Below are 72,089 nucleotides of genomic sequence, written 5' to 3' on the forward strand. Positions count from 1 at the left end.
CACCATCTGGTCTGGGGCTTTTCTTCACTGGGAGATTTTTGATAGTTAAGGACTTTTAAATGGCTATGTCAGCAACCTCCCAGCGCTATTCTTAGTCTCCCGTTTCATTGTCTAAGGAATTTGCTCCGAACACTGTTTTCGCCACTCTGACGTGCTGCCTCTGGAATACATTGGTATAGTGGGTGAGCCACAGAGTTCACCGCTTACTTTACGACCTCGATGAAAGTCACTTTAGAAGAAAAATTCAGTGTTGTTATCAGTGAAATGGGATTATTGTGAGAGTTAATTGAGCTAGTTTTGTGGACGGTACTAAGCTCAGAGCCCAGCACACAGATCCTTGATAAGCCATTGCTCCAATGTGTGGGGTTTTTCATTTTCTTCTTTTACTCCTCCTTTCTTTATACTTCTTTTGCACAAATTGCTTTCATCATCATTCTCTTCATTTCTACATCTATATATTTCCTAGATCTCCCCCCTCCCAATTTCTGTTAATTGAAATCCTCACCATCTTCCAGAGCCCATTTAAAAGACTATGCATCTCCCCACTGCATAGAGTGGGAAGGTTAGAACCCATCCCCATTCAAACTGTCTGTAGGACTTCACCCCTTGAAGCCTACACTGCTATGCTATGTCCTAACCCGCCTCCCCTGGTTGGCAAGGACTATTTCTGCATCCAACTCATTTATTTAATTCCATGTGTTGAAGCTGCTGACACATTCGCCACAGCCCCGGATAATTTAAACCTGCTCCCCTCCACCAGCATCCTTGTTTTCCAAGTCTCAGTCCCATGCTGTGCTCCCCTCACAATCCCACACCATTTCTCTTGTTTCAGTCTTTCACAGTGCAGTTTCTTCTGTAATTTGACTGTTTCCTCTTCTTTACACCCATGAACTGAGCCACTGGCTCCTCCTATGTTCCCTTTTATCTCCCTGGACTTATCTTATCCTCACGCTTTCCGTGAGAGTGGCTGTCTTTCCGCCATACTGTAAACAAGAGCAGAGACTTGGCACAGTTCCTGCCACATAGCAGTCACTCAAACATTTGATGAGAGAATGAAGAAATGATTGAATGTTCCCTTGCAGTTAAGGTAGCTGATGATTTTATCAGGGTTGGACATGAAGTATTATATCTTTTACGTTGAGAATTTGCTTGTTTTATTTAAAAAGAGCTACCAGTTAGCAGGTGTGAGCCTTAAATATCATTCTAGTTTCTTTATGTTTGGCTGTTCATACTTCTTTTCTAAGATCAATATTTATTTGATAATGGACTTGAATTTTATTAACCTCATCTCAGATTTGCTGAGGGTTAGAACTGTATTTGAAACTGTGGGTTGGACATACGCTTATTCTCTTCTCCTAAGGAAGGCACAGTCTATGTCAGTGTTTTTACAGGCCAAATCTAGCCTTCAGGTATGCATGGTTTTCTCTGGAAAGTAGATTAAAAAGAAAGAAAGAAATAAGCCCCCCCCCCAAAAAAAAACACCAGAAAAAAATGTAAGTAGGTGGGTATTAAGGTTTTTTGTTTTTGCTTTCAGAACAAGAAACTTACATGTTTATGTTTGTGTTATCTACTTGGCTCTGTAGATATTTGAATTTGCAACACCTGGTCTACAGGTAGGCACATGGTATTTGAACATGAATCAACATATGAGAGCAAGAGCAGTGTGTTCCATGATTTATAAGGAACTTTCTTACACATTGTACTTGAATCTCATGTCAAGTTCCTGAAATAGAGGGAAATAGTTATCCTTGTTTTATGGGTGATATTACTAAGGTTCAAAGCATTTGATTTCCATTCACCTGTCGTGAATGAGCTAGTATTCATCCCCAAATCTTCTGTCTCTACATTCAGTTGCACCTCTGTAGTCATGGATAGAGACAGTGGGTTATTGTTCAAAACATTTGCTACCCTGGATTATGGGAGGATTTTACTTCTCTGCCTCATTGACATGAGGGTTGGCCATGTGACTTGTCTTGGCCAGTAAGGTATGAACAGAATTTTGTCACTTCTAAGCAGAAGCTATGAGGTCCATGTCCTCTTTTCTTCTGCTATGATACAAGCAGTGTCCCACATATAGACTGCTCCTCTGCACGAGGTCCAGGATGAAGATGACATGGAGCAGAGCTAATGTCAACTTGCAGATGAACAGGAATTGAGAATGATTCTTTGTTTTTGTTAACCACTAAGATTAGGGGGTTGTTTGTTATTGCAGTGTAAGCTAGTTTTTTTTTGTCGTTGTTGTTGTTGTTTTTGCGGTACGCGGGCCTCTCTCTGTTGTGGCCTCTCCCGTTGTGGAGCACAGGCTCCGGACGCGCAGCCTCAGCGGCCATGGCTCACGGGCCCAGCCGCTCCACGGCATGTGGGATCCTCCCCGACCGGGGCACGAACCCGCGTCCCCCGCATCGGCAGGCGGACTCTCAACCACTGCGCCCCCAGGGAAGCCCTAAGCTAGTTTTAAACTGACTCATAAGTATAGCTTGAAATCAGATGCTAGATGATCTCCCATCAGCAGTATGGCCTAGAAGAGTGGTTCATATAATCATAATATCTATATGGGCTGGAGCAATCAGTCGTAATCCTAAGGCAATAATGGATGACTTCTTTAATCATCTTAGCTTCCCTCCCGTTCTAGAATAAATGAGGTTCTGTGATTCTACAGAGGTGCCATGCTGTAGCAGAAATGCAATGGACCAGAGACTTTTCTGGCTGTAACTATCTTGTGCCATTTTAACCTTCAGTAACCTGGTGTTTCTGAGCCAGGTATCTCATCTGTAAAATGGGAATATTAATGTCTGCTGACTCTACATCCCAGGGCTACTGTGAGATGCTCCTATCTCATCAGTGCAGGCTTCCATGACAGCTATTGTTACACTGTGTGGTGACAGTCTGTTTGCTTATCTTGCTCCTTCTGGACTGGAGCCTCTAGAAGGTAGAGATCGGGCTTCATTTATTTATTGCTGTAAGACCAGTGTTTAGCACGATGCCTTGCACAGAGTAGATGGTAACAGATGAGTTGTTCGGTGGAAATTGTAAGTCCTCTTTGAGAGTGAATGATGCATGGAGGAAAGGCCTTTCCAGGAGGTAGTGGGTGTGTCTCGTTGCACTTTCACTGAAGCATACCCAGCCATGTCCGCCTTTGTGCACTCCATAGGAATGAGGGTGCTGGAGGTTTGGAGGGAGGTAGCCGCTAACCCTTCCTCATCCAACTGAGAGTAGGTACAAGAAGGCAGAATAGAATCAGACCTCAATTTCACCAACTAATGGTAAAGCTGGATGGGAGGGTGTGGCAGTTTTGCTTGGTGTGCTTACAGAATGAGCATTGGAAGCACTAGGTGAGTGCGTCCTGCGCAAGAGCAGGCGTGTGTGAAAACAGGAGCGTGACAGAATGCATACATTCTGCTTTCCTGCTCTGGGGAACAGTGATTCCTATAGCTGATAACCTCGCCAGTCCTATCCTGGGGAGAGGAGTAAGCTTGGGGGTGGGAGAAAGGACTGATGAGACCTGGACATTGAGTTCCTCCTACACTTAAATATAGACACATGGAAGCAAATTGATGAGGAATACATAGGCAGTCCTTGCAAACAAAGGAGTCCAGTAAGGAACACAGGTAACTATAATTCAAGGTGATACAGGTAGTGAGAAATAAAGCCCAAGGGGGGTTAGAACAGAGAAAAAATGATGCAAAAGGATACAATTGGAAACAAAAGGTGAGGATTTAGGACCAGTAGTGATAGTGGACAAATGACCTTCATCCTTCCCCACCGAGTCATGCCTGTCCTGGCCAACTATCTGAAATAAATTCAGACCCATATTGTGCCTCTATTCTGTGGGCCTGAGCAGCCGACCACTTCAGGTTAAAGTTAATGGTTACAGGTTATCCAGACTTTGACACCAAGGGATTTATTGACACTAATGGGTCTAATCCTATTAGAACTCCCTGTGCGTTCCTTGCAGTAATTCCTTCACCGCCAGTGGAACTACCTCCTCACCCTTGAATTTACAGAATAAGATAAGACAATCTGAAAATCATTAGTGACATTTAACACAGATGCAGGGCTGTAAAGTCAAGAGCCACATCCTCTGTATATAGCTCCATCTGCAATAGGATTGACTCGTTAAATTCTTTTAAATGGAGTATTAAAAGTAACTGATATTCATCCCAACCCAGCACTATAAATAAAGCAGAGAATGCTTTGATGTTGGTCTGAATGTGAAGGAAGATATTATAAAATCACATGAGAGTTATTTGTTATATTTCGTAATTGCGTCCAGAATTCGAAAGGAAGTACAACAACATTTTACCTCCCTTAACGTTTCTGGCACTTGAATTTTCTTAAACTTTTGGAGTTGTAAATCTCAGTCTGTTTTGAAGTTTGACATCTTTGCCTGCCAGAATGAGTCATTTCACTTGAAAATTTCTTTTTATTGCCTCTGTCAAAAAGGCTGTCCAAAAGGAACAGGGATATTCTCATACAGCAATATTATAGAGTCATAAAAAAGTCTTCAAAGAATATTAATTGGCACAGGAAATGTCTGACAGTGGGGGGTTAGGTTCAAAACACAATATAAAATTATCTATATTGCTATAGGTGTTTTTTATATATATATATATAAATCTCCATGGATACACATGTACATTACACATTTTACATACGTTACTACATATGTATTACAATTATCTATTTGTCCATTTGTAGAGAGAGAAAGGAGAAAGACCAGAATAAAAATAGCACGAAAATGCTAATAGTGGTTGTATATTTTTTCCTTTTTTATGTCTTGCCAGATTTTGTACAATGAATATGTATGCTCTCATGATTAGTAAACTGAAAGTCTTTGTGTTTTGTAAAGAGCAGTGGCATTATTTAGTTTAGTCTCTCTTGGACTATCTTCGTAACCGCTGAGAAAGCAAGGTGACAAACTGAAAGATGTTAAAAATTCTTACATACAGACCTATGGCCCCTGTATTGTGAAAGGGTGGTAACAAGCGCCCTCCACGTGTCCCCGCTGCGTTAAGTGCCACCTCCTGTGCTGCCTTAGCCCTGAATGCTTCTCTGCCTCACTGTACTCATCCCATCATTTCATGGTCTCCTCTGCATATTTTCTCCTTCCTCACTAGGTCAGGATATTCTGAAGGGCACGGACCATGCTTTAGCTATCTTTGTATTCCTAGTTTGGGGCATGGTCGCTAGAGCATACTAAGTGCTCAGTAACTCTTTTCAATTCAGAAATGGTCAAGAAATACTGAGGAGGCCCATCTCCCCTCCTTCCAAGGTCCTGAAGTCCTAGTGTTGGAAGAGTCTTTGGCATTGACCTCCCCTCACCCAGGACAGGCTGCCTCTCCACGTTCTCTCAGTTCTGTCGGTGCCATGGCTTGTGGACTCCGGGGATGGGAAACCAGTGCTGCAAAGGGAACCCATTCCACCATGGTCTGTCTGTATTTATTGAAAAGCTGGTCTTTCTAAAGAATTGAAGTATCTTCGTCTCGAGAAATGTTTTCACTCAATGGAACTGAATAGTGGGGAAGGGATTGGGTTTGGGGGAGGGGGAGAGAGGCAGCCTGCTATTGCTGAAGGAATAATGAAAGCATAGTTAGAAGAAGATGACTTTAATAAAAGCACATTGGCGTGTATGATACTATTTATACAGCTGGCATAGATTGAATTTGGAATATAGCACTCTCTGGTATTTTTATCTGCTCAGTATCTGATATCCCTTTTTCTCTGGGAACATCACCCTGCTCCCCTAGTTGCAGTTTCTATAACTTGGGTGGGGCTGACCCTACTCCCAATTTCCAGGAATGAATGAGTCCGTGATCTAAATGAGTCTCATCAGAACATTTAATTCTCCTGGGCACTGTGATACTGGTTTGGGGATTGGCATCTGACCCAAGGAGAGGCCATGACGCTGTATCCTTGTGATTTTGCTGAAACTGTTGAGAAAGAGGACTGCTTGCCTGATGAGATTGCTAACCCATTAGGATATCAGCCTGGAGCACAGGTGACGGCTTTATCACCTTGAAAGAGGAGGCTGCGGAGAATGGAGTCAATGCAGGAAAAGTATTGGCAAGAGATGAATCTGAATCCTGAGAACATCATTTCTACACACCTGAATTCAGTCATTCTTGAGTCAGGGTCCTCCTGGGTATTTTCTTTCAGTGCAAAGTAATAAGTTCATTTTTTTTTTTTGCTTAAGGTCATTTGATTTGGCTTCTAGTTATGTGCAACGAATGGAGTCCCATCTAATACAGAGGTCTGTTCTCATGCCTTCTGTGGGACTGAAGTCCCAGCATTGGAAGAGTCTTTGGAATTGATCTACCCTCACCCAGAACAGACCACCTTTCTCAACATTCATTCAATTCTTTCAACAATGTGGCCTGTATACTCCTGTGGGTGGAAAACCAGTGCCGGGAGAGGTAAGCCATTCCACTATTGCCCACCTGTATTTATTGGAAAGGTGACTTCAACGTCTGGTCTTCATCTGTCCTCTAGAGTAACAGAGGCTAGAGGTCCTTTCCCTTCGGCTATTTGAATATCACTGCGAATCAGGTCCCTCTCTCAATCTAACTTATTTTCTTCAGGCTAAATGTCATCTCTCCCTTTAATACAGGGTTTTTCTCTAAGTGTGGTCTGCAGTGTTTTCAGATAGAGTATAGGACCCTCAGTTTATCCTTCAGATCGTTTTTAGTAGCATAAGCACATCCCGTGCAATGTATTTGTTGTTTATCTGAAATTCAGGCTTAACTAGACATCCTAGAGTTTTATTTGCTAAATGGGACAACCTTATCCACAGAGCATCTGGATCAGAATCACCTGGGAGCTCCCCACCCCAGAGGTCCTGACACAAAAGGTGTATACTTGTTCACTGAAGCTTGAGAACCACTTCTTTAACTATTTCTCACACTCCTACTTGTCCTACTTCAGGCCTGCTCTTCTTGGATTATGTTCCACAGTTTTGAAATGTTCAACAGTAAAGCAATCTTAAGCAACATCAAGGCTCTGGGATATTTTGTGAAATATATCGAGTGCTTTTTATATGCCAGACACTGGTCTAGGCAGTGAACAAGAATACCTAGGGCCCTGCCTTATGGGATGTACATTCCAGTGGGAGAGCCAGGTAGTAAACAAACAGATATGTCATTATTTCATTTCAGGTAGTGTAAGTCCTGTGAAGTTTTCTTCATGTCACATTTCTTCAAGTCAGGGTAGGGAAAGAGCAGTGAGATGGAGAGGTGCTATTTTAGATAAGGTGATCAAGGAAGGCCTCTCTGAGGAGGTGAGGTATGTGCAGAGTCTGAAGGGGGCAAGAGGTTGAGCCAATGCCAACGTCTAGGGGAAATAACATTCTAAGCAGAGGTAAGAGCAAAGGCATGGAACCTGGGTGGGAACAAGCTTGGGGAGGTCAAGAGGCTGGAATGGAGTGAAAAAGATGGCGTGTAGTAAGGTGGTAGGTAGGTACGGAGGTAGGAGGCGGGTAGACCATGTCAGGCCTTGTGACCGTGATAAGAGGTTTTAATTTTTCTGTAAGTACAATGGGAAGTCATTGGAAGAGTTTGAACGAGGAAGCCGCAGAATCTGACTTAATCTTTAAAAGGATCCATCTGGTGGCTCCACGGAGAGTAGGCTGAAGAGCACAGGGATAGACACTGGACCCTGATGGTGAGGCTGTTGCAGAGTCTTGGTTCCTGCCTTTGACAATGTGTTTTTTTTTTTTTACATCTTTATTGGAGTATAATTGCTTTACAATGGTGTGTTAGTTTCTGCTTTATAACAAAGTGAATCAGTTATACATATACATATGTTCCCATATCTCTTCCCTCTTGTGTCTCCCTCATTCCCACCCTCCCTATCCCACCCCTCTAGGTGGTCACAAAGCACCGAGCTGATCTCCCTGTGCTATGCGGCTGCTTCCCACTAGCTATCTACCTTACGTTTGGTAGTGTATATATGTCCATGCCACTCTCTCACTTTGTCCCAGCTTACCCTTCCCCCTCCCCATATCCTCAAGTCCATTCTCTAGTAGGTCTGTGTCTTTATTCCTGTCTTACCCCTAGATTCTTCATGACATCTTTTTTTTTTTCTTAGATTCCATATATATGTGTTAGCATACGGTATTTGTCTTTCTCTTTCTGACTTACTTCACTCTGTATGAGAGACTCTGGGTCCATCCACCTCACTACAAATATCTCAATTTCGTTTCTTTTTATGGCTGAGTAATATTCCATTGTATATATGTGCCACATCTTCTTTATCCATTCATCCGATGATGGACACTTAGGTTGCTTCCATGTCCTGGCTATTGTAAATAGTGCTGCACGAACATTGTGGTACATGACTCTTTTTGAATTATGGTTTTCTCAGGGTATATGCCCAGTAGTGGGATTGCTGGGTCATATGGTAGTTCTATTTGTAGTTTTTTAAGGAACCTCCATACTGTTCTCCACAGTGGCTGTACCAATTCACATTCCCACCAGCAGTGCGAGAGGGTTCCCTTTTCTCCACAGCCTCTCCAGCATTTATTGTTTCTAGATTTTTTGATGATGGCCATTCTGACTGGTGTGAGATGATATCTCATGGTAGTTTTGATTTGCATTTCTCCAATCCAAAAATGGGCAGAAGACCTAAATAGACATTTCTCCAAAGAAGACATACAAACTGCCAACAAACACATGAAAGAATGCTCCACAATGTGTTCTTGTCTTGCTGATTTTCTCCCAGTCCTTTCAAGAGCCCCATAGTATAATGGTGGAAGGATATGAGCTCTGAAGCCTAATGGCCTTGGCCAACTCTGCCAATTACTATGTGTGGGATATTGGCCAAGATTCTTAACTACCCAGGGCCTTGTTTTCTTAATTTGAAGAAAATGAGGGTAATAATTACACCTACTTCATCAGGTTGTTGAGGGAAATTAAATTAGTAGATACAAGCGAACTGCTTTGAACAGCTTCTGGCATATCAGGAGTGCCCAATAAATGTTAGATACTATTATTATTCAGCATAGCATGCTCTTTCTTGCCTTAGGACAATATTGTCCATTTCCCCCTATTCATTAGGCTAATTTCTGCTCATCCTTTCTGCTTTAAATTGTCACAGCCTCCCCTATCACCTCTGCCCCACTTTGTTGGACAAAATAAGTCACAAGGCGAGCCGCGATTAATGTAGGGAAACACTCTATCTTGTGATGGGGCAAAGTTGCATTGCAAAGGAAGAGTGGAGAATTAGGGCCATTTTTGGAAGCTGCCACCACAGATGCCAAGAGAACCATTGCCACATGCTGCTAAAACACACACTTTGGGTCATTTAAGTACCCCAAGGACCCTGTTCCAAGGCAGCTTCAACCTCATGTTGTGATCTCCGCCGGTGGTATTACAAGAACCAGCTTCCCTGCCGTCCAGAGTGCTGGCTGTTCTCTTGGCTGTATTTGCTACCTTCTAAAGGAAAAGTGTTGCAAAAAGCAGTCTGGGTGGCTGAGAGTGTGATGAGGCATGTGGGGGAGGACCTGTACTCCAACACACACTTTGAGCCACTTAGTGATTTCTCAGTGGAGACAACTGCAGTTGGATGCCAAAGCTTGGGGCCACGGGGCTTGAGGTCTGTAAACATCAGACGCTTTTAATGCCGCCCTTCTTGCTTTGCCACAGAGTGTTGCTCAAAAAGGGAGTTCCCCACTCTGCCCATGAATAAGGCCTGCCTGCCAACACCAGTTCCAGCTGTGAACATGTAATCAGCTCTTCTATGGCCCCAAAAGGGGAGTCCCAGAGGCCTAAATTTAATTTTCATGCATATTTGTCATCTCCCTCTACTTTATGCAAACACAGTTTTGTCGCCAACACAGGCGCCAACTGTTTTGTTTGGATAATTGCTCCAAGTCAACCCCAAACTACAGGGAGTTTTCTTTTGCAGAAAGCACGTTTTGGTTAATTTTCCGTTAACCAAATTATATCTTCCTTCAGCACCTCCTTCAGGGTTTCAGCGACCATTTCTGTAAACATTTTCTCCCTTTGAAGCAGTTCACCACCAGTGTCAGGTTTATCCTCCTCCACGCTGGGTTGGTTGGAAGGAGCAAAGAAACAGGAGCTCTGCAGCTCCACGGATCATCTGCAGTTGCTGTTTTTCTTCCAGATAATTCTCTATTCATCTTTTCACAATTGGCTGGTCCTAGAGTGGCTGCAATAACCCGAGTAGAGGTTTGTGACCATAATAGAGATGAGGGGAGAGAGGAAAATGAACTCTCGGAAAACAAAGGTCTTATTTTTATGGAAATGAATAGAAACTCTGAAATAAGGATGAGACATATGGAAAAGCATAAGATATGAACAGAACGTTTTAAAATAGATGGTCCTCAGAAATGCTCCATATGTCCCAGCGGTATTTAAGGTAACAGAAAACAGTTCATGGCGCAGCTGCAAACGTTCATTCCTGGGGTTCAGGACTCAGTTCACGAAACTGTACTTTCCACTTTGTCTTGAAGAAGGCTTCCTTTGTCTCGCTCCTGGGGCTAATTCTTTTAGGGTTAGGGGGAGAGTTACATTAATAAGTTATTAATTAAGAGCTTCAGTTTTAATTAATTGTATTTCACTCATAATGAAGTGATACATTACTCATAAGTCATCATCATTTCTCCTCCTTCCCTACTTAAAAGTCAATAGCTAATGAAATAGTTACGAGTCAATAGTTATGAAAACTTCTTGCAGTTTTAGAGCCTGTTTAGAGCTTACGGACTCTAAATATTACAGCATAGTAATATTGCAGGGCTTGTAACTGAAACATCAATCTAAAAATGATACAGGACGTTAAAATGACATCTCCTAAAAGCACAGTTGACATACACCGTTAATGCTAGCCAACAACTACTATCTAAAGAGTCAACTAGAAACGTTACACAACTTATAGAGGAGGTTCAGATTTTTGCCATAGCGTTATAAATGACTTGGGGAAATCAGTGAACATCAAAGAAGTTTTGTTATTTAGAATTCTCCATAGATAGTATGCATCTCAGTATGCTTTTTGCCCTGTAGAAAATGAAGATAATATTTGATTTATCAAATATGAAACTAAGCCACATTGAATGATCACATCAAAATCTGTCATATGCCAGACTGAGCAAAGGAGAGTGCTTCTTTTTCATATCCTGAGCTGGGGTATAACTCAGATCTTTGGACACCTGCTTTGTTTTTTCTAGATTTACATCTTAAACTTGAATTCTGAAAATGAAATAGAATCAAGAGGAAAGAGAGAGAAACATATAACCCCACACAAAATTAATGAATCTGTTTTAGTATGTTCAGTAGCACCTCTGTATTTCTGACAGTGAGCATCAAAAGTCTCCTTACTTACCCTCCCTTTTAAGTCTGTAATCTCCACCAGGACTTTTACCGTGCTATTGTATTGACCTTCGTTTCTTCATTTTATTTTGTCTGCACAGTCCCCATCAACTAATTTCATTTTTCCTGTTGCTAAACTGTATTTTTTTTTTTTTTGGCTCAATTGACTGGATGTTTGGCTTTGTGTAGACACAGCCTCACTGTAAGTTGGCCCCCTAATTCAATAATTCACCATGAAGACTGGTTTTCATCCTCAGTGTGTTGAACAGGCATCTAATCAACCAATAATTTCCTTTTTGTTGGATGAACATAATAACTATTTCTGTCTTTCTTTCTGATGGGAAACAGAGGCAGAGAGGCTTAAGGGCTGCCCTAAGTCAGAAAGGGAGGTTGTAGAATTCAGCTTCAGGAATCCCTAGAGTATTCAGGATTGATGTGGTGAGATGAACCTAATAGCCTTCTTATGAATTTAGACATTTGTGGTGGAGAGACAAGTTTAAACTTGTAAAGAAGTGCAGTTTCAGTTAATATAATACAATAATAGTGACTAGTTTTGACATCATGGAGATCAATCGGAATGACATTGGTCAGAAAGAGAGGCGTCTTATATATCTGAAATAAATGGAATTTGCGGTGAGTCGGGCCTCAGGGCAGTTCTGAACCAGGGGATATGAGCATCCTTAGGACCCTCCATCTTGTGCCTCTCCTTCTCTCTGCAGCGTCACCTTTATTTTCTCAGAGCAGATTCTTCAATGAAAACTAAAAACATGGCCTCCAATAACTTTCAGTTCATATGTCACGGCATCCCCTCCGGAAAGGAACTGAGATGTCGTTTCTTAGGTCCTGAGGACAAAAATCCATTGAAAGAGTCTAATTGTCCAAGCTTGGGTCAGTTGCAGGAACCTGGACCCATCAATTGTGAACAGGAAGTAGGGGATCATCTTGAGTGATTTTCCCATTGTAGCTGAAGAAGGGAGAATCTGATAATCAGGGGGCTCTCATTCAAACCACTTAGGGTCATAGGATCATTGACATGTGGTTGTCTAAGCAGACAGACTAAAACACAATTATTATATATGTTTAATAAAGCATTGCCAACAGAGATTTTTCTTTTTGGAATATGCTTAAATACTTAAATGATTATTTTTATATGTTAATGCATTTATTTCGAAAATAGTCATTGAACACCCACAGAGTGCAACGTGCTAGGCACTGGGTTGGATTCAGAAAAGTACAAATATACAGATTCTTCCCTCAAATGATTTACACATTTTTTTGTTAAAAAATGCACACTCATCTAAGACTTTCAGCTGCGATGTGGTTCGTGTCCAGTGGGAATACAGGAAGAACTAGAGGTATTCAGAATTCAGGGAGAGGGTTGTGAGTATGAACAGCAGGAGAAGGCTGCATAAAAGGAGTGGCTCTTACCCTGGGCCTTGAAGGCTACTACGCTGTAGACAAGTGGACAGCATTCCAAGCGGAGGACGTTCCAAGTGGAGTCAATGTACAGAGGGGGCAGAAGGACTCAATGCCAAGACAAGTGGCTGAGTTGCCCCTGGTATGTTATGTGTGCAGTTTTTTTGCCTAGCAAGCACCCTTTTCACAGGTGGTTGAAAACTGACTCCCTCCTATCCCTTATCTGGTTATGGCTTGCTCTGAAATAATAGAATATGAATTGGTGAAGCTGCATTATAGTGGCTTACTACCTTCTCTGTAGTACGATAAAGGCAAATTGCTCCAGTGCTGAATCCTTCCTTCATGCGCACAAGAATTTCTTTTATTTAACAGAAACTTGTTATAAGTCAAGTTTTGATCCAGTTTTATTATTGAAAGTTACTATTTAAAGTACAAAAGTTTATGAGCACCTACAAGGATGAAACTGACATATCCCCTCTCTCTCTTCTAATGGAGTTTGGAGTAATTTAGAAGACAAGATGATTCAGTAAGCAGTTTCAAGTGTTGAGTGTCATGATAAAGCAAGTCCAAAAACCAGAAGGATCTAAGCAGTTCAGGGGTTTGGGAAAAAGAATGGAAGGAGTAGAAATTGGTCAGAGGAACGGGGCTGTGGGAAATATGCCAGATAGAAAGAAACTGTCTAAACATCAAGAGAGAGTTTGAGAGTATGAGGTATCCAAGGAACTGAACAACGTTCTCTCTCTTCTTTCTCTTTCCCTCTTTTATTCCCTCCCCAACCCCCTCCAGGACTACAACAGTAAGGTCAGAGTGAGGGAGCTGAGATACATGCTTATTCACTAATCATTCCATTGACTGTATTCTTTCTGATCTCTTAAATAAAAATAATTTTCAACTTTTACTTTAAAATGCTGTTTAATAACAAGAACCCCATATTTCTAATACTGACCATAGAACTGCTTCTGATCAAGACCTGTCAAGTAAGAAAGCTTGCTGCCTGCTCTTAGGTTTAGTGTTAAATGCATGCGCTACCATCCAGCTGCATTCAATTCTGCCATCATACTTTATGTACCCTTTAGCCAAGATGCAGTATGGTCTACAGACCCAGGCCTTTGAGTTCTTTTACACCAGCTGTATTAAACCTTATTGATAGAATTGTCATGAACTTGTTGGTCTTTACCATTAAGAAGACCATTCAAGACTCTGAGCTGTTAAAATATGATTTCTCTTTTCAGTGTGGAAAGTTACGCCTATTAGAAGGAGATGCCATTTGGTCTAACGATTGCATGTTATTAAATTAATATTTTAATTGGGTTGCCTGGTTATTTTCACCTACCGTGGCCTCGAGGTGTATTCCTTAAACATGATCTCTAGCCATAATGTCTGCTCCTGCTTCAAAGAAGTGAAAGGATGTTTGTTAAACGAGGAGATCATCACTCAAGATCATTGCCTCGTTGGTGTCAGCTGTCAGGCTAATACATTTATTTGGACAACAGTAGGTTCTGAGAGAACTTATAAAGTTCCCTTTCTCGGTTGTGGAATATGATGGATGTACCATACCGGTGACCTTTACACAAGGCCACATGTTAATATTCAGTACCTCCCTTTTGTTGGCCTCAAACAATGGCTGTCATTAAGAAAGCTGGGTTTGCCAATATGCCCTCTGTTAGGATGCTGGACCACTCCTGATTGGTCACTAGGAAGTATCATGTGCCTTTGATGGAAATGACATGGAAGATGTATGGTTGAAGTGCTGTGCTTAGCACCACTGCTGTGCAGGGGAGAAAACCACTATGACCCAAATAGCCCTGAACTCAAACAATGTCGCACCAACCAAAGACAACATATTGGGAAGAAAAATGCTTGTAAACTGCATGTGTTAGAAGATGTATTGGCCAGACGGCCATAGGGCAATCTTTGAACTATTGAAGTCTTTAGAAATATTGTTTGGTTCTGAAACAATACTTACAAACCTAATTAATCAAGCATAGATGGTTTATTTTCAGGCTTTCCACAGTGTGTTGCTTTAAGGCAAGAATAGGGTCCGTTGGGTTCTTTTTGCTGTTTCACAGAGGCATGCAAAAACTCAGCAGGGGCATTCATGTTCATACAAGTTGAAACTCTAAATTTCGAAATAATATCTACACAGATCTCTGGTGATCCCTTCTACAAAGGCCGGGGTTGGGGGTAGCCTGGATTCCTTTCTCAGTTGTTTCCGATTCTGTGTGTGACTCTTTCTTCCACCCTTCTCCTAAATTGTATTCATCAGCATCATTTAAGATCATCATTCCTGTCGCATTCTCTAGCTTGAGGGGAAAACACTTTTGATTTTTTTCTTATAGAATAAATATAATGAAGTGTTGCTTTCCTGAATATGTGCACTTGAATGATGCGATTTAAAATGTTTCCCAGTCTTAGGATCACATGTTAAAAGGGTGACTGAGAAACCACACATCCTCAAGGCAGAAAGGTGAGCAACTTGAAAACCATTGCGTGTAAGAAGGCTAAGTAAGGGGCCATCTGGAGTGATACTACAGGCAGGTAGTGGAAGCCCTTTGTGTCTCAAGCAAGCTGTGGTGGAAATAAGCTCATCATTCAGATGAAAGAATTGTCCAAGTACTTGGTTGCATGCAAAACAGTGCCTGGCCAGAGTTTTAGCAAGACGTGAAATATTGCACTGGGTCGTGGCAGTTGAATTGCGTGAGTACAATCCCCGAGGGTCAACTCCTGGTTGTTTATTTAGAGGCAGGTTATGGACTTTGTGGATTATCTAAGTGTTCCCCACTGTGTCATCTGGGGCTGTGCCACTATTTACCAGCCGGTTAGAATATGAAGGGCAGAAGAAAGGAAAGGGGTGGAAACTCAACCCATAATCACATAGCTTGTAAGCAAGTCAGATTAAAGATGTGGTGGGAGGAGGGATGTTAAGCTCATTATTTATTGGGAAAATGAAAAAATTAAAACCACAATGGAGTACTGTTTTATACCCACCAGAATGGCAAAAATTGAAAAACTCAGTCAAGTAATAGTAAGTGTTGGCAAGGATGTGGAATAACAGGAAGCCTTATACACTGCTGGTGGGAGTGTCAGTTGGTAAAAACACTCTGAAAAATAATGGATATTGTATAATATTGAAGACATGGATACCCTAGGACTTGGCTATTCCACTCCTAGAGAAAGTAGAGTACATGCAACAGAGGATGTGTACAAGAATGTTCATAGCACCTTGTTTGTAACATTAAAAAACAAAATGAAAATGGATTTCATGCACACTCCCATCAGTAAGAGAATGGATGAATAATTTGTAGATATTCATGTAATGAAATTAGGTTGGTCTGTGGCTATTGTTTCCTTTGAACAATGTGTATATGTCATCTATACTCTTATAAGCATCATATTAAGTTGTAACATGTGAAATTGCCTACATTTGACAGTTTTTGTCCTACAAAACAGCAATTTCATATGGTAACATAATGCTTCCAAAAATAAATAAGGTAATTAAATAAAAAATGTTTTGCGCAATTAAAAAAAAAAACGTCAGAGACTCACAGGATTATTAGGGCTGGGGAATATTGTAGAGATCATTTAAATTCTTCCATAGATGAAGAAATCAAGGCCTTCAGACACTCATTCAATGAATCCACCAGAAACCAAATACAGTGGCTCTCAAATTATAGCTCCTGTTTAAAACAATTCACAGTCTAGTCAGGAAATTTAAAAACAAAACATTTCAATACACATCCATGTCCCTGGGCTGGAGACTTTCTGTGACTCAAATGCAACTGAGTAAGGCAGATAGTGTCATGGGGAAGAGATGGTGTCATGGAAGGAGGGTGAAGTGCATCTGAATGCACTTGGGTTACCTTCTGGTGCCTGGTGAGACACCAACTCCTGTGTCCTTTTACTAGAGGAAGGGAGGTGGTTGAGTGATATTGGAAGAAGGAACATCCCTCCCCCAGAGGCAGGGAAGTCACCCTCATACTTAGCAGAGTACCTGAGCTGGGACAAGTTCCTGCCCGTCTTGTAGCACTTCATTCTCCCACATCCATGGCAGATATCAGTCATTTCCCCATGAACTGAGACGAGCCCTGGAACTCTTAAAAATTGATGTCCCAATGGGTACTGATGTTCAAGAAGAAAGCTGTTTGCCATCCTTAGGAAGAGACACGACATCAGAGCTGGAATGACTGATTATGGTGAACTGAGCAACATGGACTAATCCCTGAGGCAAGAGAAGTGGTTATCCCCAGGCAAGTCTGCAGAAAGGGAGGAGGGAGGGTATGAGGTGGACATGGAGAACGGTAAGCTATAATGCTGAAGAGCAGTCCTCCTGAGTTCTTCTTCTTATTAAACTTATTAGACACTCATTAAAAGGCGTTCCCCGCTTGTTTCTCAGCCCCCCAGGTTCTTTCAAGATTTTCTTTCTGCGTTTGGTTTTCTGTAATTTTAATATGCTATGCCTATAAGTAGTAGGTCTTTTGTTTTTGTTTTATTTGTTTTTGCATTTATCTTGCCGTGTGTTCTCTGAGCTGCCTGAATTTGTGGTTTGGAAAGTTCTCAGCCATTGTTACTTCAGACATTTCTTCTGCCCATTTTCTCTTTTTTCTTCTACTGGTATTCCAATTATGATGCATACGTTATATCTTATGAAATTGTCCCAGAGTTCTTGTTTTGTTCTTTTTTCCCCCATTTCTTTCTCTCTTTGCATTTCAGTTGAGGAGTTTTTATCGACCTGTCTTCATGCTTTTGCTGATTCTTTCCTTGGCCATGTTCAGTTTACTGATGAGCCTGTCATGGACATTCTTCATTTCTGTTACAGCGTTTTATATTTCTAGCATTTTCTGATTGTGTTTTACTTTTAATAAAAATTGTATATATTTGAAGTGTACAACATGATGATTTGATACACGTGTACACAGTGAAATGATTACCATAGTCAAACTGATTAACCTGTTATCTCCTCATTTAGTTTTTAACCATTTTTTGTGTGATGAGAGAACCTGAAATCTACTCTCTAGCAAATTTCCGATGTTCAGTACAGTATTATTTACTGCAGTCTTTATGCTGGAAATTAGATCTCTAGATTTATTCATCTTCCATAACTGCAACTTTGTACCCTTTGACTTAACGCCTTCCCATTTCCCCCACCTCCCTGTCCTTGGTAACTCCTGTTCTACTCTCTGCTCCTAGGTATTCATTTTAGATTCCACATGTAAGTGAAATCGTGGAGCATTTCTTTTTGATTCTTAGAGTTTCCATCTCTCTGCTTACCTTACTCAACTGTTCTTTCATGTTGTCTACTTTCTCCATTAACGCCCTTAGCATATTAATCACAGTATTTGAAATTCCTTCTCTGATAATTCTGATGTCTGTGCCATAGATGAGTTCTTATGCTTGCTTTGTCTCTTCAGATTGGGTTTTTTTTGTTTTCTTGCCTTTTGACATGCCTCATAACTTTTTGTTGAAAGCCAAACATGATACATCAGGTAATAGGAACTGAAGTAAACAGATCTTCGCTGTGGGTTTTTGTGTCCACCCGACTCGGTCCTGGGATGTGTTTAATGTTTGTTGTAGCTGTAAGAACGAGAGGCTTCAGGTTTCTCCAATGTTCTCACTTTTGTTCCCTTTCCAGACTTTGGGCTTTCCTGACTACTCTTCCTGAGAGAGAATCTGTATCTTGTAGCTCTCCCAGCTGGAATCCACTCTTATTATACTGGACACCTGTTGGTGTGCTGATAAGGTGTGGGGGAGGGGAAACATTCTATAATCTTATGATTAATCTCAGTCTTTTAGTGGGTCTGTGTCTCTGGCTGTGACCTTAACAAGTGTTTTTTAGCTTTTTTTTTTTTTACTGCTCCTTAGGTGAGACGAGAAGGCTAAAGGAACTGGAGTGGGGAAAATGCCCTTCCCTCAGCTGGGATAGGATATGCTTTTGTTGTGGAGGATGCTCTGGGCATATTTTACTATGATTGTTTTTCCCGTGCCTGTATCAGAGCTTTGAAGGGATCTTTTTCAGACTTTCACCTTGAGAAACTAGTGGAGTTCTTATAGACAAAATTTGCTGAAGTGCAGGGACCACCTAAACCTGCTGTCCTCAGGAGTTTCTAACTCTCAAGCTAGTCTACACCCAGCCGCCAGCAATTCATCAAAATGATCATTTAAATGTTCCTACCAGTGTAGGAACCAGCGTATTGTTCCAGAGGCTTCTACTCCAGGTCAACAGATCTTGGTTTGTCTCTTTGGATTCACCTGTCTCTCCAGATTTTGGGGTGGCCTTTTGCCCTGCAAACTCAATTCTCTGATGGATCCAGGAAAAATTGTTGTTTTTCACTTTCTTAAACTGTTTCTTGTTGTAAGGATAGGACTGTCAGTTTCCAGGCTGTTTCCATGTTGGAGCTAAAACTGGAAGTCCATTACATGTATTTCTGCCAACACCTTCCCCCCCCAAAATGGGGATTATCATTATCTATCCATTTTACAGATGAAGAAAATCAAGCCCAGACAGTCTGTGTCTCAACCACTATACTCAACTCCCAGGCACATCCAAGTTGCCGTCACTGTTCACTTAGCTGACTGCTAACTGCCTTCTAACTGGCTTCTGTTCTCATCCTCTTCTGCCCAGTTTTCCTTAGAGAACTTTTTCAAGGGTAAGTGCTGCTGTCGTGACTCATCTATGGGAAAGTTTTAGTAGCTTTCCATCATACATTGTGTAACTTCTAGACCTCACCTGTCCCTTCTTTTTTGCTCACTTCCATTTAGCCATTGGGTATAGCAATCTTAGGAATATATCTCAGTCCTTGTGAGGCTGGAATGCTGTTCCCCCCTCCTGCATGACTGACCTTTTCAACCTTCGGGTCAGTCCCAAATTAAATATTACCTTCCTAGGTCTCCACCTATGTTTCTCTGTCTCACTCCCTTGCTTTTTCCTTGATATCACTCACTACAATTTGTAATCACTTAGTTGTGACTTGCTGTTGTCATCTTCTCCAGTTGACTGTAAGCTCTGTGAGGGCAGGGACCACATTTGCCTTATTCTGTTGTATCCCCAGGGCCAAATACAGAGCAAGGCACATAGTAGGCATTTGATAAATATGTTTTTGAATGAAGGAATGAATAAAATGAGGCAAACTCTGGATGGGTGGAAAAGATATTATTTTCCACTTGAGTCCTTATTGCCAAAAGAGGCTATTCAGGAACTATAGAGGGAGAGAGAACAATAACAACAGCTAAGGCTAACTGAGTACTTCCTGTGTGTCACATACTGCTCTAAACTCTTGTTTATTAACAACTCATTTAATCTGCACCTCAGCCCTGGGTGGTAGTGGCAATCATTATTGCCATTTTGTGAATGGGGAAATTGAGGCACAGAGCACGTAAGTAGCTTGACTTAGGTAACACTGCCAGGAAGAGGTGAACCAGATTTGATCCAAGAAGTCTGGGCTCAGGGCTTGATGCTTTCCAGACCCCTCCCACAGACTCAGCCCCACTAGCTTAAAAACTCTCATTCCCCCACTAGGAGAAGTGGTGAAACTGAGGTGGCAGACTCCGACTCCACTACGTGGTCTAAGAGTCCTTTAAAAGTGTGTCATTGGGGTGTTCAGTATTCATTGAAGACCTATTTAAAGTTTAAGTTTGATTTTAGATACGCAGGAGATGATATTAGTTAGCTTTAGCCTCTATTTATGCCTACAGTTAAGGGCAAGATGAGCTCTGGGGCATTAATTGTCTCTGGGTTTCATTTCTCCTTCTAGGACAGGTGCCTCTAGTTGTTTTGTAACACGAACATGCTGGAGTTAGAAGCTCAAGGGAGCAGAAGAGATAGGGCGGGGATCAAACACATAGAAGTTATACATTGAGGGAGAGCTGCCAGAAGCAGGTGTGATGGGGAGCACCGTCCTACTCCCTGGTAGCCCAGAGGGGCTGAAGATGCAGGGGTTACCATATTTGTCTTTTTCTAATGAATAGAAGATGAATAAATCTGCATCTGTCATGATTTATCATGAGCTATTTTGCAGCTCAAGAGAAAGATAAATTGTTTTTGTGAAGTACATTCAGCTCTGAGGGTTATCTTATTGTGCCTTGAAATCTCCTGTCTGCCACAATATTGTTTCAAAAGAAATGAGCAACAGATGGAAGACCTGTGCTGCAAAAGAGGCAGCGCTGTCTACACATTGAAAGAACCTGCAGAACTTGAATGTCAGGAAGAATTTCTTAAGATGAGAAACACCCGGGCTTCCCTGGTGGCGCAGTGGTTGAGAGTCCGCCTGCCGACGCAGGGGACGCGGGTTCGTGCCCCGGTCTGGGAAGATCCCACATGCCGCGGAGCGGCTGGGCCCGTGAGCCATGGCCGCTGAGCCTGCGCGTCCGGAGCCTGTGCTCTGCAACGGGAGAGGCCACAACAGTGAGAGGCCCAAGTACCACAAAAAAAAAAAAAAGATGAGAAACACCCAAAGACAGGTAGTTGAGAAAAGTTGGCCTGTTGCATCGGTAAGTGAGCACTGGGAGAGGTTGTCTGGAGGCGGGGTTAGCACGTGGGCTTTCCTGGGAGCTGATGCCGGTCACTGGGCCTCAGGCAGAGTACGCAGTCTAAGGTGCCCTGTCTTCTGCACGATGGAAGTCATGCTGGTGGCACGGATGGCGGGCTAAGGCATGGCCAGGAGGGTGGTCAGCACCCACCATTTGCTAGCTGTTGTTGTGGACACTGGCATCCCTCCCTTCATCAAGCCCAGTTCATGGTAGTCACACGTTTCTTATGATGCCACTGGCATTGATTGGGCTATAGAAGAACCAAACTCCTTCAAAATCTAAGAGCTGAGTCCCAACCCCAGCTTCTCTGGTGCTTGACTCGTGGTGTGGACAGATGCTTACCCTCTGACCTCAGGCCCCTCCTGAGTGAATAAGCTGAAGGGTCGTGGTCTGGCTCAAGTGGGTTTACTGGTGTGAAAACAAATAAAATAAGGGGTAGACCAGTTGTCAAGTGGCTGGTATTGCTGGTATCGGAAATGAAGACTGTTCACACAGAGGTAATGCTTGGAGGAGAGAGACATACCTGAGGTCGGGGCTCTAGGTTGTTCATGAGTTAGACCAGTGTCTCCCTAATTACACATCGTAATACCCGAGGGGCTTACAAACTACAGAGACTGGGGCCCCGGGACCACGTGCCTGTATTTTTTCAAAGCCTGCCACACATTGGTGAAGGCGCGGCCGAGAATGGGAAACACTGAAGTAGACTCAACAGCCCGGTAATGTAACGAAGAGCACTGGACTTTCAATCATGAGCAGTGGATTTGGGCTCGAGTTCTGCCACTGTCTTGGTGGGGAGATTTGAAAATTTGAGAAAAAAAAAAGACTGAAAGCCATTGGAGATTGGAAACGGCCCTTGCATTTCTAACAACAGTCTGTTTGATGCCCAAACTACTGGTTGTTCTATTCAATTCAGGCAACCTGGCAGCTGTATCATAGAGGAAACCTGAAATCCATGCAGGGGTCTGTGAAACTGGGAGGCTCTTGGGTTGCTGTGCTGAATTCCATTTTGCCAAAAATCAGCTGGTCAATTTAGCCTCAAGATGATGGGTTCTGTTGATCTGCGTAAGATTTTGTCATTGTTGCGGTACCTAGTATATGGTAGGAGCTTAATGAATATTGGTCGAATAACTAAATAAACAAACATAGTCACCAGCTGTCTCAACATCATATAAGGTGACCTTGATAATTATTACCTATATAAAGTATTACCTTTCTTTCTATCTATCTATCTAAATGTGCCTCTTATATGGCAATTACAAAGTTACCTATTTGCCTTTCTGATAAGCAATGAAATCTCTGATGCAGAGGTAGTGAGATTCAGGGCCCTAGAGGCATTTAAACAGAGATGGATGAAGAAGGTGGTGAGGGTCAGCCTCAGATGACCTTTAAGGTCTCTTTCAACCCATAACTTGTGGAATGTGAAGGTGTGTAAGGTGGCTTCAGCCCTTCCGTCCTGTTCTTGATATCTGAACAACAGAATGAAGGCACGTCAGATGCCATTGGTTCTAAGGCTGTCGACTTTCCTTTGGGACCAAGAGTCCCAGAGCTACTGTTTTGAAAGATTCTAGGAGTTTCTCTGCATTTGGGAAAGACTGATACATTTGTCTACCATTTCAAATTCTGGGATTTACGATGAAAAGGGGCAGGCAGTTAAGATTAAAATGAAAAGCTCAGTCTTCCTAAAGTGCAGGAGGAAGATGAGACTTCTAGAACTCTGTAATCTGCTTATGCACAGAGCTTGCAAATACATCCCCATGACTCCAAGCAGAATACTTAAGAAAATCATCTTCTGAGATGAAGATGGTATGAAAGGAGGTAAATGATAGTGTAACTTTTATAGGGCTGGCCATAGGCCAAAGATGAACACTGGTGGCCCATGGTGATTCAGAGAACAGATGTGTTTTGTGGCATCCATACTGTATATTTTTTTAAATCGAGTGAGTTACGAACATTTAAAAATTAGAAGTTTTTACATATATTGAAAAAACATATGTCTGCTTCTCCTGAAAATCCAGAAAAATCTGTCTTCATGGGGCCCACATCCCCTCAGGGCAATAAAAGAACTGAGTCGTGGCTGGCCCCTTCTGATGGCTGCTTCTACTTGACCTCTTCTCTCATTTCTGTTATCTGTGGGGCCCCTGGAGGCATTTCTTTTGATTTCCCCTTCTGCAGGCAAAGCTGCGATGTAGGAGTTGTGTGTCCTGTTACCTAACATGGCCGGCATCTTTGCCACTTGACTGAACCTTGACCGCAGGGAATACGAGTCTTGCTAAGAGTTGCTGCGTCCTGGCACGGTTTCTGCCACATAGTAGAACTCAGGAAATCCACTTCGTTCCTCCCCCCGTTCCATACCTCCCCACCTCCTGGTTTTTCTTCTTTTCTATCGCCCAAGTCTGAACAAGTTTTCTTTTAGTGAAAAGGGATACTGTTAATAATTATTCTGGGATAACATGTGTGAGTTTGAACCATTGTGGGTATATTAGTTTCCAAGGACTGTCGTAACAAAGAACCCCAAACTGGATGCTTAAAACAAAGTTATTATCTCACAGTTCTGGAGGCAGAAGTTGGAAATCCACGTATCAGCAGGCTACCAAGTATCAGCAGGCTTGGCACCTTCTGGAGGTTCTGAGGGAGAGTTCATGCCTTTTTCTTAGCTTCTGGTGGGTGCTGCAGTCCGTGAGGTACCTTGGTTTGTAGATACATCACTCCACCCTCTGCCTCTGTCATCACATGGCTTCTTCCTGTGTGTCTGTGTCAGGTTTTTCTTCTTATAAGGACACTAGTCATATTGGACTAAGGCCTTACCCTAACAACCTCATCCTGACTTGACTGCAGTTACGAAGACCCTATTACCAAATAAGGTCACATTCACAGCTACAGAAGGTTAGGACTTCAACATATCTTCTTGGGGGACACAACTCAACCCATAAGCTTCAAACTAGCTTTCTGACCTGAAAAGATGGAGATAATAATTCTATTTGTTAGATGAGGTTCCCATGAGGACTAAATGACCAACATTCTGGGTCCTCACACGGTGCCTGCAATATAGCTTGAACTCAACAAAAGCATTTCCAGCCTTTTCCCTCCCCTTCCACACCTTTTCCCTCCTCTTCTTCTCCTACTTGGGCACCTGGGTCCTTGGCTTCTCTGTCATTTTGTTCGCTCAGGATAGAAACATGAAACAAACAAAAAAATCCATCCGTTGCCTGATTTTATCCTTCCTGCCATTAATTTCGTAGGTGATATTTAAGTGCCTTCCTTCAAAATAATGTGTTTACCTTTTACAGTATTTCCAGCAAGGATTCAGACTCCAGTGGCATATAGAAGACTGCTCTGTGCTCTCCAGTACAGCATACCCAGGCCTCCTGCTCTAAGTATAGCTTCTTTCAACAAAAAAAGCCACGGAGAAGCAAGTCCCTCTCCAACACCATCCAGTGAATGGGAAGAGACCCCATTGATCTTCACGGTCAGACAAGAAATGAATATGGGAGCGAGAGGATCACCCAGGCAGGCCTGGGGCAGTTCAGTTCTGGAATAGTGAATGACAAAAATGCCTATTCAGGTCCACTCAGTAAATCCTATGCACCTGGAGGCCACAGGCACACATATCAACAGGCACGTGAGATTTCAGAACCAGCCCCCTTGTAATTCCAAGGGAGATTCTGTCCCATCTGGTGAGTATCACTTTGTGGTTCCTAACTCTTTCTTCCTCTTTTCAATTGGCCACATTTTGTTTTTAACTTCAATAGAAACAGCAGAATTATTTGACTCAACAGTAAGTCCTATTCTAGAACATTCTATAAGAACTGTAGTTGTCAGTCTTCAATGGAAGTCTACTTGTTGCTTTGTATTGTATTGGAGGAGAGCACAGGTGTGAGCTGATGATAAGAGTTTAATGATTCAGGTATTGCACCTGATAATAATGACAAGTATTATCATCAGCATCCCAACCCCCATATATGATGCTCTCAGATACTGTGCTGAGCACTTTATTTTATGAAATCCTCATATAACCCTCTTAGGCAGATAATGTTATTATCCCCATTTTACAAATAAGGAAGGTGTGAATTCATAGCACAGAATAATGTGTATAAAAATGAAGTATCTCAAAACTGTGTAACAGGAGGAACGGTTTAAAGGTAAGAAGATGGACCAGAAGGAATGAGCTTTGACATCAGGGAAACCCGAGCCCAGAACCAGAAATACTTGGGCTCAAATTTCTGCTTTCTACTGTTTCATTGAGTTCTGTCGCCATGATCAAGTCCCATAAATGTTCTCTGAGCCCAGTATTTTCTGTAAACTGACAGTTACTACCTTGAAGAGATGTTGTTGATATAAAATTCCCCGAACACAGCAGGGCCGACTAAATGGCGGTTGTGATGGTGGCGTTTATGGTGCTGATATTCTGACTGCAGGAGAGGAAGTGTCAGGAGACAATGCATACCTCCAAATATTCTAGGAAGTGTCATGTAGAAGGAGAAGGATTAGACTGATTTCATGCAGCTTTTGTTTTTTTTAGGTAACTTTTTGGGTAGATTTTGTTGCACATATTTATACAGTTTGTTGGAATCGACCAATAGAAGAAAGAGAAATTTCGACACAGTCCAAAGGAGAACCTTCTTTGAACTAGAGGATAATGTCCTGCCTGGGCTGTAAATGGTAAAGTTGAGGCTGGGAGACTTTCTACCAAGGATGCTGAGTCAGAGATTCTTCTTCTCTGGGAGGATGGGCTTGATGATGGCACGTTGAGGATGCTGGCAGGTTGACACATTTTGAGTCTTATGTATAAGGCAATGTGCTAAAATCTGATCATACATCTTCAACTGTGGTCCATACGGCTACCTTCTGAGGCAAGAACTGTTATCTTCCCGTGGTTTAGATGACGATTTGGTGGCCCACAGAGATTCTGTAATTTTAGGGACGGAGCCAGGATTCGAGCCTCCATTCTGACTCCAGGTCAGAGCATTCCTCTATTAAGATTCCAGATATGACAATAATAGCTCATAGGTACTGAGCACTTACTATGTACGAGATGCTTTACATTTTATCATGTTCTTCCCTCAGATACTTGCTTAGTTTGCTTTTACGCTTCCTTCAGGTCTTTACTGAAATGTCACCTACGTGGGTGGGCTTTCCTAACCTTTCTCACTTTATTTTCCTCCTTAAGATTTACTACCAGCTGACACTTACACATTTCTTCGTTTGCTTATCTGTCAGCCTGCTTTCTCTTCCACTCCCTCTCTTCCCAACTCTAATGCATGCTCCATAAGTGCAGGGATATTGCAGCTTTATTCCTTTCTGTATTCCCAGTGTCTAGAATACTGCCAGACACATAACAGGCACTCAAATATTAATGAATGAAGAAAACGAATGGACAGATTTAATCCCACTAGCAACCCTGTGAAGTAGGTAATACAATCCTCATGTTTCAGGTAAGGACAAAGAGACTTAGGCCAGGTGATATGCTGGGATATAAATCTATGATGGTCTGCCCCCAAAGCCTGTATATTCCCTTACACCAAACTGTTCCTCTAAGACAGTTTGTTACAAAATGCATCATTATTGAATTACGTTCAGGGAAGGAATTCCTATTCTTTGTCCCAAGACAGAGGACAGCATATTCTGTCTAGGTTGTATTCTGTTTCTCTAAATTCCAGAGTCACATCTATGATCTTAGGTGGAATCGTCTTGCAATGAATGGGTCATATGCCAGGGCTGTAAATTCAAATCACCAAATAGTTATTAAGCATCTAGTTTTCACAAAGCAATGTGTTTGGCTCTCTGAAAGCTTTTACTTACCTGGCCATATTGAAATGCCATTCTACCTTTATTTCCAGGAAATAATTCTCACGTTGGAGAAATCAGCCTCACTAAAAATGTTTCACAGTTTGACTTGGTTATGTTAAGTGTGTAGTGGGAGCTGCCCAGTACATACCAAACATAGAACAGTGTGTGATGAACTAAACTGAAATACTTAGTGTTATACCATTTGACACCCACTGTTAGGAAGGCAATGTGCATTTGAAATCTTCTTCATATTTTTTGAGTTTGCCAATGATCCCCTGGGTGGCTCCAAATATTTCAGACATCTGCATGCTATTCAAAGCCCTTTAAAAGTTTACAGAAAGTGATTTAAATCATCTAAGTTATCTTAATACACTACTGAAGAATTACACTTTAATTTTGCATAGGTCAGTGGGCAGGATTTCTTACCTAAAAACGATTTGGGGGGGGGGGCACAGGGCGCGGGGCATGCAGGATCTTAATTCCTTGACCAGGGATCAAACCCGTGCCCCCTGCAGTGGAAGCACAGAGTCTTAACCACTGGATTGCCCACTGATTGTTTTCATTTTCACCTAGTTTGACGTTTCTAATAAAACTCATGAAATAGTTGCCTCCGGGAGTTTTAAACTGTCAGCAGTGTGTCTAAATGCGCCGCGGATCTGTTTGTTTTTCCAGATCTGAGTAATTTCCATTCACAGATTTTCCCCAGATTTCCAATTTGAGGATTTATTTTAGTCACCCATTCTTCTGTTTCCCTCTCTTTAGAAGTTTTGAACTGTTTGTCTTGAAATTAAGTTTTATGGGGATTGGGCTTCCCTGGTGGCGCAGTGGTTGAGAGTCTGCCTGCCGATGCAGGGGACACGGGTTCATGTCCCGGTCCGGGAAAATCCCACCTGCCGCGGAGCGGCTGGGCCCGTGAGCCATGGCCGCTGAGCCTGCACGTCCGAAGCCTGTGCTCTGCAACGGGAGAGGCCACAATGATGAGAGGCCAGCGTACCGCAAAAAAAAAACGTTTTATGAGGATTCTGTAAAAGTTATTTTGGGGGGAAGAGGTGCTTTCAAACAATAGGAAAAGAATCGATAGCATTTTATTTTCTTAAAGAAATATGGGAAGCACATGAGGGTAATGTCAAGGGATTTAAAATTTTTTCTCAGCACGTTACAAACATCGATTTCTCAAACATCCAGTTATCAGGAGATTTTTTTTTTTTTTTTTTTTTAAGCCCCAGCGGGGCAGGTAAATTCCACACACTTGAGCACCACCCTGGCTTTTCTTTGCCTTCCAGGTCTTACTCTGAGGCCATACACTGCCGTCGGCCTCAACGGGAGAAGCCAGACCCCCTTTGCCTCGTCCAGGGTCTCCTGGAGTTTGTCAGAGCTTGAGCTGGAAGAGAGGATGACACCCGCAGTAGGCGCACCGGCAAACCCAGATTCCCAAAGCTGGCTCCTGGGCGCACCCGGGAATTCAGTGGGAAGGGGCACAGTTGCCATGGCACCAGAGATGCTCCCCAGGCATCTTCATCCTCCCGGGAAAAGGGGGCCCGGGGCAGACGCCTCTCTCCCCGGCAGTCTAGCAGGAGCGCCCCTTCCTGTGCTTGCCCGTGCTCCCACCCATCTCGCCTCCAAGAGGTTAATCAAGGTTTGCTCCTCTCCGCCCTCCCGCCTACCCCCGCGTTTCCATACGGTTTGTTCACAGGCCCCTCCTAGGCCGGGGGTGAATGCTCACTTACACTGACCACTGCGAGGGAATTGTTCCGTGAGCGCTGCCCGTCTTCCAATCAATGCCTGCCCTGAACAACAGAAAGGGCCTCAGATGTACTGGTTTCCACAGAACCATTGTTAGGCTTCACAGAAGCAGTTTTGAACCTAATAAATAATGTCGAAAGTCTCCATCGCAGCCAAAAATGTTCCTTTTGAAGGATTTCTAATAGTATTTTTGTTCTGCAGTGTCTCCCAGTGTCACAAAGAATTTGTGCCTCACAATGGGGATGGGGTACATCGCGTGCCACTTCGCAATGTGCCGCCGTCAGGGATGGCCAGGACCCCGCTTTGTTTTGCTCTCGCAGGTAAACGGTTTCACCTGCCAACTTGGGCTTTAGTTTAAGGATGTTTTCTAAGGGCCTTCTGAGTCTCTAAACAGAGGTTTTGAAAACATAATTGAATGTCTGTAATTTAATAGTTAACATGAAATTTGATTACTCCAATGTGCCTAGGGGAATTTTCTACAGGCTATATTAAGGTTTTTATGTCAGAAACCTGAAGCTGGATCCTCTCTGGAGGCTCTGAAACACATGGAACTAAGTTTAATGCAAAAGAGATGCTTAGGGAATGTTTTATCAAACTGGTGGTTTTAGGCAGTAGTTTTGATTTTGGCTAACGTCAGTTAAACGTGGCAGCTTTTCGCTGTGAGGCAATGCAGAGACTGATTTATCAAATGATTTTATGGGTTTAGTTTTTTTTTTCTTTTTAATGTGTTATTTTTTTCACCATTCAGAGAGAAACACAAATCAATGTGACCAAGTCATTCATGTGCAGTTTTGCACTCAAGTTTCTTGCAATTTTCCCACAGACTTGGATTCACAGAATTTGATACACGTAAAATCCTACTGCACTTTCCCCTTCAGTTTGAGATTTATATATATATATATATATATAAAATGCCTATATACTACTATGTGTATACTGTATGTAGTATGTCTATATTTAAGATGTCCTCCTGTCTAAAGTCCAAATGTAAGTTTCAAAGTTTCAATCGAAATGAAATGTTACACCTGATAGTTGCTTAACATTTAGAAGTCTTTTTAATCCTTTGAGGACGATTTGATGGTTTTTGAATATTATTCCCTAGGAGTAATGCACTTAAAAAATGTATCCCCAGGACTTCCCTGGTGGCGCAGTGGTTGAGAGTCCGCCTGCCGATGCAGGGGACACGGGTTCGTGCCCTGGTCCGGGAAGATCCCACATGCCCCGGAGCGGTTGGGCCCGTGAGCCATGGCCGCTGAGCCTGCGCGTCTGGAGCCTGTGCTCTGCAATGGGAGAGGCCACAACAGTTAGAGGCCCGCATACCGCAAAAAAAAAAAAAGAAAAAAAAATGTATCCCCAAACTAGCGCTTTTCTTGTTCCAGATTAATATGATTTTATAATAAATACGCTTTTTTATTTTTATTAGCCTGATTTTAGGTAAAAGAATGTACGGGTTATCAATGGTGGTTGCTGTGGTTTCCTGAGGATATAATGGCATCTGCTCACCAGAGTTCTTGCGACAACCGTAAGTTCAACTTCATGTCATTTGGTTAGGGAGAAGTGGGTGGGCACACTCGTGGGTTTTGTGTAAAATTTTGATTCTGGGATATGTTAATTATGAGTTAGCACAATTGATTTTTTTTTTAAGGTCAAGAGAGCATTGCTTTAAGTGATTATAAAACAACCAAAATTTTATAATGGTCAAATGCAGGAATAGAAAATGTTTTTGATATATAGTAAATGGATTTCCTCACCTGTGGAAATACAAAATAGTGAATTTACTAAAAAAATACAGTACAGAAGAAGCAATTCTGCTCAGATTTGAGAAAAGGGATACAAGCAAAAGATATAAAATATGTGATACATGATATTCTAAAGCAATTTCCCAATGGAACACTAGAATTAGAAAGATGCTTTGTGAGATGGAGAAGCTATAGATGAGTATGTCTGGGAGATGTGGCCACGATGCTCCCACTTAGAAAGTCATGGTAATATATTAAGGATCCCCCAAAATTCCATGGCAAAAATCTGATAAACTGTTTAACCCAGTGTATCCCAGTTTTATGTGCTCAGGGAACACCGACGTGTGTGTGTGTATGTGTGTGTGTACACATATATGTATTTTAAAAATATAACGCCTATCAATACCTTGCAGCGCTAGTGTCCTGTGGAACACAGTTGAGAAAACATTGCTCAAAACGCTATTCTTAATATACTAGATTCCATGTAAACTGGTAGGGTTCAAGGTAAGGATTTCTTTTCAAAAAAGTGAAGTAAGAATCAGAGCTAAAGAAAGCAGCCCTTCATAAATACCTCCAGGAGCCCATTCTTCCTTGGAGGAATGTAATGAGCTATCTTAATTTTCCTCATTTTGGGTGCACGTGGTTGGGAGTTTAGTTGGTCTAACCATGACCAGAGCTTAGATAGTGATGGATGAAGAGATTTTTCGGCTTTGACTGTCATAGTTATGGGCTACAGGTGTCCAAGTCTTTCTGAATGACACTAGAACTTAGACACAAATGCACCAAGATAAACATAGTTAAATCTTTCCCAATGTCATTATTTCTGAAAACAGTGCTGATTTAAGCAGTTATAATTGGGTACACATCAATTTTAGGAAATAAATAATATGTGTGTGTGCTTGAGGACTAGAACGAGGTCTTATGGTATAAAATAATTGTTGCTAAGGTTCTCAATTACAGTTTGCTTTTATTTCTTCAGGGATATGTGGTTTGACTTAAGGGACATTTATTACCACATACTACAACAGTTTTCTAAGGAAGATAATGTGTCATTTTAGGGAAAAAAATGTTTTTCTGAAAGTGGCACTGGAAAATAGTTAGTGATAAATTTAAAAAATTAGTACATTGAAGAAAGGAAATATTTAGGAGAGTCTCTAGTGAATAATGTTTACAAGTGAGGAACTCTGTAAAATAACTAATAATTATGGCAGATAACATTTACTGAGTATGTATTTTATGTTAGGGACTGTTCTAAGCATTTAGAATATATTAATTCATTTAGTCCTCATAACAGCTTCATGAAGTAGTTACTGATATCATTATCGCTACTTCACAGATGAGAACGCTTTATTTTTAACAATTTTATATACACGTGTATATATCGAAGCTTATAATTATATATACATAAGTTACAAACTATATTGTTATATATTATACAATATTGTTTGTGTATAAAGCTGTGTTATTACGTTCTGTATCATTAGAGCTAATATATGTACATGTGAATGTGTGTATTCCACCTAATACAGATATCATATATAAATCAGTTTTTATTCCATGCTATTGGTGCCTAAGTGAGGTCAATATAGAAACTCTACTTATATCCATCTCCTCCTTATAACAAAGTGGAGAGTAGGAGGTGATAGCTGGGAGTTGATGACATATGATATGTTCGAACACTTTGAAGAGCAGAGTGGGGTCAGAGATGATCATCACATCGTTCTTTTTGTTTGAAGCAGCATCCTCGCTGTGAATGAAGTCTCAGAAACTCAAGAAAGGGAAGGTGGTTTTGAGGTTTTACTAAAGACGGCAGCACTTTCCAAGGTTATTGGAGCTGACCCACCTCAGCCTTGCGGAAGGGATGGAAGGCTGTAGAGGGGGAGCTAATGAAGAGCTAAGGTGCTGGGGCTGACCTGGGTCTGAAGAGCCAAGAATTTGTTCCTGTAAACGTGACCTGAACTTAGTGTCACTCCATCCTTTGGCTGTAGTTTCTTCACTGTTAAATTGGGATAACGTGTTTTGTTTACTGCAAAGGATACTTGGGGAACAAGTCTGCTATCAAATCAAAGCATTTGAAAAGCAAGATCACTATGCAAATGCAAATAATTATTTTGATGTTAATATCAACAACAATTAGCATAAATATTACCATCAGTTATGCAGGGCTAATTTCAGTCTTATAGATCCAGCTGCCTTACACTGACAGTGAATATTATTTCTGGTAACCAGGTGATCATGTCTCTCTGAGCAGTTTTATATATCGTATTCTTCACCTTCATCCCGGCATTATGAGGCACGTAGTACAGCAGTATCCCATTTACTGACAAGGAAACAAACACAGAGAGACAAAGCAATTTGTTCAGTGATTGCCCCCAGCACACAAGCTCACAGTCATTCTCTATTAAAAACAATGTAGACAGTTGACAGCTCAACAAAATATTCCATTTAGAACCTCCAGTTTAGAAGAGTTCAGCGTAGAGTATAGAATGACAGTGGGCAGTGTCTACTATCACATGTAATCTTTTATCCCGACTATCTATAAAAGTCTGAAACTACCCAGACAAGGCAGCGGGGGTGGGGAGGCATAAAGCAATGTTGTAAATACCATTGTGATGTTGAGGATTCTGTCATGTAGAGACCCAGGAAAGAAGTTGTTTTCAGGAGTCTACTTTTCCTTAGGAAAAATGCTCCAGAATTCTTAAGGTGTGTGGCCTCCCTATTGCACAGTCCAAGGTCTTTTCACCTGCATCAATACTCTTCCCACAACAAATTTTTGCCATGTCTAGGCTCCTTCTCTTACTACTCCCTCCGTATCCTGCAACTGGTGTTTTCCCTCCACTACGGGAATCAATCTGATTTTGTAAGTCAGTGATATTGGGATCAATATCCTAGCTAGTCATTGTGGGAGATTTGGGAAGTGTGATTCAACTCAACCAGCATGCGTTGAGTATTCACCATGTGCCAGACACTATGGGCACCAGCATGCATTGTGAATGTCAACTGAAAAGGACACAATCCTTCCCCTTGACCAGCTCAACCTAGTATAAAACTTAGTTCTTTCATTGATTCATTCATTCTATCAAATGTGTTAAACACCCACTTATATGCCAGACCCCTTGCACTGGGGATATAATGGTGAAGAGCCGTTTTGGTCAAGTAAAACCTAACTGATGAGACATGAAATAATAACACAATAACGTTCAAGTCTATAATCCTTTAGCCATAATTCCAAAATCCAAAATCTCTGAAAACTGAAAGTTCTTTTCTAACTCATTTGGTGTTAGTATCACCCAAACTCAAGTGAGGCTATTTATAGCCTTTATTTAACTCAGTGTGAATATTTATGTATTTTGATGAAGATGTGTTAATATAATTGACTATGGGGTGTTACTTGGGATCCTGATGGGACAGTGTTATGTAATATATGATTTATGCACCATGACATAATATATAGCTTGTGCACAATAATATACAAAAAAAAATTAAGTTCCAAAACTTAGTTGACCTGGAGAGTTTTGGCAAAAGGATTTTGAAGTTGTCTAGTGAATAAGTGCAGCAAAAACTTAGAGAAAGAAGTCAGTTTGGGTTGGAGTAATCATAGAAGGCCTCCCATAGTAGGATTTAAACTTGACTTTGGAGAGGTAGGATTTGAAAGGACAAAGTAATGGGTAGTGCAGGAAGTAGCAACCAGGGACAGATCAAACTTTGTGGAGCCTGAGCTTATATATTTTGAGGGGGCCTCTTTAAGAAAAAGAATACAAAATTATGAACATAGGTAGAGGGCCTTGGAAGGGTCTTTGCAAATAGGAGCCCTGAAGCTTAAATTTCATTAGTTTCTTAGTAAATTCATCTTTGAGCAAGGCCAAAGGCATGGATAATTTATGAAGTAAAACATACCTGTAGATCTATAAATAGACACATATGTTGACACATGGAAGGAGAGAAGAGTTGGGTTCTTGTGGGGCATAGGAGTGAATCTACCATTTTTATCTTTTTGAATTGTTAGAGATTTTGAAAATTGACAACAGCTATTTTTTTTTTTATCTAGGCATAATATGTGTGGCCTTTGGAAAATAGTCCAAAGATTTTTTTTTAAAGAATGATTTCAATTGTAAGTGTATTTCAGAATGAATGAACGTTCTTACTTTTCTGCTGTTTGATTCTGTAGCTAGTCAGTTTCTAAAGCTTAAAGAAGATCTGACAATCATAAATAATTTAATGTACTTAAATATCAAACTCTCTAAGGAAGAGAAAAAGCTGCATTGTGTTTTGAAATTTACCTTTTGAATAGACTACTGAGGAATAGATTGTCTTTAGAGTTCAGGGAATAAGGTCGAATTTCGAAAAATCTTTAAAGATGAATATTTTAAGATTAAAATGGAAATTTCAGTCTTACCATTAGTCACACTACGTAACAGTACTCTTTTCCAAAGCTTTCCCAAAACTCTTCACAATGATTTATACTTACTCTCAAAAATAATTACTGATACTCAGTGTTTATTGAGTACTTGCTCTGTGCCAAGCACTGTTCTGATTGCTTTGTTGTAGTATCTCTCCACCATCCTTTAAAAATAGTATTTTGTTTTATTTTTTGCCACAAAGATTTGTCCATCATTCTTGATTGGTTTGTTTTATTTATTTTTAGCAACTTTATTGAGATATAATTTACATACTGTACAAGTCATCCATTTAAAGTATACAATATACTGGTTTTTAGCATATTCACAGGTATGTACAGCCATCATCACAGTAACGTTTACATTTCACCCACTCAAATAGAAACTCTATACCCTTTAGCTATCTATCACCTTTCTATCCTCCCCTTCTTCTCCACCCCTCAGCCCATTCGAACAATCACTAATTTACTTTCTGTCGCCATGGATTTCCCTATTCTGAGTATTTAATATGAATGGAATTATATAATATGTGGTCTTTTGTGACTGGATTCCTCCCCTTAACATAGTTTTTCAAGATTCATCCATGTTGTAGCATGTCAGTATTTTATTCCTTTTTATGGCAGAATAATATTCCATTGTGTGGCTAGACCAGATTTTGTTTATCCACTATTTCCACTATTTGGCTCTCATGAATAATGCCGTGATAATCTTGCATGTACAAGTTTTCATGTAGACATGCATTTTCATTTCTCCTGGATGCAGTCTCTCCTTTAATCCTCCCGATACTCCTGCTGGCCTGTTGTTGTTATCCCCTTTTACACAGGTGGTGACCGACAGGAGTGAGGTTAAGGTGCTTGTCCAGAGTCACGTGGCCTGAACAAGGCAGACCCAGACTGTAAACCTAGGCATCTAGGTGGGCTGACACAGATTTGCCTTGTTGCTTCTCTCTAGATCAGCTTTTCTCAGAGGGATTTTGAGACTTTCCTTTTAAAGATATCTAAGAAATTGCACAAAAGAAATAACTACTGTTTAAATATACCCACCCAGCCAGCCACTTACCTATCATCTGACTAGATGCCACACATAGTTCCCGAAGCACATCCAGAAAATAAAACTTAACAAATATAATAGCCGGCATAGAATTAATACCACTTGCATTTACATCATTTTTAGAAAAGTCACGTTTTTCTCACTTTGCCTTAAATTACACTTATCTTTCTCATACACAGTGTGGGTGCGTGTTTGGGATGGCAGAGATCATCCCCAAACTGTCTATTAATTAATCCTCTTGGGGTAGATCTCCTCCCCTCTCAATTCTTCTTTGGGATGAAATTGGTATTGCCTGTTCCTTCCTTCCTTCCCACACCTCCTCTAGATTAAAGTTAAATTCTTTGAGATCGAGATTTTTTTTATTTGTGACTTTAACAATGTCCTCTTCACATGTCCTTGCTTAGGCCCAACAATTGCTTGTTGACCCATTTTAACCTCTTTTGAGCGTCATCTTCAAAGTGTAACTGTCCTTGACAATGAAAGAGACCTTCCTATTGTCTGGTCCTTCCAGGCAAGCTTTAGCATGGAGCTAAATGGCTTTCAGATGGAGGAGTTGGCCAGAGGAAGGAGACAAAGTCAGCTGTTGTTCCTGAGTGACTTTGCGAAAGTTTCCCTTTTCTCTCTTAGAATGTGGAATTTCTATAGAAGATGACAGACGTTTTGACAGGTGCAATATGCTTTGAACTGTTGTGTCCGATAATTCTTTTGTCTTGGGTTTTCCCAGTAGAGTGGTATATCTTGGGATGCTGATATGCATATTGTTTGCCTTTCATTTAGTGTGGGGGAAGCCTTCCTTCTCACTTTCCCTCCGCCTCTCTTTTTAGCCCTTTACACGCATGTCGCTAACCCAGATGGGATGGCAGGCATTGGTGCAGGAACCTCTCGTTAACCTTCCCCCCAGCCTTTTGTTCCCTCAAAATGGAAATCACTTCTTGTATAGTTTTCTCATGATTGTTAAAAGAAAAGGAAATTACTTAGAAGGGGGCAAAACACATCAGAGGCAATGGCTGATAAAGCTAAAACCCTAATATGAATAATACCTAATACATATGGACCTTATGTATTCAGATATTATGCTAAAACCTTGACGTGAATTGTCTATTGTGGAAAAAGTAGAAATTGTCTATGGCCTAATAAACCCACAGACAACCGTTGTTTACATTTTGGAGCATATCCTTTAAATACTTTTTTCTTAGCATATTACATCTTTGCACTTTGTGCAAAAGTGAGCTCGTACTGCATACATTGTTCTATAAGCTGATTTTCCCCCCATCACACTGAACTGTGGACATCTTTGTAATATCAATAAATAGTGATCTTCATTACCTACAGAGAATTTCATTGCAGCATCATCATGCAATTCGCCAATCCATTATTTTGGGACATTTTAGTGACTTGCAAATTTCACTATTAACAAGTATTTTTGTAATGAATATGATGAATATATTTTACATGTTCTTATTTGTACTCTTTTGATTATTTTTATAATAGAAATTCCTAAACGTGGAAGGCTGGTCAAAATGCATGTAAGATTTAACTTTTGCTTCTCAGAAAGATTCCTAAATGTTTCATTGGAATGCTCTCTGACTTCCAGAACTTAAAGAATTGGTAATATTAGAAAAGATTTAGCATAAACTAAAAATACACACCAGAGATCCTAAACGGATTCATTTTGCTTCTTCATCTTTAGTCATGGTAAATTAGATCCGCACAGATTTTTCTGCCTTGGTACAAAGGTGGGTAAGTTTTTATTTGACAAATTAGAGGACTTCTCTTACTTCAGGAACTAAAACTGGGGGCTTCCAAGCACTAACTGTTCCGTATCTAAATGGATATGGAAAGAGAACCTTAACACAGCCCAATTTGTTTCTCTGGATCGCCTTTTGTGTATTTCTATTAAATGTGGTTTATGTCCAGCGTCTTGTCCCAAGTATGACTAAAAAGAACAGGCTGAACCAAGATAGGAGAGAATTGTTTATAAAATAAAATTGTCCTGCTCTCTGTAATAAGTGATTTTACTTTTTGTTTTAATTTATATTTTTCCTTAATACCAAGAAAGTTCTAGAATCAGAGGAAGCATGAACTAACAGAGAAGGGGTTTTAGATTTTGCTAAGAAATAGTTAAAGGCGATGTTGAGATGTTTATTTATCTACCTTTCAAAACCATCTAAAGATACTCTTACAAAGAGTTAGCACATAAGCAGTAACAAACAAATCAAAGAAGGGCAAGATCTGTCATAGGTCTGACATAATGGGAGCTGGTTTACAGAGCATCTGAAAAATCAGAGTACCGTGTTCTGTGGTTTAGATCAAAAAAAGGACAAGATTAAATTTCAGTGCATATTGAAAATAATGGGTAACAGTACCTGCAATTTTCAAATAAGGACACATTAAGTTAAACTGGATAATGTGCTAAATGTGATTTTTATTTCCAATTTGTTTTTCTTGTAAACTATGTGGCCAACTTATCTTGTTTACTTGGTGACATCGCCCCTCTCAACACACACACATACACACACACACACACACTACCACCCACCTCTGGGTTTTCGACTTTATTTTATTCAGTGACTCTCCACAGTCTGAACTGAACCCTGGCTATGAAAAACCAGCCTAGGTTGTGAATTCGGCTAAGTGGGAATAGTTACAAAGTCACTTCTGCTTTGTTTAAGCAGCAGGATGCTGGCCGTTTGGCCTGCGGTGGGTCATGTGATCCATTGACCTCTATCTGGGTTCCATGACTCTGCCTAGTAACAATTGATTAATGGTGTATGGTAACTTTGAGAGCAGATCTCATCAGTTCCCCTGAGTTTGAAGACTTCCTCATTATCTTAGACCTTTCACTACTGCCCTTAGGAAATTTTACTCACAAATTAGGTGGAACAAAATCTTCTCAAAGAAAATTATTTTCGGTGTTTGGTCATCGGGAAGCAGAAGGCTTGATGGTCATTTACTGCACTGAAAAGGGGGGGCGGGGGAGGCAAGTGGTGGTTATAGAACCCAGACAGCGTTCAGGCTTCCTTCCTCTATGCTCCAGGACTGGGTTTTTAGAAGAAGCCAAGTAAAAAACCTATCACTTGAGTGACAAGTTGGCCTTAAACATTTTTTTGGCGGGGGGCGGTGGGGGGATGGGGTAGAATATCTGATGTTCATGCTGGCATAGAGGTTATGAGAACATTTATTTCTTGAGCTTTAACATCCAATAGCCACCTGGATTTGTGACGGGCACTGCTGGTTGTCTACCCAGTATCCATTCTCTGCTTCTCAGTAACAGAACCCCAGTTTTATTTAGGGTAACAATATGGTAGGTTAAAAATATTCACATGTCCATACTTCCTTGTAGCTAGAATGGCTGTGTTAACCTGTCCTGGTCAACTAGTTTATAAATGGAGATCTACTGGAAAAGCTATCATTTCCTTGATAAAAGGAACAGATTCGGCTAGCATGTCCTTTGTCCCTTGCTTTTCTGCTTCTTTCTGCTTCACTACAGATGCAGTGCCTGTATCTGTGGATACAGATACAGGGCTGCCCTGTGGAGCAGCCCTCTCCTGACAACAGCCGCAAGCTAAGGGTGGTGCCTATGGAAGCGAGAAGCCAACTGGGTCTTTGAGTCTTTGAAGACTTCCTGAGCTGATGTATGAGCCCTCAGTTCTCTATGCTTGGATTTCTTGGTGTGTAAGAAAAATTAAACCCTTATTTGGTTAAGCCACTGAAGTCTGGTTCCTATTGCATACAATTGAATGCAGCTCTGATCAGTGCTGTTCAAATCCTGGCTTCATCATTTTCCACTTGGGTGACGCTCTCTGAACCTGTTTCTTTATCTACCAAGTGAGAGTTGACAATAGCTGTCCCTACCTCAGAGGGTTGCTGTGAGGATTAAATGCAACAGGCAATGCATGTCAAAGTCTTAGCATAACATCTGACATGTGGAAGGTGTCGATATAAATTAGGTATTACTGTTAGTAAGGATTTAGCTCTGACTGCCATCGCCTCTGATGTGCCACTGTGTTTGGTCTCTCTGATGTTTGTGTTAACCCCATCTTTTTAAGGTCCAAAAGGTGATCAGATATCTATGTATTAGTGTTGGGATAGCATTTGACACATACTTATTTCCCATCTGTTGCATATGTACCCAGTCCATAGACAAATTGCTAAATCAAGAAACAAAGTAAAATATAGACTGTTCAGTATCATGGGATTATGACTGGAGTGGCTGTTTCTATTTCCAGACGGACAAAGAAACTGGACTTTTTTTTTTAATTGAAGTATAGTTGATTTACAATGTTGTGTTAGTTTCGGGTATATAACAAAGTATATATTTATATATACATATATTTATATGTATGTATTCTTTTTCAGATTATTTTCCATATAGATTATAGATTATCACAAGATATTGAATATAGTTCCCTGTGCTATACAGTAAGTCATTGTTGTTTATTTTATATATAGTGGTTTGTATTTGTTAATCTCAAACTCCTAATTTATCCCTCCCTCCCCCCTTTCCCCTTTGTTAACCATAAGTTTGTTTTCCATGTCTGTGAGTCTATTTCTGAGAAACTGAACTTTTTCAAGGGACACATGCCATGATTTGAACCCAGATCACTTGTTTGATTGCTGAAATAGAGATATCTCTTTGTTTCCGGGGGCAAGGAATCAAAAGTTCAGCTTATAACTAAGCACACACTATAGATTATGGAATCTTTTGAAAGCAGGGTTTGACCATCAGGCTTTTGTGCCATTCAACTAACCAAGGAATCTTTGGAATTCTCTGTTGTTTATAACCAGAAAACTCTTATTTATTAACTCTTTTTCTGCCAGGATGGAAGGGTAAAATTATAGCAGACGGACAGCAATTGATTCCACAAATAATTAGAGTCTATTTTAGGCATTTCTTTCTGTTACCCTTAGAGTGAGTTTTTGTAAAAAAATTTTTTTTAAAATCGTAGGCTTTAGGAGACCTGAGTTCTAACTGAATTTCTGTATTGCCGTGAATAAATAATTTAACTTCTCTGGGCCCTGGTTTCCTCATTTGGGGGATGAGAAGGACTTTCAGAGCTCATGCTTTATGATTCCATGCTTTCTCCAACTTTACCAACCTCCCTAGTGTAAACACCACATCCTATTTTATCTACTTCCGTTTATCCGTGACCATCCTTCCTTTTTGCTATCCCAAACAGTAACTTAACTTAGTCCAATTCGCTTCCGTATTCTGTGATCCATTTATCTTTATGTCAGACCTTAGAAAAGAGGGACACGTGGATCCAGAAGTTGAGAGATGTCTTGATTATAAGGCGAAAGTACATATGTTTTGCCTCTCTATTGCATCATCACCACTGTCATCACCACCATCATCATCACCGTCACCACCACCATCACCATCCTCATCATCATTATCATCACCACCATCATTATCACCATCATCATCACCACGATCATTGTCATCTAATGGCTAAATTGTACTGACTAGTTAGTATGTACCAGGCCCTGTGCTAAGCACTTTATACATATTATACTTCTGGCCAGTGGAGTATAAAAGAAAGTCTGTTGGGCTTCTTAGGAAAGATGTACCTACTGCTGTCAGGAGAGAGGCACTTGAGAAGTCCCTGATCAGAGCAATGGCAGCCGTTTTTACACTGTGAAGTCAGGTCAAGAGAATTCCAGAGATGCTGGACCAGATCCCCATCATTGCTAAACAGTTCAGTGGATAGCCCACCCCCAGGCTGCTTGTTAACAGAACAATAAATCCATGACTTAAGTCACTACTGGTCAGGTTTCCTGTCCCTTGTAAGCAAAAGCATTCCAACTGATATAAATAATCACGTGCCAGACACTGAGTTAAGCCCTTTATGGTCATTATCCCATTTAATCTCACAGCAATTCTAAGAGGTAAGTACTGTCATTTTCCTAATTTTAGAGATGAGGAAACAGGTTGAAAGAGCTCATGTACCACGCCCAAATCACAGACTGTTCGTAACTCTCTGATGATGACCCATCTTCCCTAGGAGGCCTTGAGCTACCTGTAGTCGGGGACTGTCAGTCCTGTATCCTAGTAGCTCTGAGAAGCAGGTGGACCTTCATAAAGTTGGTGGAATGATTACTGAGTGAATGCTCCGCTTTTCACTGACAGTTTACTCTACCCCCTTTTCCATGTTGGCCTCAAGCCAGTACAAGAATCATCATCAAGGGATGGTGCTTGTGAACAAAACATTCTGTTTTTTTATGTTTCCCAGTAGGCATGATGAATAAGAAATAAAAAAAACTCCAAATAATTATTTATATCGATAGCAGTTTTGAAATTTCAAAAATGTAAGAAGCCCTTGCCATTTCATTTAATGTTCTTGGGGGACCAGTTTGATTAAGAGCACTCAGGTGTCAGGACCCAGGAGAGATTCATAAATTCTGTCTCAAGTGTTTGACGAGATTCTGCCACTCAAAAGTTCTTTCTCATCCCCAGAGTTACCTAAATGGTGTCTTAGGCGAAGCTGGAACAAAGCTTTCAGTCTAACTTTTTTTGCCTCCTGATAACTAGAATGGACATTTAACAAAGTATGTATTGTATTAGAAAATTCTTTAAGTTACTCATTCACTCTCAGCCTTAGTTTTCTGGACTTGAAAGAAGATGAACTTTTCACTAGCTCATTCTCGTGTCATTTACAGAACATTTATTGAGCAGCTACTATGTGTTCAGGGAAGGTGTTAGGCAGGCATCAGGAACAGACAGAAAGAAGACATTACCTTTCTCCTTAAGAAGCTTAGTGCCAGTGGATTAGAGAAATATGATGTCAGAATGTCGTATAGGAGAAAATTGACTTATTAGGGGGTCTAAACAAAAATAAGGGTAAAAGGAAGAATGTTTAAGTAGGAGAATCGGTTGTTCTAAGTCTATGGAGAGGAAACAGACTAGCAGGCTTGAGGCCATGTGTCTGGAGCACAGAGAGTGAGAAGACTGTGGTCAAAGAGGAGGTTGCGTGAACTGGTGGAGGTCAGACCACAAGGGCCGGGAGGTCTTGCTAAAGATTTTGATTTTCAACTGATAGTGATGAAAAGTCATGGAAGGGTTTACAGTAGTGGGATACACTCTGAACACAGAGCGAAGAGTAGATCAGAGTGGAAGCAAGCAGTCCAGCTTGGAGGCCGTAAAACTGTGGTCCAGGAAAAGGATGGTGGTAACTTGGACTAAGATAGCAGTTGTGGAAATGGAAAAGTGGACAGATTCCGCTAGTATCGGACACCAGCTCTCGTATTCTTTGTCAGCACCTCACTCCGTGCCCACGTGGTATGCTGATTGCAGGTCAAGGCACAGGCTAAAATGCTAGGGGACTTTTTCAATTCCAGATGGCAATTTAAAGCATTATTTTATGTTAAATAAAAGATAATATGAAATCAAATGAAGTATTCATATGACATTTTAAAACCCAATCAGTAGACTTGGAAAACATTTTCTACTTAGGCCAGGATCCTTTGGGCTCTATCTCCTGGTTTCCCTGGGTATATGTGTGTGCACTTGGCATTTGTCTCTGAGAAAAGAGGTACCTCTATGGAATAACTTGAAAAATATGGTCTTAAGGTGTTACTAAGCCCTCCCCCAGGGTGGTTTCCCCATGTAGAGCCTCTGTGACATGTCCACATTGCTACAGTGAACAGACAGAGAGGGGCATGTTCTGTTTTTTCATCAGTAAGGACACCTAGTATGCCTGCTCTTCCATGTGACAGATGAGATAGGGCAGCTCACCCATATGCTGACTGACAGATGCAGGGTGCCAGTCAGAGCCCAGCATGTGGACAGAGGTTAGCCATCCACATCTGATCCCAGCATCATTCATCAAAACTGTCCCTTCCTTCCATACGACTTCCTTCCATATGTGATTTGTCAAGGTCTGAAGATAGAGCTCATCTTGACAAATCATATAATGCTTGGTCTGTAATATTATGTTCTTGGGCTTTTTTGTTTCTCTTTTTTCTGAGTGGAGCAAAAAAGAGTTGATTTTTGAAAAGCATATTTTTATCTAGTGGAGGAAAAAATGATTTCTAGAAACATATTTTGAAGTGAGCTAGTTTCATTCTCCTTTACCATAGAAAAAGACCCAATCAATAATCAAAAATGCTTCTGAGACTTACCATAGAAAGTTTTCCCATTTTTGTTCTTTTGTAAACAAATGTATCATCCAGCCAAGGGTGCATTCCAGTGAAACGAATGAGAGAGACCTGAGAAGCTGACTTAAACCTAAGGTGTATCCTGGGTACCTACTAGAGTCAAGTCCAGCTGAACTCAGCCACGCCCAGCAGACCCACAACCCAATCTGTAAGCTGGAGAGCGAAAAATAAATACTTATTGTTGTAAAACATTGTGAGTGGGGTTGTTTGTTACCCAGAATTGTCACAGTAAACCTGACTAATACATGGGCTGAAGTGGGGTTTATTTTTGATGACTTTGACCAACTTGAGGAATATTGGTCAGGCTTTTTGTAGAATGTCCCCCCGTTAGGGTTTGTGTGATGTTTTTGCTCATGATTAGACTGGGGTTTTGGGTTTTGAGGAGGAAGATCACAGAGGTAAAGTCCCATTCTCATCACATCATGTCAAGAATAGATGCTGTCGCCATGACTTATCAATGTGGAGGTTGACCTTGATCACTCAGCTGAGGTAGTGTTTGTCAGGGGTCTTCACTGTGAAGTTATTCTTTTCATCCCCCTTTTTGTACTGTACCCTTTGGAAAGAAGTCACTATGGGCAGCCCACACATAAGAGATGGGAATTTATGGTCCACTGTTTTGGGATGATTGTCATTTTTATGTTTTTGCTGGTGTAAGTTACTGATGTTTTAATTGATTTTATATGCAACAACCTGCTTGAAATTTATGAGTTTTAGTAGTTTTTTGAATGTATTGTGTTTTTATCATGAATCATATCATCTAATTATGAATTTTTTGCCTTTTCTCTTGCAGCCCTTATATCTAATTTTTAAAAAATGTTCATGTTGGATAAGACCTTCAGGACTGTATTGGTCAGCTCTCATTAGGTTATGATATGATAAGAAACACTCTCAAATCTCAGAGGTTTCCAAGATCAAGTCTTAACTTCTTAATCGTACCTACCCATTGGTGACAGTTGGCTATGGGTGGCTGCAGTCCTATCTCCTTTCTTCTGCGATCCAGTGGAAGAAGCAGCCCCTGTCTGAGAAATGGCCTTCTGATGGCAGAAGGAAAAGAGCAATTGCAGAACCACATGGTAACTCTCAGAGCTTCTGTTGGATGTGACATGGCCAAACTTGATAGCCATGACCTGGGAAGTCCACTCTGCTAAGGGGAGGGTCCCAGGGGAGAGCTGTCTAGAGATGGACTTAGTACAGAGGACAGGGGATAATTAGGAAAGGTATTATAAGCTTCCACAGACACTAGGGAGAATGATAATGAGAGTAGTCACCCTTGTCTTTTTCCAACATTTAAGAAAATGACTGAAATTTTTTTCATTAAATATAATGCTTGCTATAGGTTTTTGGTAGGGAGCTTGTTACCATGTTATAGAAGTTCTCTCCTATTTGTAGTTATAACTTTTTAAAAATATTGGCTTGGTATTGAAATTCATTAAATTTTTTCCCAATATATACTGAGGCGAACATGTAATTTTTCTCCTTTAGGCCATTAACATGAATGGAATGGATTTTTTAAATGTCTATTTATCTTCACTTTTGGAAAAAAAACTACTTGATCATGATACTTTTTTTTTTTTTTTTTTTGCGGTATGCGGGCCTCTCACTGTTGTGGCCTCTCCCGTTGCGGAGCACAGGCTCCGGACGTGCAGGCTCAGCGGTCATGGCTCACGGGCCCAGCCGCTCCCCGGCATGTGGGATCTTCCCGGACTGGGGCACGAACCCGTGTCCCCTGCATCGGCAGGCGGACTCCCAACCACTGTGCCACCAGGGAAGCCCATGATACATTTTTATTTTTTAACATTTTTATTATTTGGGATTTTTGCATCTATTTTATTAAATAAAATTAATTTTTTTCTTCTTATATGTCTTTACCTCATCTTTGGTATAAACTCGTAGCCTCACGAAACGAATTGGGCTCCTTTCCATATTGTTTTGTGCTTTGGAACAGTTTATTTAAGATCAGGATTATTGATTCTCTTGAAGTTTGGCATAAAACTATCTGAGCTTAGGGCTGTTTTGTAGGGGAGGGAAAGGATCTTAGGCATATAATTTCAATATCTTTAACATGTTGGTGCATTAGTTTTCTTTTTCTTCTTGCATCAGTATTGGCTCTTTACATTATTTTCCAAAAAACTTATGTGTTTAATATAGGTTTCAAAATTATTGGTATATGGTTATTCATGATATTCTTGTATAGTTTAAAAGATATGTCTTCTTTTCTAATTCTCTTAACTTGTTTTCTTTCTTTTTTGTCAAACTTTCCAATACAATAATTATTCCTGAAGCTTCTGGATGAAATAACCATAGAAACAAGTTGCTTCTGTTTGGATTACCAGCCACTGGAAAATGGAAATGTAGAAGATGCTGATAAAAATATAGAGTTGGAATTTAAGGATTGAAATCCAAATGAACTTAGGTAAGGCATTTACTTTAAATTTAAAAAAATAAACTATAGATGGGAAAAAAGTGATTATTTTTTCTCCAGAGATCATCTCTTTTCACATGAAAGAAAACTCTAAAATATGCTAAATGGAACGGAGCAGTTAATTTAGAACCGAACAGTTAAGATATCAGGAGGAAAGAGAGTTCAATCTTGGTGTATCAATTAGGAGCTTGGAAACTAAAGGAGACCAATTTCAAACTGAGCATAAAGTGTTTGGCTAGATCGAAAGAATAGCAGCTGGAAACTTCCGTTTATCAGATTTGAAAAGGCTCTAATTCTGTTTTTTCAGACCGCAAATGCTAAACCTTGAGAAGGATTCATTTACTCCGTCCAAATGAAAATATGGTTTGAAACAAGCTCGTGTGCGCGCGCGCGCACACACACACACACACACACACACACACACACACACACACACACACACACACACACACACACACACACACACACACACACACACACACACACACACCAGGAAAACAAACATCTTTTTCTATGCCCAGAAGAACGAATATATGAAAAACCAGGTTCCAAATCAGCTACAATGAGAAAGGGTAGCAAATGGCACCCAAGAAGAATGATTGCTCTGTAAGCGGAGAAATGGAGAGCCCTAACTTGAGCATCTTAGGGGAAGGAGAAAAAGTATTGAGCCCTTCGTATATACCAGGTATTAAACAAATTGAATACTCACTACAACCCAGGGAGGTAGGATTTTTTTGTCCTCAGTTTAAAGATAAGACTCAGTCTAAATGAATCCGAGATTAACTATCTCATATGCAAAGGACACAAGAGCGTCTCATTGGAGACAGTCGAGTATGTGCTTAACAGCACAGACATTGCAACTACTCTAAGCTAGAATCCTGCTCTGCTGTTTGACAGCTGTGTGGCCGTGGGTATATTACTTAATATCCCTGTGTCTCAAATTATGTTCCTATAAAATAGGACTACTAACAGTACCTACCTCCTAGGGTCCTTGTGAGCATTAAATAATTGAATACATGATGAAGCATGTAGAGTGTTTTCTGGCCCTGAGTAAGCTGTGAGGAATATCTTATCCTGAGTCTGGGAGGATTTTTCTTGACCCTGGACAGCATATTGAATACTCACCATGAGGGTGTAAAAAATATCATTTCTTTCTGCTTTCCAGACTTTAACTTTCCTAGTTCAAAGAGCCAGTGTCCGGAGGAATTCTGCAAGTGTGTTAGTCTGAAACTGCAGATATATTAATGCTGCTTCAGACCCATGAAATTATCATATAAGACACAAGGGCTTCTCTTCCCCTTCCCCTTCCCCCTCCCCTCCTCATTTTCTTTCTTCTTCTTTTCCCTAATTTCTGGTTCCTTAAAGTAATTTAATTATCCTATTCCCATACCACCTCCTTATTCTTAGTCTTAGACCTTTAGACACAGCATCCTGTATATTAATAAACTAGACAGATTTTTAGTCATGATATTAGGTATTAAGGAATCCAGACTTTTCATTTCATAGAGGAGAAAATATGCCAGGAGAGTTAAATGATGTGCTCAAGATTGCCGGGTTGGTGATGGAGTTAAAATGACAGTTAGGATGTGTCCTCTAGCAGAGTGGCACACTCTCCATTACAGTAGAGTACGCCCAATATGTAATGCTGTGTTTATTTTTAAACTAACTATTAAAAGCAATCATTGATGTCCATTAAATATTTATAGTTTTAGTTAGTATATTATGTACACAAAACACATTCTTATTCTTCTGTTATTACCTTTTTTTCACACCTTAGTGGCCCTAAGTGGAAGAGGAGAGTCATACTCTTTCTCTTATCAAACTGAACCTGGGCAAGGCTTCCCAGTGGTCACCCAATGGGTCGCTGGTGGATCTAAGCTGGAAACATGAATTCCAGCTCCCAGATGGTCAGAGACTGAGTCACACCAGCACAGAGGGAATGACTAATGTCCTAACAGCTAAACATCATCAGGTGTTGGAGGTGGAGCAAAACAACCTGTGTTAAAAATATTCCTTTGTTTCGTGTCTGCCGGGAACACGCAGGTAGCATAAAAATACACTGGAACAAATGAGCAAACGAGACTTTACATGTGCATATAATGAACTTGTGATTTATTGGAAGCAGAGAGCCTGGAAAAGTACTTAAAGAGAAGGCACGCTTGGGTGACAGTCAGGAGACAGAGAAGGCAGGTCACACGCTAAGCTGGTCAGGAGGCCTGCACCGTCCTTCTCACTGTGGCCTCTCATTAGCTGTGTCCGGGGAACTAAGTTACTTACCTCCCTGGGCTTTACTTTTCTCCTGGATATAAGGAGGAGTTCAGACTCACGGGTCTCTAAACTCTCTTTAGAGAAAGAGACTTTCAGTGATTCAAGGTCTGCAGTTCTATCTCGTCTTGACCTTACATTATTTCCTATGAGTCGATTTGCTGTAGGAAAGTGAACCCCACTGCATGCAGTCTCTGTGTCAGGTGTCAGAGGCCGTGCATTAGAATATAAGGGTGCTTTTTATTGAAAATGCATTAAATGAGATCCAGTTTTCAGAACAGTTTCTCACGAGGGGCTGTTCAACCTAATGGCTGGCTGCACAGGCCTCAGAGGCAGACGCCTGGGATCGTTGCTGACGAGCTGCGTGGTCTTTAGGAATGTGAGAGATGGCTCCTGGGCCTGTCTGTCCAGTGGGCTGCTGTGGGGATGAAATGATTCAGCACAGCGCTCGGCACACAGTGAGCACTCAGTGTTCTTGGCATCCCCTTCCTTGGTTTAAACATGGTTAAACTGAGCAGACTGGCTGTGTCTCTTTTAAGGTCAACACAGTCATGAGGCCCGGAAACTAGATATAACACGGTCACGGTCAATGTTTTGTCCCAGAAGAGTGTGTTCCTCTTCTTACCTGTGTTTGTTCCACGGCACTGTCTAAAGCCACGCTCAAATGAGTCGTCCTATTCCCATACCACCTCCTATTCTCACCTCTTAGATCTCTAGACACTGCCTCCTGAATATTAATAAGTTCAACAGAGGTACAATCATGAAATTAGAGAGTCCACACCTTTCACTTCATAGGTGGGAGAATGTGCCAAGACAGTTAAGTGACGAGCCCAAAACAACACAGACTTGCTGGTGGAGCTGAAATTGTGTTGTTAAGACATGCCCTCCAGCGTGAGGGTGGCAGGTATAGCACTGTGTGGCCAGTATTCAGTGCTGTGTTTATTATTGAAAGAATTATTTTGAAAAAGTTATCAAAAGGTATTGGCACGGTGGAAACCAATCAGACCATTGCCGTGCACGTCCTGGTGATAAGTGTCAGGTACAGAATTTGAGTGGGGGTCCGTAGGCCATGAATGCCCGCATCCTCCAGCGTCCTTTCTCTTCATCGTGGTCAGAGCAGTCCAGCCTCGTGGTCATTCTACTAGAGCTTCAGTTTACTTAACCCTTTCTAAGGACTAGTCACAGTTCTAAGTGCTTTCCTTACTCTATCTCCTTTTCTCTCATAAAAATCCAGTGAAATAGGCATTATTGTCTCCATCTTACAGATGAGTAAACCGAGGCTCAGAGACAGTGTCTTTCTGGAGTCACCCAGGTGGTAAGCGGCAGACCTAGCTGCCCAGCAGATGGGTCTCTTTCCTCTCTGTTGCACTTTTCTGTTCTCACTCTGATTCAAAGCCACAGTCTAGGGCGGACACAAGGGAAATGTAAAGAGTGGATTTGGTCTCACCTCTGTGGGAAATTGCGTCTAAACATTGTATCTTCCCAAGAACGACTATTTCAACGTGGCTTATTTGTCTGGTTGTTGTCGTTAATCTATGGTTGTACTTAAAGTGTGGCAACAACTGATTATCAATTTAGAGTGCAAATGACAGGTGTAGGTGCTGAACCGCAAATGGAGAGGAGCCCACCCGGCACCCAGCCTTTCAGGGCAGGCCACTGTGGCTTGCATAAAGTTACATAGCTCTTCTGTGACACATAATAAGGTGCCGTCCTGCTGTTTAGAGCTGAGAAAGAAAACAAACAAACAGATAAATATTTCCAGAATTACTGCTTTGTCCCTGGCCAAGCAGATAATACAAATCATATTTCTGGGTCCTTGTTTTTGTCTTCTGTTTCATAATTCTTTGTTACCTTGCTCTGGGAAACTGTCAAAATTATCTCATTCAGATATTGCCATAACTGAAGAATGGTAACAAGTTTAGTTTAGATAAAGTGAGAAATGGTTACAACTCCTTTTATTTATCATCTGACATGTTTTGGATTTCTTTTCATTGGTAAGATCTAGATATTGCTAAATGATTATTAACAGAAAACCGATAATCAAAATCTAATCTGAGGTTCTCTTTAATTTTTCAAAACTCTGTTGAAATTTTTTTCTTTTTCTCTCTCTTTTATTTTTCTTGTTCTTTCTCTCCTTTTCTCTTTCTTTTTCTCTTTCTTTCCTTCTCTTTCTCTCAATCTCTCCCCCACCACTGTCATCTAGTAGAGATGCTATCTATTCCCTTTGTGTATGGTGAACTCCTACTGATCCTCTAAAACCCATCTTGGACTTACCCCAATCCATACCCACAGTGAAGAGCTGCTTTTCTGTGTTCACATAGTACTTAGATCATGTCTCTGTCAGAGTGCCCACCACATTGTATTGTAAACATTTGTTGCCAAATGCTAATGGATCACACGGCTCCCCTGGTCAGAGTCCTTTAGGGATATCTCATTAATTTCAGAATAAATTCCAAACTCCTTAATCTGAAATCCAGAATCCTTTGTGGAAAGCCTCTCCTGAGAACCTCTAGTTTCACATCTTGCCATCCACACTTTCATTCAGAAAGCTGGAATGTTGAAAAGGGCTATGTTGCTCACCTCTACATCTCTAGCTCATTCTTTCCCCAGTGCCTCGAGTAACTACCCACCTCCGACTCTTTCCCAGTTCAGATGTCACCACTCCTGGAAGCCCTTTCCTGAGCCTGCCTGGCTCTCCAGGGGCCCTCCATTACACTCCCTGTATCATTACCATGTATCATTATCATTACCATTGCTGAGCACACTGCCCTGGATTTGTTTCTCCCCAACTAGACCATGACTTCAGAGGGGCTGGGTCTTCTATCTGTATATCCGTAACACCCAGCTGAGTGCCAGGGACTTTTTAGTTGCTCAATAAATCCTGGTTGAATTTCATAAATTAAGAACAGCCATGGCCAATGGTGATTCCAGTTGTCATTGCGTGAATATTAAACACTGAATTATAAACTTGGATAGCAGAAAAGATAACCTGTAGGCAGGAGATGCTCACGGGACAGACTTATTCCAAAAACCGTGATTATGATCATTACTATTGTTAGTTTTTAATTCTTCAGAGTTTTGGAGGGTGAAACACAATCCGAGCACACCTCTGTGCAGTTTGGCTTGGGGAAGAATGCTTCCTGGGAGTTCAGCCCAAAGTTATGCTACAAAGTTCAGGTCCCTCCCAAACAAAGCTGCAGCCACACTGCACCTTTGCGTTACCATGTCATTGGTCTACTTAGGCCATATATTTGCTTCCACTGATCAGTTCTCCCTCAACTACGATTTAGTATTTGACCTCAGCAGGTGTAATATAATATTTTGAGGTTGTGTACGGTTGTTTTAAAACAGCACTTCATGTTGCAGGTTACAAAACTAACAGAGACCCTTAAAATACCACCAAGATAATGAGGACAAAAAGTAAACACCTCTGAAGTTGTAGTCAGAAGTCATTTCCCTCCGCGTTTCTGGTTACTCTCCCTCTTAATTCCTGGCAGCCCTGCAATTGTAGAGCTCTGGTCGCCAGCACCAGTGGTAATTTATCATCTTTCTTGGCAGGCTTCCTGCTTCATCCTGCACCTGCCTTCTTGAAAGAAAACAAGACATCAGATACTTATTCAAATAATGGAATAGCTGATCAACTAGGTCTCCGCACAATGGTGAGTTATCCATGATAAAAGAACAACTTTTTCATGCGTTATATGTGACATATGCATCCTTTCTCTTAAGATTTATGAACCCATGACTATTAGTATTGTTACTATAATCAAACCTTTTACAACCTCACTCTGAAGCTTAAACTTATTATCAATTGGCTGCTAGAGGGGAGTCAATCCATTTCATAAGTGCTTAAACACCTGCACTCTCTTTGGATCAAGGCGGAAAAAAATCAATACCAAGTCCTCATTTTTCTCCAAGTATAATGCAACCAAATCTTGCTTACAAGTTCAGGAGGACTTGTAATTCAGACAGCCACACTGCAAAGACATTGTGACTTGATCGTGAGTGGTGGTGTTTCTTTTTAAAATTACTTCTTTTTTTAAATTACTGAATCCTAATGAAAGAGCAGGACACTAAAAAATAAATGAAATAGGTACTGCTACTACCATTTAGAATTAAGTCCCCTGTGTGTTTGTGTGTGTGTGTGTTCTGTAGCAAACAGTTATTATGTACCTGTTAGATGTGATGCCAGTCCCTGAAATAGGCAGGGGTGACTGAGACAAAGGCCCTGCCGTCAGGACACTCTAATCTATGAAAGGATGAAGACATTTAAACAACTTGCTCTAACTGTTATATAAAATAACAGAATAATTTAGAATAATTTCATTGCTGAGTATAGGGGAAAAGAGAAGAAAGAAAAAAATCAAAGGAAAAGAACGAAAAAGAAAGTAAAAGGAATGGATAGTTTATACATGCTTGTTGCTACTATTAGGCTGGAGTCTCCACTTCGATGATCACATTTGATTTTTGTAATATGTCATGAAAACAGAGGGGAGTATAAATATTCTTAAAGGCTATCAGTTCCTTTTTTGTTGCATATTTCTCCTTTGTTTTTTTGAAAAGATATTTCAAAATGCAGAAAAGCAGAGTCTAATAGAGGAAGAACTGTTTATTCATCAGAAAGAATTAATTAAAGTTCACCTTTTGCCCCTTCTGCCTTGTATTTTATTTAAATAACATAAATAGAATGTTGCAGATAAACTTAAAGTCACCTCAGTTCCCTTTTCCCACCCTACTGCTTACCTTCCTGGATCTCTAAAGGTAACAGCCCCTTCCTGAACTTAGTGTTTCTAGTTCAGTTCACGTGTTTCTAAGTATACCCCACTCGCTTACTCCTTGGGCTTTTGTCATCTGTAAAATAACGTCATTAAAACTAGCTGTCCTTCCTATCCCATGGGGCTTTTTTTTTTTTTTTTTTTGCGGTACGCGGGCCTCTCACTGTTGGGGCCTCTCCCGTTGCGGAGCACAGGCTCCGGACGCGCAGGCTCAGCGGCCACGGCTCACGGGCCCAGCTGCTCCGCGGCTTGTGGGATCCTCCCGGACCGGGGCACGAACCCGCGTCCCCTGCGTCGGCAGGCGGACTCTCAACCACTGCGCCACCAGGGAAGCCCCCATGGGGCTCTTTTGAGCATTGAATAAGATCCTGATGTGAAAGTGCTTTGTAAGCTGTAAATGACTATAGAAACATTATTTATTGTTATTTTTAGAAATAATTCTAATTCTTTTCATAAATCACCGCAATACCGCTTGCGTGCCTATGGTCGCATAAATTCATACAGGTACACGTATTACAACTGTCTTTTGTTCCTCAGGACTGGGCCTTGATAGCGACCCATGTGAATGTGGGTTGCTAGAATAGTGCCTGGTCCATGCTGGGTAGTCCATCAGTTTGTTGTTTATTGAATGCATGGCCTCTCTGTTTCCGTGAGATGCTCAGCAATTTGAGGCAATGTCTATTTTCATTGCTACTGACTCCTCCCTAGCTGGCACAGTGTTGGTGAATTGACTAGAACCAGATGTCCTTCCTTCCTGGAATGGATGATGTCTTATCTGAGACTATGCAGGAGGCTATGCATAGTCAGGCTTTGCATAGTGAAGGATGGATGAACGCGGCAGCTGTAGAATAACGAGAGAAAAAGCTGGTGATGCTGAAAACAAGTACTCCTGGCTTCTCCTCTGCTCTCTGTCGGCTTCCTCCTAGATTTGAATTTGAAAGTGTCCCTCATTAGCACCTCTCTCTCTTTTTTTTTTTTTTTTTTTTTTTTTTGCGGTACACGAGCCTCTCACTGTTGTGGCCTCTCCCGTTGCGGAGCACAGGCTCCGGATGCGCAGGCTCAGCGGCCATGGCTCACGGGCCCAGCCGCTCCGCGGCATGTGGGATCTTCCCGGACCGGGGCACGAACCCGTGTCCCCTGCATCGGCAGGCTGACTTTCAACCACTGCGCCACCAGGGAAGCCCTATTTTTCCACTTTTTACACCTGGTGTGCTGTTTGATAGTGTGACACCTGGTGACTGGAATTTTCTAGCTCTCCACCTGCTCACAAAATATGGTATTTCTTTAATCTAAAAATACTCTACTCTTCTTTTAAGATGTAGAAAAGAAAAAAAAAACAAATTAAAAAGTTTAAATAGTCAAATTAAGCAAGAAACATTCAAGATTAACCTGGGCTCCATCTGACGGCTGCTTTTGTTCACCGCCAGATCTAGAGAGGAAATGGAAGCGACAGCCCCTGCTTTGGCACATGCTTATCTTGACCGAGTTGACACTCCCTTGCTTTGGTGGGTTTTTTTGGTTTGTTTTTCTGTTATTTCTTTGGATTTCTTCAGAATTTAAAAACCACAAAGGGATACAAATATCGCTCCTTTAACCGAAGAGAAAAAAGTCTTGCATAAGGGGCTGATCAGACTAGATAACCTAGTAGAAATCTCCCACTCTGACTTATTGGGGAGCAGAGTGCCTACACGTCCTCTTGAATGGTAGCCCTCGGCTGGACAGTCCAGGGCTGGGCCAGTTGCCTAATATAAAGATACAGACATAAATACAATCAGTCCTGAGGATTTTGTTTCATGGGATTTCCTCCTTCTGTTTTGGGTATTTAGTGTTCAGGACTTTGGTGTCCTTTCCAAATGAAAATATATTCTTTTGTGTAATTATCGTGATTTGATCTTAAAGAGACCTCTTCAATAATGCACTTGTTTAATGCTCTTAGAAGCTTTTCATAGAAGTTCATAAAAGGAAGCCACAGTGTCTGTCTTCTAGGGGTGTAAACACTACTGCAGGTGATGTTGGTAAATTTGTCTGGGCAAAGATCGTGTCCTTTGCTTGCAAGGCTGGTAAGTTACCTGGTGAGAGAGGTGTTCCCACCAAATGCCAGTGAGAAGGATATCTGTTTAAGATGACCACGGTAGCCTTGATCAACAGACCTCCCAAGGCAAGAGGTTCAGGCATGGTGATAAATAAAACTGTTGCAGCAGCATGTGTCCTGTAAAAGTCAAAAATGAACAAATAAACCAGCCTAAGAAATTTCCAAACAGTGATGGTGGGTAGTGTATGGACTGTCTTTTCTCCACTGGATGCTAGCTCGTGCTCTCTCTGTCCCAGGTCCCCCACCCCATGTGAATCTCAGTCCCTTAGGAATAATGTCCGCTAATGTCATTACATTCAGTGTCTTGACGGTGTCATCTATAAAATAACATCAGTAAAACTAGTCCCCTTTTCCTACCCCACAGAGCTTTTTTTAAAAATTTGAAGTATAGTTGATTTACAATGTTGTGTTAATTTCTGCTGTACAGCAAATTGATTCAGTTATACATACATATACATTCTTTTTTAAAAATATTCCTTTCTATTATGGTTCATGACAGAATATAGTTCCCTGTGCTATACAGTAGAACCTTATTGTTATCCATTCTATATGCAATAGTTTGCCTCCGTTAACCCCAAACTCCCACTCCGTCCCTCCCCCATGGCAACCACAAGTCTGTTCTCTATGTCTGCGAATCTGTTTCTGTTTCATAGATAAGTTCATTTGTGTCATATTTTAGATTTCACATATAATTGATATCATATGGTATTTGTCTTTCTCTTTCTGACTTATTCACTTAGTATGATAATCTCTAGTTCCATCCATATTGCTGCAAATGGCACTAGTTCATTCTTTTTTATGGCTGAGTAGCATTCCTTGCATATATGTACCACATCTTTATCCATTCATCTGTGGATGGACATTTAGGTTGTTTCCATGTCTTGACTATTATGAATAGTGCTGCTATGAACATAGGGGTACATGTATCTTTTTGAATTATAGTTTTGTCTGGATATATGCCCAGTAGTGGGATTGCTGGGTCATATGGTAGTTCTATTTTTAGTTTTTTCAGGAACCTTCATACTGTTCTCCATAGTGGCTGTACCAATTTACATTCCCACCAACAGTGTAGGAGGATTCCCTTTTCTCTACAGCCTCCCATGGAGCTTTTTCTGAGCATCAAATAAGATACTGGTTGTGAAAATACTTTGTTAATTAAAAATTGCTACTGAAATAATATTTGTTATTATTTTATTATGTAAGTCTAAGTCTATTAGAATAGAATAGAATGAAATAGAATCAAAATATATAAGGCCCTTACCTGCCACTTCGGTAGAAGGCATACAGGGCAGGGACATTATCAGTCTTGTTTGTGCTAGTCTAGCACCTAGCATAGCGCACAGCACGTAGTAGGCACTAGATAAATACTTGCTGAAGGAAAACAAATGTTTCAAAGAGTGAGTGACAGTGTTGCTTGGAGCCGTTTGCATAGGTAACCACATAAATAAGAGGGGGGCAGGAGAAACCATAGGAGATGAAACTAGTCATCCAATCAAACAAAAGTCCTGTATGATCAGAGTGTGCTTTAGCTTCAGACTTTAATTTTGGAGTTATAAATAAACATTTTTTTTTTTTGCTCTTAAGTCCACTTGTTTTCTATTTTTCTATGGGTCAGGCCCTACAAATTCCAGTCTTTAAGTAAACCAGTCAAATCAAAAGATCAGATAACATGATAAGTTGTGGATTGTTGAATGGGAAATGTCAGGCTACAGGAATTTATAGGCTAAACTAGTTTGGAATGTGTGGAATGGCATTAAAACCCATTAGTCAGTCAGCTAATAAATATGTACAGAGGGTCTACTCTGTGCCTGGACGGTGCTGGGGACTGCGGCTGCCACAGTCCATAGGGCTTGTCCTTTGTCCTAACTGGATGGTGGCTCATTTCCTTCCTTAACTCTTTAGGACACAGTAGTCAAATGGGCAGTGTACTCTGAATTAAACCTCTCTTCTGACCATTTCAGCATCATCTATGGAGAACATTTGGTTCATTTTACAATGGATACCAATGACAATTCATTTTACGGCTGCAGTGCTGCAGCACATCTGTGACTTAAAGCCAGGTGAACCTTTTAAGTGTGGGTTTCCTCTAGGTATACGTTTTAGAAGCATCATCAGTCTCAGGTTTGAAGCTAACGATGCAGAACATTAAGTAAATATATTTCCAAGATAGGGTATGTTCTGGTGGTATGAGCTTCACAAAAACTGGTTTTTATGGAGAAGGGGAGGACAATGTTTTGCAAGCGAAAAGCACATGTTTTGCAAGTGAAAAACACAGAGGACATGTAACCCACTTCACGCCAGGTGGTAGAGGATGGGAGAGAAATTCCCATTCCTCCCTAACAAGGAATGGCCCCAGGAGACAGGTTTCAGTGAAAGGACAAAGTGAAGGAGATGCTCGAAGAAGAGGTTGGCCATGTAGAATATTTTGCTGCTGACCAAGCAGCCTCCCCACCAGGCTGCAATGGAAGGGTTTGGAGCCATGAAGGGGTGTGGGAGATTGGGTCAGACTAGGGGGTGTACAGAGACATATAGAGAGCAGAGTCTGGATTATACGGGATGACCTGGGATTACAAATAGTTATGTAGGGGCACGATGGGGTTCACTTTATGATCTCAAATGCGGGTTAGGGTGGTAAGGCTGAGAGCGTGTGGCAGGGGACTCCTTGCTAGGAATTTGTGAGTAGACTACCAAGGGTGTTCAAGTTCAGTCCGGAAAAGAATGATAACTGTGGCAAGCCAGAAGTGAAGAGATCATTAAAAAGTTTAAAATAGAGAGGTATTATGGCTTCACTTAAATCAACTTTTTTTTTTTTTTTCCCTGTCGGTGTCTGTTCAGTTTGGCCACCTGCTGGGCCTACCTTGACTAGTATGACAGTACTCCTTTTCACTCTTCTTAGTGTACATGCATACAAATTTGTTTTATAAAATTGGATATGCCGAAAAAGTAACAAAAGAAATTTAAAATCACTGATAATCTTATTACTCCAAAATAACCACAGTTATGAGTTTAAGTCTATTTTGTTCAGGCTAGAATGCACTACCACACACATCTAATTTCATTTTACTAAACTGAAATTAGACTGTGTGAAATTTTACCTTTTTAAAACTTAACATTATACTAAGTTTTGTTGCATGACTACACATCCTTTGAAGCTGTATAATATTCTGCCATGAGGTGTCACGTAATTTATGGTTAGACTTTTGATAAAAAGCCTGAAGTAGAGTCTTGTACCTGAATCTTTGTTTGTATCTCTGATGATTTCCCCAGGATGAATCCTTAAAAGTAGAATTACTGAATCAAAGGGTACAAATACTTTTATGTTTCTTGACTGTGATTATAAACATTCTTAATATAGGCTTATTTCTCTTCTATTACAGTAGAGTCACTGGGACAAGCAGCAACCAGTAACCATTTTCAGGTACAATAAATGGCATATTCTGATGAATTTCTCATCTATAAACATACTAGAAAATTTAAAAGTAACTTCTGACAAGGGAAAGTCCTGGCACCAAAGTCAAGAGACCTGGGTGTTACTTCCCACTGAGGCACCAACAAGCTACTTTCCTTAGGTCTGACACTACTTTTGCAAACTCTCGAAAAATTCCCTCATCGTCTCTAAAATCAGTGTATTGAATTAGTAACCCTCAAGTCTCCTTCTGGCTGTCAAATTCTATGATCTTATTCTGTGGAAAAAAATTGTTTTAAGAGAAATATAGTCATAATATGTATCTGGCACATAGTACAAACTCAATACATATTTGTTGAGTGAGGGGAAAAATTAAAGTTACAAAATATGGTATATAAAGTAGAGTAAAATCTTTAAAATTTTTAATTAAACAAATTTAATTTCGCTCAAAGAATAAATTACTGCCTGTCTCCTCTGGGTGATAATCCGTGTTAAATTTTATGGGAGACAAGAAATACAAACAGAAAAACTTTGTAGAACTTTTACATGAAGAATCACTTATGAATTTTGATGGGAGAATTTAAAAATAAATAGGAATTACTATAGCACTTACTCTTAAGGTGATTGTAATCTCATAGAGATAGTTTGTGGACCCAGGTGACATAGCTCAAATAAAATGGTTAAGAAAAAGTTAAAGGTGTAAATGATACAACTAAGAAATTGTGTAAGAAAGTGTTATGCTTATCCCGAGTGCAATTCTTAAATTTCTTGAAGGCAGATATCAGAAGAAATAATATTCTGTTTTTAGGAAAACTACCCACAGTTTTGTTAAGGTAAGAGAGTTCAGGGGATCACTAAGACAAATACAAAAAATACCTGAGTTTGGCAGTGTTACTAAGACCAAAGACGTGCCTTCAAATGTACCACTCTAGTAAGGTGGCAAAACTCACCTTAACTTCTGGGAAATGGTTTCTGAAAAAGCCATGCAAAAGCAGATATGCGTTTGGGTACTTTGCCTAATCGCTATCTTCATAGTTTGGCAAGGCTCTGAAGATCTCTTTGTTCACATTTAGTGAGAACCACATGATATTCAGCAAATTAATCTCCTGGATCTTGTTATTTGGGCTCTTGTCGCTTAATATTATTATTGTTAAGTTTTAATTTGCTCGGTCACCTTGTACTCTCCGCCACTGGTTAGCATATCCTCATTTTCCCAAAGAACACTGGTGTAAAAAAAAACACTTAGTTAAGACAGCTTTAATGCCCATGACTTAGAAGGTTCATTCAAAAGCCAAAAGAGCAGAACTAATATACAAAGCTTGGTGTATCTGGTTGCCTGGGCAAGTCGACTTGCCTTGCATATGTGAAGATATTAAATTCCTAACCAGTTAATTAAAAGAGCTTCTTCATGTGTCAGTGTAAGACCTGGTCCATAAACGGGGCATTAGGAGTTGACTCTTGTTTCAGGAAACAGCATCCTCTCCAAGTTTCTCACACTTTTAAAATTTTGTTTGTTTTTTAGCAGTGCCTGCTAGTCACCTGTGCATTTCTTGTCAGAAGACTAAAAATTATATTAGAAAATAAGGTTGACTTAGTTCTGTAAAGATGTTTTGGGGAGAGATGATTGGTTGGTTTTAATTAATTCAGATTATGCAGTTTTCCCTTTACTCTGATTTTAAGACTGAAAATGTACCAGTTCAGTTTCAAACAGAGCGATGACAATATTTTACAGAAAGACTGTGGGGGAGTAACTAAGAGACCAGGTGCTGCTGTTCAACAGACATAGATATAAGTCCCAGCTCCATTACTTCCCAGCTAATTGACCTTGATCTTGGGTAAATTATTTAATTCCTCCTACCCTCCATGTGCCAACCATAAAATGAGGATGATAACTGCACTTTCTTCATAAGGTTGTTTCGAGGATTAACTACTATAATTCATATAACATGTTCATTAGAGTGTCTGGATCATGATAAAGCCTCCAACAGCTATTATTATTACATTTGGCCCTGAGACAGAGGGATACCTGAGAATTTTTGAAGTGCTTTTTGGAATATTATTGCATTTTATCCTCAAATGAGAAAAGAAAGGTGGAGTTGCTAACAATGAGCCACTGACAAAGAGCAACACTGCAATTAACATCTGCCTTCTGTGCCAAAAGTTTTCTACTCTGCCTTAATGGATAGTCTTAAAAAAGCCTATATGGAAACTGAACAGTCTGAAATTTAAATTTATTTTATGTATAACAAGGTTATGATTCCAGGAGAATAGATCCAATTCCAGTTCAGGATCTTAGAGTAGTGAAATCTGAGTCCTGACAAAATACTTGATTCCAGACTCTAGAACAGAGTCGACTAAAACAGTTATGACTCAGGGTTCAAATTCTCATCTACGTGTTTCTGTTTCTGGATTCTTTGACCTATTCAATTGGTCTCTTGGTCTGTCCTGCTACCAAAACCACACTATCCTAATTGCTACAACTTTCTTAGGAATCTTGATGTCTGGTAGGGTGAGGATACTATCTTGTTTTTCAAAATTGCTTGGCCATTTGATCTCTCATGCGAATTTTAGGATCAGCTTTATGTCAGGTTTGAATTGAAATTATGTCAAATTTATAGATTAATTTGAGGAGATGATACTTTTATGATGTTGAATCTTCTCATCCATGAACATAGTATATCTCTCCTTTTATTTCAATCACTTTTTGGGTCTTTGAACAAAGTTTTATGATTTTTTTTCTTCATTAAAGCCTTGCATAGTTTCACTTATATTTGTTCCTAGGTATCATATAGGTTTCAATGCTATCTTTAAAGGTATCTTGAAAAAATTATATATTCTGATTGTTTTTGTTGATATATGGAAACACAAATTTTTTAAACATTGATTTTTATATCCAGAACTTTCTGCATACTTATTAGTTCTAATAGTTTATATCACCTCTTAGACTATCATGTTTGAATTATAACATTTTTCTTACTTTTCAGTTAGTATATTTTTTTCCCTTGCACTTTGTACTGTCTTGGAACACTGATATAATGTTGAATAGAAGTGGTGATGGGACATCTTTGACTTGTTCATAATTTTAAATTGAATGCTTGATCACGAAATATACATTTGCTCTAGGTTTTTGATACATAACATATCTCAATCTGAATCCATATCATATTTTAAAAGTAGTTTACGATGTTTACATTATCAGAACATTTATCTACTACACGTTGTAGTCTTTCCTTCAAGCTTTTATTTAATTTTAGTCATTTATTCATTTCAGTTGCTTGAAACTTACTCTCTAGTAAGTTCCTCAGGAAAGGCCCAGTATGATGTTTCAATACATACTTTCAAATCTTCTTCTACTTTTTTTTTTTTAATTTTAAGAAAGTTTTCTGTTCTGTTTCTTGGCTTTGGTTTTATTCCTAAGGGACTCCAAATATCTGTATGTTAGATTATCTTTGCCCATCTTTGTATTTGTCACTTTCTCTTGAAACTTTAAAAAAGCCCATATTTCCTTTGATTTAAAAAAATTCCTGATGGAGGAACCAAGATGACAGAGTAGAAGGATGTGCTCTCACTCCCTCTTGTGAGGACACCAGAATCACAACTAGCTGCTGGACAATCATCGACAGGAAGACACTGGAACTCACCAAAAAAGATACCTCATATCCAAAGACAAAGGAGAAGCCACAATGAGACGGTAGGAGGGGCGCAATCACAGTAAAATAAAATCCCATAACTGCTGGGTGGGTGACTCACAGACTGAAGAACACTTATACCACAGAAGTCCACCCACTGGAGTGAAGGTTCTGAGCCCCGCATCAGGCTTCCCAACCTGTGGGTCCTGCAATGGGAGGAGGAATTCCTAGAGAATCAGACTTTGAAGCCTAGTGGGATTTGATTGCAGGACTTCGACAGGACTGGGGGAAACAGAGACTCCACACTTGGAGGGCACACACAAAGTAGTGTGTGCATCGGGACCCAGGGGAAGGAGCAGTGACCCCAGGGGAGACAGAACCAGATCCACCTGCTAGTGGTGGAGGCTCTCCTGCAGAGGCAGGAGGTGACTGTGGCTCACCGTGGGGACAAGGACATTGGCAGCAGAAGTTCTGGGAAGTACTCCTTGGCATGAGCCCTCCCAGAGTCTGTCATTAGCCCCACCAAAGAGCCCAGGTAGGCTCCAGTGTTGGGTTTCCTCAGGCCAAACAACCAACAGGGAGGGAACCCAGCCCCACCCATCAGCAGTCAAGCGGATTAAAGTTTTACTGAGCTCTGCCCACCAGAGCAACAGTTAGCTCTACCTACCACCAGTCCCTCCCATCAGGAAACTTCCACAAGCCTCTTAGATAGCCTCATCCACCAGAGGGCAGACATCAGAAGCAAGAAGAATTACAATCCTGCAGCCTGTGGAACAAAAACCACATTCACAGAAAGACAGACAAGATGAAAAGGCAGAGGGCTATGTACCAGATGAAGCAACAAGATAAAACCCCAGAAAAACAACTAAATGAAGTGGAGATAGGCAACCTTCCAGAAAAAGAATTCAGAATAATGATAGTGAAGATTATCCAGGACCTCGGAAAAAGAATGGAGGCAAAGATCAAGAAAGATGCAAGAAATGTTTAACACAGACCTAGAAGAATTAAAGAACAAACAAACAGAGATGGACAATACAATAACTGAAAAGAAAACTACACTAAAAAGAATCAGTAGCAGAATAACTGAGGCAGAAGAACGGATAAGTGACCTGGAAGACAGAATGGTGGAATTCACTGCTGTGGAACAGAATAAAGAAAAAAGAATGAAAAGAAATGAAGACAGCCTAAGAGACCTCTGGGACAACATTAAACAAGCAATATTCGCATTATAGGGGTCCCAGAAGGAGAAGAGAGAGAGAAAGGACCCAAGAAAATATTTGAAGAGATTATAGTTGAAAACTTCCCTAACATGGGAAAGGAAATAGCCATCCGAGTCTGGGAAGTGCAGCGAGTCCCATACAGGATGAACCCAAGGAGAAACATGCCAAGACACATAGTAATCAAATTGGCAAAAATTAAAGACTAAGAAAAATTATTGAAAGCAACAAGGGAAAAATGACAAATAACATACAAGGGAACTCCCATAAGGTTAACAGCTGATTTCTCAGCAGAAACTCTACAAGCCAGAAGGGAGTGGAATGATATACTTAAAGTGATGAAAGGGAAGAACCTACAACCAAGATTACTATACCCAGCAAGGATCTCATTCAGATTCGATGGAGAAATCAAAAGCTTTACAGACAAACAAAAGCTAAGAGAATTCAGCACCACCAAACCAGCTCTACAACAAATGCTAAAGAAACTTCTCTAAGTGGGAAACACAAGAGAAGAAAAGAACTTACAAAAACAAACCCAAAACAATTAAGAAAATGGTCATAGGAACATACATATCGATAATTACCTTAAATGTGAATGGATTGAATGCTCCAACCAAAAGACACAGATTGGCTGAATGGATACAAAAATGAGACCCATATATATGCTGTCTACAAGAGACCCACTTCAGATCTAGGGACACATACAGACTGAAAGTGAGGGGATGGAAAAAGGTATTCCATGCAAATGGAAATCAAAAGAGAGCTGGAGTAGCAATACTCATATCTGATAAAATAGACTTTAAAATAAAGAATGTTACAAGAGACAAGGCAAGACACTACATAATGATCAAGGGATCAATCCAAGAAGATACAACAATTATAAATATATATGCAGCCAACATAGGAACACCTCAATACATAAGACAACTGCTAACAGCTATAAAAGAGGAAATCGACAGTAACAGAATAATAGTGGGGGACTTTAACACCTCACTTACAGCAATGGACAGATCATCCAAAATGAAAATAAATAAGGAAACAGAAACTTTAAATGACACAATAGACCAGATAGATTTAATTGATATTTATAGGATATTCCATCCAAAAACAGCAGTTTACACTTTCTTCTCAAGTGCACATGGAACATTCTCCAGGATATATCATATCTTGGATCACAAACCAAGCCTCAGTAAATTTAGGAAAATTGAAATCCTATCAAGCATCTTTTCTGACCACAACATTATGAGATTAGAAGTGAATTACAGGGAAAAAAATGTAAAAAACACAAACACATGGAGGCTAAACAATACGTTACTACATAACCAAGAGATCACTGAAGAAATCAAAGAGGAAATCAAAAAATACCTAGAGACAAATGACAACGAAAACACGATGATCCAAAACCTATGGGTTGCACCAAAAGCAGTTCTAAGAGGGAAGTTTATACCTCTACAAACCTACTTCAAGACACAAGAAAAATCTCAAACAATCTAACCTTACACCTAAAGGAACTAGAGAAAGAGGAACAAACAAAACCAAAGTTAGCAGAAAGAAAGAAATCATAAAGAGCAGAGCAGAAATAAATGAAAGAGAAATAAAGAAAACAATAGCAAAGATCAATAAAACTAAGAGCTTGTTCTTTGAGAAGAGAAACAAAATTGATAAACCATTACCCAAACTCATCAAGAAAAAAAGGGAGAGGACTCAAATCAATAAAATTAGAAATGAAAAAGGAGAAGTTACAACAGACACCGCAGAAACACAAAGCATCCTAAGAGACTACTACAAGCAAGTCTGTGCCAATAATATGGACAACCTGGAAGAAATGAACAAATTCTTAGAAAGGTATAACCTTCCAAGACTGAACCAGGAAGAAATAGAAAATATGAACAGACCAATCACAAGTAATGAAATTGAAACTGTGATTAAAAATCTTCCAACAAACAAAAGTCCAGGACCAGATGGCTTCACAGGTGAATTCCATCAAATATGTAGACAAGAGCTGACACCCATCCATCTCAAACTCTTCCAAAAAATTGCAGAGAAAGGAACACTCCCAAACTCATCCTGTGAGGCCACCATTACCCTGATACCAAAACCAGACAAAGATACTACAAACAAAGAAAATTACAGACCAATATCACTGATGAATATAGATGCAAAAATCCTCAAGAAAATACTAGCAAACAGAATCCAACAACACATTAAAAGGATCATACACCATGATCAAGTGGGATTTATTCCAGGGATGCAAGGATTCTTCAATATACACAAATCAATCATTGTGATACACCATATTAACAAATTGAAGAAGAAAAACCATATGATCATCTCAATAGATGCAGAAAAAGCTTTTGACAAAATTCAACAGCCATTTATAACAAAAACTCTTCAGAAAGTGGGCATAGAGGGAAACTACCTCAACATAATAAAGGCCATATATGACAAACCCACAGCAATCATCATTCTCAATGGTGAGAAACTGAAAGCATTTCCTCTAAGATCAGGAACAAGACAAGGATGTCCACTCTCACCACTATTATTCAACATAGTTTTGGAAGTCCTAGCCATGGCAGTCAGAGAAGAAAAAGAAATAAAAGGAATACAAATTGGAAAAGAAGAAATAAAACTGTCACTGTGTGCAGATGACATGATACTATACATAGAGAATCCTAAAAATGCCACCAGAAAACTACTAGAGCTAATCAATGAATTTGGTAAAGTTGCAGGATACAAAATTAATGCACAGAAATCTCTTGCATTCCTATCCACTAATGATGAAAAATCAGAAAGAGAAATTAAGGAAACACTCCCATTTACCATTGCGACAAAAAGAATAAAATACCTAGGAATAAACCTACCTAGGGAGACAAAAGACCTGTATGCAGAAACCTATAAGACACTGATGAAAGAAATTAAAGATGATACCAACAGATGGAGAGATATACCATGTTCTTGGAAGAATCAATATTGTGAAAATGACTATACTACCCAAAGTAATCTACAGATTCAATGCAATCCCTATTGAATTACCCATGGCATTTTTTATGGAACTAGAACAAAAAATCTTAAAATTTGTATGGAGACACAAAGGACCCTGAATAGCCAAAGCAGTCTTGAGGGAAAAAAACAGAGCTGGAGGAATCAGAGTCCCTGACTTCAGACTATACTACAAAGCTACAGTAATCAAGATCATATGGTACTGGCACAAAAAACAGAAACATATATCAATGGAACAAGATAGAAAGCCCAGAGGTAAACCCACGCACCTATGGTCAACTAATGTATGACAAAGGAGGCAAGGATATACAATGGAGAAAAGACAGTCTCTTCAATAAGTGGTGCTGGGAAAACTGGGCAGCTACATGTAAAAGAATGAAATTAGAACACTCCCTAACACCATACACAAAAATAAGCTCAAAATGGATTTGAGACCTAAATGTAAGACTGGACACTATAAAACTCTTAGAGGAAAACATAGGAAGAGCACTCTTTGACATTAATCACAGCAAGATCTTTTTTGATCCACCTCTTAGAGTAATGGAAATAAAAACAAAAATAAACAAATGGTACCTAATGAAACTAAAAGCTTTTGCACAGCAAAGGAAACAATAAACAAGACGAAAAGACAACCCTCAGAATGGGAGAAAATATTTGCAAACGAACCAGCAGACAAAGGATTAATATCCAAAATATATAAACTGCTCATGCAGCTCAATATTAAAGAAAGAAACAACCCAATCCAAAAATGGGGAGAAGAGCTAAATAGATATTTCTCCAAAGAAGACATACAGATGGCCAAGAAGCACATGAAAAGCTGCTCAACATCACTAATTATTAGAGAAATGCAAATCAAAACTACAATGAGGTATCACCTCACACCAGTTAGAATGGGCATCTTCAGAAAATCTACAATCAACAGATACTGGAGAGGGTGTAGAGAAAAGGGAACCCTCTTGCACTGTTGGTGGGAATGTAAATTCATACAGCCACTATGGAGAACAGTATGGAGGTTCCTTAAAAAACTAAAAATAGAATTACCATATGATCCAGCAATCCCACTACTGGGCATATACCCAGAGAAAACCATAATTCAGAAAGACACATGCACCCCAATGTTCATTGCAGCACTATTTACAATAGCCAGGTCATGGAAGCAACCTAAATGCCCATCGACAGATGAATGGATAAAGAAGACGTGGTGCATATATACAGTGGAATATTACTCAGCCATAAAAAGGAACGAAATTGGGTCATTTGTTGAGACGTGGATGGATCTAGAGACTGTCATACAGAGTGAAGTAAGTCAGAAAGAGAAAAACAAATATTGTATATTAACACATATATGTGGAACCTAGAAAAATGGTACAGATGAACCGGTTTGCAGGGCAGAAGTTGAGACACAGATGTAGAGAACAAACGTATGGACACCAAGGGGGGAAAGCTGTGGGGGGTTGGGGATGGTGGTGTGATGAACTGGGTGATTGGGATTGACCTGTATACCCTGATATGTATAAAATTGATGACTAATAACAGCCTGCTATATAAAAAAATAAATAAAATTCAAGAAAAAAACAAACTAATAGGAAACTTTCTTTGGGTTATTTGTATGGAAATATATTAATATAAATGTTTCAGACATTACATGAAATTCCTAAAAATCTTATATGTTCTGGTATAATGTTATAAGTCATAATTCTCGTTATTATTTTAAAATGTATATCTCAGAAATAACTAAATTTCCTTGTCAATTTCATTATTATGAACTTTCATCAAATCTTTAACCGTGGTCATTTTTAAGTCTTTTGTCATTTACAGACAGTTCTGGGTGTACTCTGATGCTTTTGCAAAAATGTTCCTATAAAAGGGTTTCATCTTCAAGGAATTCATGGAAAAGACTCTGACAAGTACAGGTTTCTGGTAACTGACTATACTGCTGAACTGAATGAATAAGCATTTTCAGAACTCTAATGGAAAACTGATGAATTCATAAAAGTGCTAACAAAAGATCAACATGAAAAAAAATTAATTACATGGGACTGAGTGAACTGATGAGAATGATTATAATTTTTGTGACTTCTTGTTTGAATAAAAAAAAATTCCTTTTCCACCTTCTGTCCTTTAGCTCGTTAGCTGAGTGTTTTTTCCACACTGTATCCTTCTATTTTTGTCTTGATTTCTTAAAGGATATTTTATTTCTGATTCTTTTCTGAGTTCTAGAATTTAAGTTCCCAGCTTTAAAAATTTTGATATATGTTTTTTTCATATTCTGTGTAACTTTCTTAATGTCTTTTAACTAATTTTTATTTTAAAATTAAAAAAATTTTTTTGACATGAAACATTTTTCTTTTTAATTTGGAAAGGAGTCAGTAAGTGATGTGGATTAGTTTTGATTATAAGGCATTAAGCCCCACAAACTTGATGGGCGCTGAAAGAACAGACGTGAATTTTGAGGTCTGCATCTGGCTTCACTAGTTCTTCAATATTCAAAATAGGCTACCTGCTACACTCCTCAGTTCATGTCCTCTTCTTTACAGGCAGGATGATAACAGGTATCACTGCAGCATGATGCCTGTCTGATGCTAAGTGCAAGCTCTCTTCTTCTAAATTGTGTCCAGTACAGGTATCCTGGTATCCTGTAGGATGTCATAACTAATTTTTAAATAATAAGTTGCATTTTGGTCTGTTTGTGGGCATACTTTTCTGGGATGCTTTCATCATCTCTAAAAATATTACCATGCTCCCTGTTACTTCATTTCTTATTATAACTTCATATGAGATTTGAACTTGATGCTTCTCTGTTGCTCACTTTTATGTGAAATTAGTTTTCCTGACCTTTTAGATTGAGGCAGGATTTAGTAAAGCTTTTCTAATGTCACAAAGCTCCTTTTTCTGTTATTTTTATGTAGTGTTTAAAAATATGGCCACTTGCTTTCCAAGATTTCCTGACTGTCTTCCTTTCTCCACTTGGGTGGGAATCTTCTCTTTTTTAATCTTACTTTTCCCTAATTGCTCAATTTTATTCTACTTCTAGTAGTTTCTTCACAGTATGGTTCCTTAATTGGAAGAAAATCCATTTAAGTTTTGAGAGTTCATAAGGATTAAACTGCTTCAACCCTTTCAGTCCTTACTTCGTGCTCCTTGAACTCACTTGGTATTAGAGAGAGAATTCATTCTCAGTTTCATCTGATGTACTCAAATTGACCCACTCTGCTCTCCAGTAAATAACCGTTGGCTCTTTTGGGGTTCTGTTCACCAGTTGACACAACCCTGTGTACTTCCCTCAACTTTCTCCTGCACAGGTGCCAATACCATGTGAGTCTCATGGCTGTTGCTGGTTTGTCCCCATGTGCTTATACTAGGGGAGATACCTTGTTGCCTAGTTTTGTGGTAAATGTTGTCCAGGGATCTTTGGTTTTGCTATTTAATTGCTGTGTTTGCTTTAATGTGGGAATTCACTAAGATGGAAAGCTACAATGTCACTGTCACTACTATCTTCCTAGAATCTCTAGATTGGACTTTAAAAGCAAAAATGACAACTACAATAACAAATTCAGTAATATGTTTTTTTTATAATAGGTATACCTAAGACATATTTATAAGGAACTTTTTTAACATAAAAGGATAGAAAAAGATGTACCATGCAGTTATAAATCAAAATATAACTGATATAATGATATTACTTTAAATTAAATAACCCTTAAGACAAAAAGCATTATTAGCAAAGAAAACAAAAAAACAAAACAGTATTATTACATAGAAAATATTCACCAGGAATATATAATCAGAAACCTGTATTCTTTTAAGAAAAGAATTCTCAAAAATACAGGGAGTAAAAACTGAATGAATTACAAGGAGAAATTGACCAATATGTAATTTAAATGGGAATTTGTAACATATTACTCCCATATACAAAGCAATGATGAAGTTGATCTGATGAAAATATTGATATATTTAGAATCATGCATAAAACAATTACGAAATACATTTTTTCCCAAAGATACATGGAAATTTACAAAATCAGAGTCTGTTGAAGGTCACAAATGAAAACTCAGTAAATACCAGAACTGAAACTACACAGACCACATTCTTCAACCACAAAGCAAAATAATTAGAAAAAAAGATTCTCTCTCTCCCCAGATCTGCAGGCTTGGAAATTTTAGAAACACCCATAGTGTGTTATGAAACAAGGAAGAAATCTAATGAAAGTTTAAAATATTTAGAACTTGTGAAGGAAAACTTATTTCAAAACTCACAGGATGCAGCTAAAGCTGTAATCTGAAATGCATCTATCCAAAAGAAAGAGAAAATTAAGGAACTAAGTGTTCAACTCAAGAAGTTAAAAAAGAGAACCACAGAGTGAACTCAAGAAGGAAAAAGAGAATATTTTGACAATAATGCATATTCACAAAATAGAAAAAAAGAGAGTAAGTTTTAAAAAGATATTTCTTTGAGGAGAATTATCAAGTGGCCAAAACCTAGCAAGACCATAATTCTTGTAGAGTTCACACAACTCTGCTGCACCTTTTAAAGCTTTTATTTTGTACCTACTATACAACAATGCAGAAAAATCCATGGCAGTTCTTTGAGACCTTTTGATGCTTTACTTCCCTCAAGGCTGCATTTCTCTTGCACAAAGATTTCCTTACATGAATTTACTTCTTCTGCTATCAGGAAAACAAATATTACATGCATAACACATGACAATTTTTAGAAAGAAAGTGCAGTCAAACATAACATGGGACAGTCCAGTTTCTGATTAATAGTAAGTTATTCTCTAATGGATTCTTGGTTCTACAAATGCATTCACAAGTTAATGTCCTTAAGTAGCAAGTTCCCCTAGTATTTTTAAGCTATAGTTCAATTTTTAAAACTTTTGAGGAATACAACTTGTCTAGAAAATAAACTACTCTTCTATAAACGGTACACGCAGCAGTAATTCAAATGCTGAAATCCTATCCCTGCAGCTTTTCTTCTTAAAGCCATGGACAGATGCACTTGCATGATCGTCCGCCTGAGTGCTTTCTTCAGTTTTGAGCTCTATGGACCTCGCTCTTTTCATCTTCGTCCTGGTTTGGGATACATCTTCCTCTTTTCTGAAGCCGCTCTTAACCTGTGGTATAGTCAGCCAGGGAGCAGGGGGAGTAGTT

At 40.0% G+C, this 72,089-nt stretch overlaps 1 protein-coding gene and 1 long non-coding RNA gene across 2 annotated transcripts; both read left to right on the forward strand.

The window, feature by feature from the left end:
• The first annotated feature begins 24,727 nt into the window (after window positions 1-24,727).
• C10H12orf42 (chromosome 10 C12orf42 homolog) lies at window positions 24,728-28,779 on the forward strand. Its single transcript, XM_030855431.2, has 2 exons — window positions 24,728-24,934; window positions 28,331-28,779. The coding sequence occupies exons 1-2, from the start codon at window positions 24,802-24,804 to the stop codon at window positions 28,777-28,779; spliced, it is 582 nt and encodes a 193-aa protein (XP_030711291.2). The 5' UTR covers window positions 24,728-24,801.
• A 16,233-nt stretch (window positions 28,780-45,012) lies between these two features.
• Window positions 45,013-52,454, forward strand: LOC132597988 (uncharacterized). The gene is made up of 3 exons (XR_009565573.1): window positions 45,013-45,206; window positions 46,416-46,546; window positions 52,379-52,454. It is a non-coding gene; the product is annotated as an uncharacterized lncRNA (long non-coding RNA).
• Window positions 52,455-72,089: the final 19,635 nt, after the last annotated feature.

Source organism: Globicephala melas, chromosome 10 (genome assembly GCF_963455315.2).
Source record: "Globicephala melas chromosome 10, mGloMel1.2, whole genome shotgun sequence".
NCBI lineage: Eukaryota > Metazoa > Chordata > Mammalia > Artiodactyla > Delphinidae > Globicephala > Globicephala melas.

Coding starts and splice junctions, on each gene's coding strand:
- C10H12orf42 (XM_030855431.2), top strand. CDS start 24,802: ATGACAAAAATGCCTATTCAGGTCCACTCAGTAAATCCTATGCACCTG. Junction 24,935..28,330: donor GGGAGATTCTGTCCCATCTG/GTGAGTATCACT, acceptor TTTGCCTTCCAG/GTCTTACTCTGAGGCCATAC.